Consider the following 72,089-nt stretch of genomic DNA (forward strand, 5'->3'; position numbering starts at 1 on the left):
ACCCTAACCACAAGGTGGCAAAGTATTGAAATAGTTGCAACTGGCAACACAAAGGAATACTTAGCTTACAAAATAGGCAGAGGATAATATATTAGGATGATGACGATGACAAAGCAGTAATATATTGTTCTGAACTAGATTCAATTCAAAGATATAAATAGTTTATGAATAGTATGCAATTTGTTTCCTTTCATCTTGAGTTTAACATTATTAGTTGGATGAGGGATATTTACTTTTCCTTATGTTGTTGAAAAGAATTTCAGTAATACTGACTTCACTTATGAAACAGATAGCATAGCCACAATGGACTGACTTTAAATTGGGCTAAAATGATGAACAAACATCACCACAATTAAAGTAGTTTCCAGTGTTAAGCATGCAGATGAGACATTTCACACAGATGAACAAACAAATTTATAGCCAACTCACAATGGAATAATTGAGCGAGTCATTCAAATGCAGGATATTTTGAAAACTCTTTCTGAACCTTTCAGTACAGCAGTCCGTTACCATAGAAGATTGGGTACCCAGACACTGAAAAAGTGATATAAAGAATGGAAATTATAACTACATGATAAGTAGATCTGTATTTTTGGGTTTCCTTGAATGACACTCTAACGTGATGTAAGTTTTTGTGGATGCCAGCATGTATCCCAGCAGGAGTGATGTTTGCAGACAACTCTTATAGGGGCAATACCACAACAGACTGGTAACCTACCAAGACCTCATTCATTATAGTGCCCCAAAGTGTGAACACTCACAGCTACTTAGCACTTGGCACTTCCAACAAAAAACATTAACTCTGTGATCCACATCCACAGTGATGGGAATCTGATGCCAATCTTGACCTCTGCTTGCACTCTCTAACAATAAATTGTGCCAGAGTTTGGTATGGACAGACTGTTGTTGGGACTAGTGTGGGCATGCTGTATGATCACTCAGCACTGAGAAATGGGGCTTAGGCTGTCAGTCTCCTAGAAAGACCAACACTACCTCTCTTGACCAAGGAGTAGCCCTGAGTTACACAATTCAACATTGAATTGATGCATGCTTCACTGGGCCCTCAGAATCTACCTCATCACACTAACCTTGGTGGATTTTTGCAAAGACCAATAAAAAAAAGTTAGGTTTAAGTGGAGTGGCCATTGTGTGAATGGACACTGTTAGAGTGGTCAGGCTTTTGCTCAAGACGCTTTAGTGAGAAGAGGCGGAGTCCCTGGGTAATTTTTTTCTATTTCTCTTTTTCTGCTGGAAAATAGTGATTGCACTGAGAATGGGTCTCGGTCAGTGCTATGATCTTTGTGTGCGTTCTCTGGGAGGCCTCAACTCCTTGATAGCTACATCTGCACAAAGTGTATCAGCTGCAGATCCTTACAAACCATGTGAGAGAACTGGAGTTGCAGCTGGATAACCTTTGGCTCTTGCAGAAAAATGGGAGGGAGATAGGTAGGAGTTACAAGGAATTAGTCACCTTAAGTTGCAAGACTCAGGTAGCTGGATGACTGTCAAGAGAGGGAATAGGCAAGTAGTGCAGAGTACACCTAAGGCTGTTCATCACAATTACAAGTATACCACATCAGATATTGTTGTGGGAGTAACCAACCAGGGTAAAGTCTCAGTATCCAGGTTAATGGCACTCAGTCTGGTTCTGTGGCTCAGAATGGAAAGGGGAAGAAGAGGAGTGCAGTGGTGATAGGAGATGCTGTGGATGTGAAAGGGGCACCCAGATGGTATGTTGTCTCCCAGGTGCCAGGTCAGAGACATATCGGATTGGGACCACAGCATTCTAAAAGGTGAGTTTGAGCAGCCAGAAATCAAGATAGATATTGATACCAATGATATAGTTTGGAAAAGGGATGAGGCAACTGAAGAGAGAATATATGAAATTAGGTAGAAAGCTGAAAAGCAGGAAGTCAAGGGTAGTAATCTCTGGGTGGCACACTGTGCCATGCACCAGTGAGAGCAAGAATAGGATGATTTGGCAGATAGAAACATAGAAACCCTATAGAGCACAATACAGGCTATTTGGCCCACAAAGTTGTGCTGAACATGTCCCTACCTTAGAAATTACTAGGGTTACCCATGGCCCTCTATTTATCTAAACTCCATGTACCTATCTAAAAGTCTTTTAAAAGATCCAATCGTATCCACTTCCACCACCGTTGCTGGCAGCCCATTCCATGCACTCACCAATCTCTGAGTAAAAAACTTACCCCTGACATCTCCTCTGTACCAACTCCCCAGCACCTTAAACCTGTGTCTTCTTGTGGCAACCATTTCAGCCCTGGGAAAAAGCCCCTGACTATCCACACTACCAATGCCTCTCATCACCTTATACACCTCTGTCAGGTCACCTCTCATCCTCAGTTGCTCCAAGGAGAGAAGGCCGAGTTGACTCAACCTATTCTCATAAGGCATGCTCCCCAATCCAGGCAACTTCTTTGTAAATCTCTTTTGCACCCTCTCTAAAGCTTCCACGTCCTTCCTGTAGTGAGGCGACCAGAACTGAGCACAGTACTTCAAGTGGAGTCTGACCAGGGTCCTATATAGCTGCAACATTACCTCTTGGCTCCTAAATTCAATTCCATAATTGATGAAGGCCAATACACCGTATGCCTTCTTAGCCACAGAGTCAACCTGCGCAACTGCTTTGAGTGTCCTATGGACTCAGACCCAAGATCCCTCTGATCCTCCACACAGCCAAGAGTCTTATCATTAATACTATATTCTGCCATCATATTTGACGTACCAAAATGAACCACTATACACTTATTTGGGTTGAACTCCATCTGCCACTTCTCAGTTCAGTTTTGCATCCTATCAATGTCCTGCTGTAACCTCTGACAGCCCTCCACAAGATCCACAACACCTCCAACTTTTGTGTCATCAGCAAATTTACTAACCCATCCCACCACTTCCTCATCCAAGTCATTTATAAAAATCATGAAGAGTAAGGGTCCCAGAACAGATCCCTAAGGCACACCACTGGTAACCGACCTCCATGCAGAATATGACCCATCTACAACCACTCTTTGCCTTATGTGGGCAACCCAGTTCTGGATCCTCAAAGCAATGTCCCCTTGGATCCCATGCCTCTTAATGTCTTCAATAAGCCTTGCATGGGGTACCTTATCAAATGCCTTGCTGAAATCCATATACACTACATCTACTGCTCTTCCTTCATCAATGTGTTTAGTCACATCCTCAAAAAATTCAATCAGGCTCGGAAGGCATGACTTGCCCTTGACAAAGTCATGCTGACTACCCTAATCATATTATACCTCTCCAAATGTTTATTAATCTTGCCTCTCAGGATCTTCTCTATCAACTTACCAACCACTGAAGTAAGACTCACTGGTCTATAATTTCCTAGGCTATCTCTACTCCCCTTCCTGAATAAAGGAACAACATCTGCAACCCTGCAATCCTCCGGAACCTCGCCTGTCCTCATTGATGATTCAAAGATCATCGCCAGAGGCTCAGCAATCTCCTCCCTTGCCTCCCACAGGAGCCTGGGGTACATCTCATCCGGTCCCAGCAACTTATCCAATGATGTTTTCCAAAAGCTCCAGCACATTCTCTTTCTTAATATCTACATGCTCAAGCTTTTCTATCTGCTGCAAGTCATCACTACAATCACCAAGATCCTTTTCCACAGTGAATACTGAAGAAAAGTATTCATTAAGTACCTCTGCTATTTCCTCCGGTTCCATACACACTTTCCCACTGTCATACTTGATCAGTCCTATTCTTTCACGTCTTATCCTCTTGCTCTTCACATACTTGTAGAAAGCCTTGGGATTTTCCTTAATCCTGCCCGCCAAGGCCTTCTCATGGCCCCTTCTAGCTCTCCTAATTTCCTTCTTAAGCTTCTTCCTGTTAACCTTATAATCTTCTAGATCTCTAACATTACCAAGCTCTCTGAACCTTTGGTAAGCTTTTCTTTTCTTCTTGACTAGACTTATTACAGCGTTTGTACACCATGGTTCCTGTACCCTACCATAACTTCCTTGTTTCATTGGAACGCATCTATGCAGAACTACACACAAATATCCATATTTGTCTGTCCCTATTGATGAATGAGTAACTGAGGAATCGGTGCGGGGGAAGTGTTTCAGATATCTGACCACTGGGATCTCTTCTGAGAAAGATATGACCCGTACAAAAAGAATGGCTTACACCCGAGCTCAACTTTGCATGTGTGTTTCTGGTGGTGTAGGGGAGGGGTAAATTATTTTGGTTGTAAGATGGGAATTGCAGAGATAGGGCAGAGGAATGAGGCAGCTGGTAAACAATTATATGCAGAGTGTAGATTAGAAGTGGTTAAGAAATAAACTTCCAGTAGCATAAGGGCAACATTGCAAAGGGTGGAGGTATTATACTTGAATGCACAAGGCATTTGGAATAGGGTAGATTATCTTATAGCAGCTGGAAATTGACAGGTATGTCGTTTTAGGTATCGCTGAGTGATGGCTGAAAGAGATCATGGTTGGAAATTTAAAATCCAAGGATACACAGTGTTTCAAATGAATAGGCAGATAGGCTAAGGGGGTGCTGTGGCATTGTTGGTAAAAAATGAAATCAAATCTTTAGAAAGATTGGAAGACGTAAAATCCTTGTGGGTTAGAGTTAAGAAATTATAAGTGAGAATAGACCCTGGTGGGTGTTTATACAGGCTTCTGAACTAAAGGCAGGATGAGGAGTACAAATTACAACAGCAGATAGAAAAGGCATGTAAGAAGGGCAATGTTATGATAGGGCAAAGCAGAAGGCAGAGGATAGTTACATCCCAAAGAAGAAGTATTCTAAAAGAAGAATAAGGCAATGGTAGCTGGCAAGATCAGTCTAAGACAGCAAAAAAGCAAATAAGAGGGCAATAAAATTAGTGGGAAGCTTTTGGATTGGTAAGCTTTTAAAAATTAACAGAAGGCAAAAAAAAGCAATAAGGAGATAAAAGATGAAATGTGACGGTAAGCTAACCAATAGTATAAAAGGAGATACCAAAAGTTTTTTCAGATATATAAAGAGTAAAAGAGAGGTGAGAATGGATATTGAACTGCTGGAGGGGTAGTCATGGGGGACAAAGAAATAATGGACAAAGTTATTAGATACTTTGTATCAGTCTTCACAGGAATACAACAGTAGTAAGCCAGAAATTTGAGAGCGTCAAGGGGCAGAAGTGAGGTGCTTGGAAAGCTGAAAGGTCTTAAGGTAAATAAGTCACCTGGACCAGATGGACTACACAGCAGTGTTCTGAAAGAAGTAGCTAAAGAGATTGTGGAAACATTAGTAGTGAACTTTCAAGAATCACTAGATTCTGGAACGGCAAACAAGAGAAAAAACTGCAGATGCTGGAAATCCAAGCAACATACACAAAATGCTGGAGGAACTCAGCAGGCCAGGCAGCATCTATGGAAAAGAATACAGTCAACGTTTCAGGCTGAGACCCTTCAAGGCAAATACAATGTCACAGTTCATTTTGAGAAGTCTAAAATAAAAAAAAGTCAAAGATGTAAGCAAGGCTGTTATATTGAGGATTTGTAAGGCATTAGACCGTACTTGCAGTACTGTGAGCAATTCTGGGCCATTTCTCTAAGAAAGGATGTGTTGGCATTGGAAAGAGTCCAGAAGAGTTTCATTAGAATGATCCCAGAAATGAAAGTGTTAAGTGCTGATGGCTTTGGGCCTGTAGTCACTGGGGTTTAGAGGAAAGAAAGGGTATCACATTGGAATTTATCGAATCTTGAAAGTCCTAACTGGAGAGGATGTTTCCTAGAATGAAGGAGTCTGGGATCACAGGGCATAAACTCAAAATAGGACTTCCTTTAGAACAGAGAAGAGAAGGATTTAGCTAGAGGGTGGTGGATCTGTAGAATTCATTGCCACAAATGGCTGTTGACAGCAAATCATTGGGTATACTAAGAGTGGAAGTTGATAAGTTTTGTGATTTGTAAAGGCATCAAAGCTAATGGGGAGAACATAGGAGAATGGTGTTGAATCAGCCATGACTGAATCTCAGAACAGACTTGATGAGCCAAATGGCCTAATTCTGTTCCTATGTCATCTGATCTTATGGTCTGAGTAAATAGATGGTGCAATGAGTGAGCAGTTCAGGTGACACAATGCTTCCAAAGAGTCAACGGAACCTGGATAGACTGAAGAGGATGTTGTCCTTGGAGATAAGTTGCCTGTCTGAAGAGTTCTATAGGAACCCTGCATAATTATTGCTGAAACTTCCTAGCCACAGGATACCAGGGAGATCTTTGTAAAGATTTGAAAGGCTGTTATTTTGGGAAGCTTACGATGTAGGGAAAAGTCCATAGGCACTCTGCCAGATGTTTTGAGTTGAAGAGAAAGTAGAAAGTCCCATTTTCTTGGTTCTGGGATTCAGGAGACCTTCCCTTTGCAACACCAAAAAGCAAATTTTGTTAATGGCAGAAATTAGCTACAGCAAGCTTCAATAATTCAGAACCTTAGAAATATAAGAGTTCCCATGCCTTGACTTTCAGAGAAAAATATTAGTAATGACACATAGTGGAGATATTATTTGAAATTTTTGAAGGTCACAGATTTCAATAGGGTCAAAGATAGCAGCTCAAAGTTAGGTATTTAAATAACACAATATTATAGAACATGGGACTGTTAATACCTGCTCAGAGAGTTTGAAAATCTCATCGTAGATTTGTTGCGCTGTTGAGGTTCTTTAATGGAGTTTTATGTCAGAAATTAAAAGCATTATGAAGAATGAAATCCCCACTCAGAAGTTAAGATGGATTTCATGATAGGCACTAAGATACACTCAAATCTGTGCAAAATTGCTCATCTTTAAGTTAAGTCGATTTTCAACAGTATGTCCAATATATTTAAAATCATGGGAACAGATTTCTAGCCCATTATCCTAATATAGCTAGCAAATCGAATTATCAGCAAAATGTAACCTTTTAAAAACACCCAGTGAGTTTTCACTTTGTCACACAATTAAATTAAATAGGCAGAAGCTTTTGAAAATTCTGCAACCATAATTCTGATGGCCACCAAGAAAACCGTGCCAAATTTGAAAATAATCTTCAGTTCTAGCACACCAGCTAGAATTGATTGTGCCAGATAAATTAACCATATTAAAAAAAAACATTTGCATAGGAACATACAGTAAGCAGGAAAGGTTTAAAAGGATATGTGTCAATAAGGGACTAGCTAAAGTGGATACTTTGGCTAGTTGAACGAGTAAGGACTGAGGGGTTTGTTTCCATGCTGTATTGATCCACGACTCTATCATTCTAAATGTCGTTTTCTGGTTAACTCAAGCCTGTCGTGTTTGGATGCTGAGACTACCACAAGTGCTGACAAAGATAAAATCAGTGAAGCTTTTCATTTTTGTGTTTGCTGACTACTATCCAGATGCCCTTATTGAGAGCTTGGTACATGTGACCATGTTGATGAGTTTCAGTTTAGTTCCCAGCCAGATATGAAGAAAACTGGCATAATTACAGAGTTCAGCCAGTGAAGATGTTGGGAAGCTGGTATCACTTTGAACTATAGACCTGCTGCATCTTAAATACATTTGGCCACAGAAAACAGATAGTACTCTGTACAAAATTTATTGATTTGCTGGGCGGGAGAAAGGTGGGGATTTTGAATCACAGAGAGATACAGAATGGATAAAGTCCTTCCAGCTCTCTGAGTCTGTACTGACATCATGCACCCATTTTTTTGCACTAAGATTCTCCTATCAGATCTTAATTTCCCATCATCTCCTCACCCAGATTCTACCACTCATTCAGGGGCAATTTACAGTTGCTCATTAACTTACCACCCCACACATTTTTTGTGAAGAGGTGGAAATCTGAGCTTCTGGGAAAGCTGGATAGCTGGAGGTCTACCATCTGTGTCACTGTGCTCTGTTTGCAGTGGAAGGATAAGTAAAGGACCTGCCAGGAGCTGAATTTTATTTGTGGAAACATGCTTCTCCTATTTATCTTATAAAACGCCTGATCTCTACCAAGTTCCTTTAAAGATAATTGGTTTGACATAGGCATTTTAAAAGATAAAACATACATGAATACTGCCAAACAAGACACCATTATTCCAGGGCCAAGGTGTAACAGTCACACTCAGCACAAAGCACACATAACACATGTAAGATAGCAAACACATACAAGATTTAGTAAAATACAGTCACACAAAAAATATAGTCCAAGACCAAGTCCATGAATGTTGCAGAAATCTGCAGTTGTGCCCAACACAACTTGTCTTCTGCCAAATGAACACTAGGGGCAGCACTGACTTCAGCTTGGACACTGCACCACACCAACTCTGGAGTGTACCCAATCTGATGCCTCTCTCTTGTGCGGCTGTAAACAGGCAACACTGCAGCTTAAAGCCCAGTCCTCACTACAACGGAGCCACGCAGCTCCCCCGCTGTCCACCAATAAATCAGTGAATCGGACCTGCATCATTCTACATTGACAATGTCCAACAAGGTCTTGTGATCACAACAAAAGAGACTAAGATGACACTCGCTGTTAAATCATCTGCAGATTTGTTGATTTTCATACGCTAGTTTTGACTGCTAGTCAACATATTTTTAATGAAGAAATCAATAACCAAGAATTCAAATACTGCTACCTTCTTCACTCTCATCCATCTGCACATATGAATGAACACCCATTCAGGACAGAGTCCAGTTTTAATGCCTAACATTGTTCAGACTTTCCTGGTCTCAGGGCACACATGCAAATAGGGGCATTAGAACACTTGAGAATTCCTGTTAATTAAACTCCTATTCAACATATAGTGCATCAGCTCCTTCAAGAAAGAAAAAAAATACTGTACTAAAAATCAAAAGCGTAATGGAAAATTCCTAATTCAAGATTAAAGAACAATCGTAAACAATAAATGAAACTTTAAAGTCAATATGACTCTGCTTCATAGAGCAGAAATAAAATCCTGACAAAGGATTGACTAAGCATTCAGTCAGAAAACATTTGATTCAGAAATGAATTGAAGTGACTATCAGAATAAAAGATCACAACCAACTGAAACCTCTGCTGAAAAAAAATGCACAAAGAATTACAAAAAAGTGAAAATGTTGCATTTATCTCACGTATTATAATTGTTAAATCCACATTTTATTAAAAATACCTTGTAATTCCACATATCTCTTACCCCAGAAATATTATTGATATCAAAAATGATTTTCTGTCAAGCTCAGCATTCACAACAACAATTATGAGCACAATGATATTCAACTTCTTCACCTGACAGGAAAAAAATCAATACAAATAGAATTCTGAAAGTATTCAGTATTTTATGAAAAAAAATGTTATATTATACTGTATTCCAAAACCACTATTTCACTTCATTATATTTCCAGGTAAAAAGACAGGTATTTTCTCCTATAACCCAGTTCCCTGACATTAGGAATCAGCATAATGGACCTTTAGTTGATATTTAAACAAGTTCCTCGGTGACCAGATTTTAACTTTGTGTTTACTATCTGACCAATCTTGAGTATCATAGCTTTTCCAAAATATTCGTATACTGGTGTAAATTTTTAGTTTTAATGGCTTCAGATCAAATGTGTTAGAGAATTTAGTACCGATCAAACACAAAGTAGGTAAAGACCCTGAAACTAGGTACCACCTTTATTTTGTGAATGCTGGGTGAGTCATGCCTCACAACGTCTCTGCAAATGCAAGGCCACAATTAAAATTTATACAGTCAACTTAATCACACTAGGTCAGTCGGTCTTCAGATACTGTTTCCACAATTCACACAGAATTAGCACCCATACAATCAGTTCCTCATTGATGACATTTTTTAATATACAGTATTTCTCTTTTTTGCATGTTTTAATCTATTCAATATATGTACATTTTAATTGATTTACTTATTATTTATTTTTTTCTTCTATATTATGTATTGCATTGAACTGCTGCTGCTAAGTTAACAAATTTCACGTCACATCCCAATGATAATAAACCTGATTCTGATTCTGAATCTGATATTGTTTGTTCGTAGAAGGAAGATGACCCATTCTCCTTTCCACCACACTGTCCCCATGACTCTGCCAACCCTCAGTCTTCAAGCTTAATTTTCCTCCACAACTGACAATAAAGCACAGCTCTTCATCTATATTTCCTTTCATGTCTTTCTTTCTTACCACAATGTGAAGAATTTGAATGCATAAGCTATTTTGCTTTACATATTAAATGAGAAAAATTGGAGGTTTTTTTTTCATTATGACTGTTAATTTTACGTATTTTAGATTATTCAGTTTTGATCTATGTTTTACTCAGGACCAAAATATAGAAAGCTTTATTGGAGATTGCCACCTACAAAAGTAGCATAATGTGACTGTACAGCTACTATTGACCAGGAGACAGAAAGAGACAAGCAGTGTCTGAGACATTGGATCTGGAGAGAATGTAAAATTGATCCACAAGAATGTTGCCAGGTCTAGAGGGTTGTGTTATAGACAGAGGTGGGCAAATCTAGGTTCATTAATCCTTGAAAAGTAGGAGAATGAGGAGACATAGGAGAATGAATACAGTTATGAGAGGCATAGTTAAGGTGGATGGCAACAGTCTTTTCCCTAGTGTAAGGGAGATCAAAAGCAGGGGGTATCGATTTAGAGTGACAGAGGCCTGAGGGGAATTTTTTTCACACAGTAGATGGTGAGTATATGGAATGAGGTGCTAGAGGAAGAGGTTGAGGTAGATACAATAGCATTGTTTAAAAAAACACTTGGACAGGTACATTTAGGGGAAAGACCTGGAGGGAAATGAGGCAAATGCAAGAAATAGGGACTAGCAAGGTCGACAACATGGTCAACATGGACTCAACAGACCGACACGCCCTTACCTATGCAGAATGCTCTTATGACTCAATGATTCCATAGGCTAGCAAAACCTGTATTTATGTTATAAAACTAGAAAAGTGAAAAAAATCTATACTGAAGAGCATGCTTCATCATGAATGATTAATGTCTGACATTGGAATAATCTAGCACATGAAGTATTGCACACACCACATCTCTTCTAATACTTTGAAAATGTTAGATATTGAGTTTTGAGTTGCTTCATCTGGATTAGGCATTTCAGCTGAGGGCACCTATTTGAATTGAAAACTGTTGATCTTCAAACATTTCTGGAGCGATTCTTGAAATCGTGCGCAATTATTATACAAAGTTGGGCTGAAGCTATTGTAATGAAAATCCATTGACCCGAAACGTTAACAAAAACGAAACTGCTGAAAGGACTCAGCTAGTCAAATTCCATTTGTGGAAAAGGAAACAATTAACAGTTCAGCCAAAAACTCATTATCAGAACTGAGAAAGAGAAAGAGTAGGTTAGTCTAAAAGAGAAGGGTAATGAGTGGAACAAGAGAAATGTCTGCAATAAACTGAGCTGATGGATGGTCATTGAATGGACAATTAAGCTTCCCTCTCTGTCTATTATCTTGCTGTAATCTGAAACATTAATTCTGTTTTTCTTGCCATAGATGAGCCTGACCCGCTCAGTGTTTCCAGCACTTTTGTGTCTCTATACCTTCTTGAATGGCTCCTAGATTCCACACAAGAAAACACTCCCAATGATGAAATACAAAACATGTTGCAGATTAATTGTACAGTGCTTCTTTACACGTTAGTTTCCACAAACCATATCATCAAATTTGTTGATGACAGAACAGCAGTTGGCCTCATCAGCGACAATGATGATTTGGCATACAAAGAGGCGGTAGAGAGGAGAACAACAACCTGAGACTCAATGTGGACAAGGCACGAAGGGTCTCGGCCTGAAACGTCAACAGTGCTTCTCCCTATAGATGCTGCCTGGCCTGCTGTGTTCCACCAGCATTTTGTGTATGTTGTTTGAATTTTCAGCATCTGCAGATTTCCTCATGTTTGTTCAAGGCAAAAGAGATCATGGACTTCAGGAAGGTGAAGTTTGACCAGTCTCCATTGCATATCAATGGCTCTGCCATAGAGAGAGTGAAGAGCTGAAAGTTCCTTGGTGTGTACATAATGGATGATCTAACCTGGAACCGCAAAGCCTCCACAATAGTCAAGAAGGCAAAGCAATGTCTATACTTTCTGAGAAGATTGAGGTGTACCAAACTCTCTGCCCCATTCTAACAACTTTCTACTGGAGCACCATCTTTTGCGGTACGGAAGCTGTAAGAGATTGGACCACAAGACTCTACAGGGGGGTAGGTCTCCCTCCCCCCCAACTATTTGTGACATTTACTGGGAACATTGTACATGAGAGCCTGAAATATTACTAAGGATCCCTACCACATCATCCCACTATCTCTTTGACCTACTACAGTCAGGAATGAAGTGCAGAATCATCAGGACTAGGACTGTCAGACTGGGTAACAGTTTCTTTCCACAGGCTGTGAGGCTAATGAATACCCTGCCACCACTGAGGTCTCATCACTAGGACAGCGAGCTGTTCACTATTTACACTTCACATGAATTTTGAATTATATTCGATTTACTGAATTGTGATAATACTTTGTTTAATATACTGAATGTGATAGGTATATTGTGGGTACACCATGGTCCAGAGGAACGTTGTTTCATTTGGTTGTATATACTGTATGTGCAGTCAGATAACCATAAACATGAACTTGAACTTGATTTTGAAATGCTGCAAATTTACCCCAGAATCTCTTGCATTTTATTTCTTGTTTTCTAATTGATGGCTCATTATTGAATGTCTTTTTATAAGTGAATAGAAATGCTCATCAGACTGAATCACTCCACATTTTTACAAATGGGTGATGTTGTTTTGATTACTGCACACTTTATTTCCAGATATATGAAAGAATATGAGAGAGTACTTTTATTTTCTTCTGCACATCATACTGTGCAGTGATCAAGTTTCGTTTTTGTGTGCAGTCCATGGATGTCATTTCTGAAGCTATTTTCACTAAGTGCAGAGGACACAAGAGTTTGCTTATAAGAGCAATTTGCATTACTTTGCATTCATTTGAATATCTTTTGGAACATTTCAGTTTAATCAGATATTTGCATATTATGCCATATATTTACTTGGTTAGCAAATGTTAATTATTACTTCAGTTGTATTAACTACAATCTGCAAGAAGTCGACAGAATTCAAAATTTTTTTGGGTCCATGTTATTTAATTTTTCTGGGGGCAAATCAACCCCAACATTAGAAAGTAGCAAAGAAAACAATATGTATCTTATTAGAGAAGTCAACTTTTATTTACAATTCTCACAGGACTGCTGTCACAGATTTATGCTTTGACTGGATAAGCATTAAGCATGTAATACAGACCTGTTAAAATGATGATCATAAAATGGGAATTAGTGATATTGAATCAACTGGAATTATAATGCAGTATAAAAAATTCTATACTAGGTAATAATGGTCACCATAGCAACACATTTTTCAGTGAAGCACCACATCCTATAGCTGATACTTCATGGTTAGGAGCAAATGGGGAATTAGCTAAACAACAAACAAAACAAACGAAGAGTAAATTTTAATTTGTGAACATATTCATCTACGCATTAACATTTATGTTTTGGGAAAATCCATCATGTGGGTTGAATCCTAGCTTGCAACAGAAGTCTAGTTGGGATCAAGCCTGAGGTTAAAATTTAAATACAAATCTGGAACTGCACTTAAAACTGCCTTGTGGAAGCCCACTTCTAGTTTTAATGAGGAAAACATAAGGAACAATCATCCATTGTAAGTTGTTTAGTTCCTTAATTGTAATGAAGTTGCTTGCCTTCAATTAAATTATCATTAACATAATGACCTGGTCTTGGGATTCCGGGTGTTTGTGTGTAGGATTGGAAATGGGAAAATTCCACCGAAAAAGATAATTTTTTTGTCCTCTGTTGAAGTACTGTTATCTAGAGGCAGCAACCCACAGCATAGCTTTTAACAGTTGTGCATCATGTATAGCTTTGAGTACAAGCTTTGGTGAGGACATGGACAATCATAAGTAGGGAATTTTTAACAATGGTCAACAGATAGGTGCAGATCAAATATGTTCCTGGTGAAAGATTCCTAATACTCTTAACCCTTATAAGTTATTTGTGAGGGTGAGGCAGGGCAGGGCAGCTCAGCCAAATAGAATGCACATCCTGCACAGTGTCAGGGGTCACTAATGCATCCTGTGTTTCAGAGAGGCACATATACAGGGTTTGTCTTCAGATTCAGCAGCTTGTGGTCCACGTTCTGGTGCTGAAGCCATAGCTTAAGTCATTGTGGTGCATTGATAAAGCTAAAAACTTAATGAAAAGAACCTTAGGGAGGTAATCTCACTGCAGTTTAAGAGCAAGTCAGAAGAGTCATCAACACACAGACTCTGTGCGATTAATTCCTGTGAATTAATCTCACTCTTTAATATCAAAATTCAAAGTACACCTATGACACCATATACAACCCTGAGATTCATTTACTTGAGAGCAAACTCAGTAAATGCAAGAACCATAATAGAATTAACGAAAGACAGCACCCAGCAGGACAGTCAAGTAACCGATGTGCAAAAGATAACTAACTGTTCAAATACAGAAGAAATAAAAGCAATAATAATAACAAATAAATAAGAAATGAATGTTGAGAACATTGCATGAAGTGTCCTTGAAAGTGAATCCATAGGTTCTGGGAAATTTTCAGTGATGGGGCACGTGAAGTTAAGTGATTTTTTTTGTCTCCCCTCTTGCTGCGTGATATCTCTCTGCCACTTTATTAGGAAGAGAGAGCCTGTGGTATGTTGAATTGTGGTATGTTAGTGATTAGTATTTGTTGTACTGCAGATAATGATCTTTCTTGGGGGCTTTGCTATTGCTTACTTTTGCAGGTTAGTGGCAGAGGGGAGGGTCGATGCTTTGCTGCTGTTTGTGCATGGAAGGGGGAACTTGTTGGGGCTTTGGGGTTCTAATATTTTAATTGTCATTCATTCTTTGGGCACTCTTCTGTTTTCATGAATGTCTTCAAAAGAACAAGAATTTCAGGTTGTACATTGTATTACATTCTCTGATATTAAATGGAACTAGTGGACTGTTATTTCAAGAGCCTGATGATGCTGTGTGTCCTGAGTTTCCTTTACATTTTTCCTGATGGCAGCAGTGAGAAGAGATTATAACTTGGATAGTGGGGATCCCTGATGAAGAATGCTGCTTTTCTTTGACAACTCTCTGTGTAGATGTGCTCAATAGTGGGGAGTGCTTTATCCATGATGGACTGGTCCGAATCTATTAAATTTTGTAAGATTTTCCAATCAAGGCTATTGGTGTTTCCATACCAGACTGTGATACAACCAGTCAATATACTCTCCACCACACATCCATAGAAGTTTGGCAAACTTTTAGATGTTACCTTTTGAATATTGGTGATGGAGGTGATGATTCCTCAGAGATGGAAGTCAAAGCCAGGAGGGTGAAACTGCTGGTGACTCAAATGCAATGCAATAGAGGAAGGAAAGGGAAAGAGTAATAGTGATAGAAAATAAGTGGAACAAACAGACTTTTTTGTGGCTGTAAATAAGATACCACTATAGTGCATTGCTTTTCTGTTGTTGAGATCAAGAATTTCAGTGAATAGCTGAAGAGACTCTTGATGAGGGAGGGTGAATAGCCAAATGTTGGTGTCCATTTCAGGTTATAGGCAGAGCTGTGGGATTCATATACTAACAAATAGTATATGAGGAGAAAGCAAATGAATGCATGGTTAGGGAAATGATGCAAAGGAAGGTTGTCAGGGCAGAATTAGGATTTTGAGGTTTTGCAGCCATATCTGGGCAGATAAATCCTGTACAATCAGAAAAATTGGGACAAATGTCCTTGGAAGGGAGTGAGAGAGATGGATGATGGATGGCTGTTGGTGCTGTTGTTGAGGATTCAAGTTACCTTGGCAGGAGGATGGGAGCCGAAAAGGAGTGGCAGCAGGCGGGAAACACAATAGAAGCAAAATAAATAGTGGCAAAAACAAACTCAGTCAACAAAGTGATCTAATATATAAAGGAAATATTAAAACAAAGCTAAAAGCTCTATATTTGAATGCCTGCAGCATCTGTAATGAACTAAGCTAATAGTATCTGTATAAATAAAGGAGCATAATCTCACTGTCATTACATAAATGTGGCTACCAGAAGATCAGAGCTGGGGACTAACTTTTGCAGAGTTTTCAGCATTTATGAAGGATAGACAAAAACAGGAAGTGATGAAGTGGCACTATTAATAAAGGAGGAGGTCAGTGCAGTGGGGAGAAATGTCCTTGGCTTGACAGATCATAATATAGAACTACAATCAATTTGGGTCAAACAAGGAAATAGTAAAGCCAGAAAACATTGGTGGGAGTTATTTATAGCCATCAAAATAATAGTTGTAATATTGGCCATAACATAAATCAGGAAAGAAGATGTGTGTGTGGCAAGATAATACAGTCATCATGTAGATTTTAACCTACATATAGACTTATCAAATCAAATTTGCTATAATAAGGTGGAAGATGAATTTATGAACTGTACTTGAAATGCTTTCCTAGATCAATGTGTCAAATATCAATTCTAGAGAAAGCTATTTTGGATTGCATTTTGTGTAATAAGAAAGGGTCAATTGATGATCTAATTATCCACGATCCTTTGAGAAGCATGACCATTGTGTGATAGAGTTTAATATTGGATTTGAAAATAATGTACTGTAGTTCAATTTAAAAGCAGGGGCTTAAATCTAAACAGAGGAATCTGATGGTCTAGGGTGAGGGTTGTCTGTGGCTGATTTGAGAGAATTCAAGTTTCTACATTCAAAATTCAAGATTGTTTGATGTCATTTCCAGTACACAAGTATAAAAGAGGACAATATTATGGTTGCTGTGGATCAAATGGAGCACAAAAACACAATAAGATAAAGAACATAATAAAAATAAATAAATACATAACAGAGCTTATATTGTTACGAATGTGCCACAACTCTGACGGGCCAAAGGGTACAAAGTCGCCCCCTCCTTTTTGAGAATTGCAAGATCGCTATTAATTCGGGTCTGGGACCCAGGAAATGAGAAAGAATCCATAAGGTTTTGGAATGTGTCCTGGCCTCAGCGAAAACAAAACCCCTGATAACGGCTATTGTCTCTTGGAGACAGAATTGTGTATTGAGTACTGTACTATTCATTGAAGCCCCTCAGGGGATGACCAGAGTGGGCTGGTTGAGGGATTGCATCATCCCAACCTGATTGACATCTGAGACCACGTGAGTAAGGATAAAAGAGGGGTCTGGGGAACAACCCCTTTAGACGCACCAGGAGAAACGCTGGAAAGCCAGTGACAGCGTTTTATAGCGAACGCCGGTGAGGGCTTGTGTGCATCCTCCCTTGCCAGGGTAGCGGGCTCATCACGGAAGAACGGCTCAGCTAAAGGAGAGGCCACAAGTGAACGGCCACACCAACGAGACTCTGACAGATCGAAATCATAAAAAAGGAACGCCGGCAAGTTTTTTCCAAATCTCTCTCTCTTTCCAACAATAGGCTGCAGCCTGCATGAACTGAGTGACTTTTATATTTCCATTGGACAATACATTATCCCCTAGACAACGATAGAGCTATTTCTTATTGATTATTATTATGCCCGCACTTTTAGGTTTAGTATTGATGTCGTATATTATCTGTATGTTTGCATTGATATTATTTTTGTGTATTTTTACTAATAAATACTGTTAAAAATAGTACCATCAGACTTCAACGGACCTCTCTATCTTTGCTGGTAAGTGACCCAGTTACGGGGTTCGTAACAAAGTGGGGATCTCGTCTCGGGATTTGATACCAAATTGGAGGGCCAGTAAATCAGGCTTTTAAGTCCAAACTTGGATCTGGTTGCGCGGGTAACTAGACGGGAAACCCGCAAAGATGGACGTGGATGAATTTATAGATAACCCGACTCTGGAGGTGCTAGAGGCTGCCACAAAGTCGGACTTGACAAATATTGCGAAACGACTAAACCTCGCAGAGGTGAGGTTGTCAATGAAAAAGCGGGAGGTGCGGAGGGCCATAACTCAGTACTATATTGTGAAGAATGTGTTTTCTGCTGAGGTATTGGAAAATATCCCTGAAAAGGTACCAGCTAGTGGGACAGCTCAGTTAGAGTTGGAACATGAAATTCAGTTAAAACAGCTGGAAGCAGCTGAAAAAGAGAAGGAGAGAGCCAAAAATGAGAAAGAAAGGGCCGAGAAGGAGAGGGAGTATGAGGAGAAAGAGAAACAGAGGCAACATGACTTGGACATGGAGAACTTAAGGCAAGAGCGAAGGGCTCAAGGGCCAGACCGAGAGGAGATATCTAATGTTAGTAGGGAGTTTAGGTTAGTACCTCTGTTCAAGGAGATGGATGTTGATAGTTATTTCTTGCATTTTGAAAAGGTGGCAGTGAGTCAGAAGTGGCCCAAAGTGCAGTGGGTGGCGTTGTTACAAAGTGTGTTAAAAGGGAAGGCATAACGGGCATATGCGGCATTGTCCATGGAGGAGGAAGAGTCGGAGAATTATGAGAAAGTAAAGGAGGCCTTTCTTCAGACCTATGAATTGGTACCTGAGGCTTATAGACAGAAGTTCAGAAGTTTAAAGAAAGGGTGGAATCAGACTTATACAGAGTTTGCCTATGAGAAGGGTGTGCTCTTGGATCACTGGTGTGCAGCAGAAATAGTGGAAGAAGATTTTTGGCATCTCAGGGAGTTAATTCTGATTGACGAATTTAAAGGTTGTGTTTCAGATGATATCCAGATGTATTTGAATGAGAAGCCAAATAAGTCCATCTCCGAATTTGCTAGGTTCGCAGATGAATATGCCCTAACCCACAAGACAAAGTTTTCCTCGAATAAAAGTTACCAGAGAGACTGTGGGAACGGTAGAGAAAGCCCGCCGGCTGAGGCAGAGATCCCGCCGGGAGCTAGTGGTAAAATTGAGGAGGAGAGGCAAAACAACAGGAGAGGTCCTGGCTTGACCTGTTTTAATTGTGGAAAGGTGGGTCATATTGCATCTAAGTGCCTTGCTCCGAGGAAGGAGACAGGAAAATGGAAAGCAGCAGTCCCTACAGGATGTGTTGTGGTGATCAGTAAATCGATGAGAGAGCCCCAGGTAGACAGAGTACGAGAAGGGTCTGAGAAATGTATTTCAGAAGGATCCGTGTCTGTGAAAGAGGGAGACACACTAGTTCCAGTGCGGATCTGGAGAGACATGGGAGCTGAACTGTCATTGATTAGCAGTAAGGTACTAGATTTTGGTCGCAAGACTGGAGAGGTGGCTTTGAGAGGCATAGGAAAAGGGACGGAAGCGGTGCCCTTGCATAGGATCATTATAAATTGTGAGCTGGTATCTGGACCAGTTGAAATAGGGGTGCAATCAGAATTCCTGAGAACTGACGTAGACATCCTTCTGGGTAACGATTTAGCTGGTGGTGAGGTTTGGTCAGCAATGAAGCTGATGAGCCAGCCTGTAAGGGTTGAGGACCCACCCCTAGATTCCAAGATCTATCCCACATGCGCGATCACTCCCAGCATGTCGAGAAAGGCAGCTGAGGAAGAGACCAGTTTAAATCTGGCCAGTATCAATTTGGCCGAGACGTTTTTACCGACCCTGTACCAAGAGGAGTTAGAGGGTGGTAAAACGGAGAATAGGAAAGTGAAAGAGAGTAAGGACGAGGAGGTAGTCCTGCCCTTAGCCAGGAGGAAAATTATAGAGGCACGAAGTAAAGATGAGAAACAGATAAGGCTGTTAAAAGGTTCAGGGTTGGACATGGATGATCTGTCTGGTTTGGCAGAACTGTTTGAAGAAGTTGAAAATTCTAAAGGTGTTCCCAATAATGAAATGAGGGTAGTCCTAGATGAAAAGGATGCCATTACCTTGAAGAAGTCTGCTGGGTTGGCAGATGAGGTTGTTTCAGCCCCCGGGGTTGAGTTTACTCCAGAAGGGAGTTGCCCAGAGAGTAACTGGGAGGATCAGGGGAATTTAGAATTTGAAAAGGGTACGGGTATTGAACGCCTGGAAGAGGCAGATGTCCTGTTTGAATGTGTTCAAGATGTGGATGCACATGGTACTGAACCTAGTAATGGAGCTCAGAAAAAGTCTGAGGTATTTGATTCAGGTGAAAAGGAATGCAGTCCTTGTGGGTCAGATGACTGGGTTCAGTGAAGAAAGGGTTAACCTTGGTAATAGTGGGAAGTGAGAATTCCCAGTTGTTTGTGTTCGAAGGTGTGATAAAAGTTAGTGAGGAGATAAAAGCTGGTGATGTGAATATTATTATTGAAGGAAAAGGGAAAAGTGTAGTTCCCAAATTGAATGAAGAAAATTTAAAGTCTGGATTGATGTCAGAAGCAGCAACCAGGCTACAGAGATGATGGCTTGGTAACACGTTGCCTGCGAATCAATTACAGGTTGATTTGGAATGTAAAGGTGCCCCACACGCTATTGTTATTCAACAGTGTGTTGTGAGGAGGCAGAATTTGAAATGCTGTTTGAACAAAGAGAGATCGCTTGTAGATCTTAAATTGAAAACTAGTAGCATGAAGGGTCCTGAAGATAACACTAATGACTTGCTTAAAATTAAAGAATTGTGTGGAAATTCGGAAAATGGTCTAAGTTTGGAACACATTGTTGATAAAATAACTCCTATGAAAGGAGCATGCGAAAACCTATTCCACACTAGTATACAAGTTAACCATGTGGGAGTTAACTGGAAAAGGGGCGAGGGTTGACGGGATGCCATTTTAAATAACAGGATCCGGTTTTAAGGGATTTCGACAAAGCATGTAACTAATAAAGACAACCCCCATGGAAGATTGACTTAAGTTTGAAAGTAAAAATAAAGATTAGTATTTGCATGAACTTTTGTAATATACACGTAAGCTAAGATCACAACTCTGTAGTTTTTATTTGCTGAAGAAAAGGAATAAAAATAGGTGGTTATTAAATTGGATTCTGATGCTACAAGAATTTTATTAAGGTACAAGATGTTAAGATATTAAAGCAAGTGACAATGTAATCGCTAACTGTTTAGATGCTGAATTGAATGTATAACTGTATTACTCTGTAGAAAAAAAAACTCTTTTGTATTGTGTTAGATTCTAAAATCCTGTAAGACTCTGTATTAATTCATTTTTACTGATGGTAAAAATCTTTGAAGGAAGGGGGTGTTACGAATGTGCCACAACTCTGAGGGGCCGAAGGGTACAAAGTCGCCCCCTCCTTTTTGAGAATCGCAAGATCGCTATTAATTTGGGTCTGGGACCCAGGAAATGAGAGAGAATTCACAAGGTTTTGGAATGTGTCCTGGCCTCAGCGAAAACAAAACCCCTGATAACGGCTATTGTCTCTTGGAGACAGAATTGTGTATTGAGTACTGTACTATTCATTGAAGCCCCTCAGGGGATGACCAGAGTGGGCTGGTTGAGGGATTGCATCATCCCAACACATCTGAGACCCCGTGAGTAAGGATAAAAGGGGGTCTGGGGAACAGCCCCTTTAGACGCACCAGGAGAAACGTTGGAAAGCCAGTGACAGCGTTTTATAGCGAACGCCGGTGAGGGCTTGTGTGCATCCTCCCTTGCCAGGGTGGCGGGCTCATCACGGAAGAACGGCTCAGCTAAAGGAGAGGCCACAAGTGAACGGCCACACCAACGAGACTCCGACGGATTGAAATCATAAAAAAGGAATGCGGGCAAGTTTTTTCCAAATCTCTCTCTCTCTCCAACAAAAGGCTGCAGCCTGCATGAACTGAGTGACTTTTATATTTCCATCAGACAATACATTATCCCCTAGACAACGATAGAGCTATTTCTTATTGATTATTATTATACCCACACTTTTAGATTTAGTATTGACAACGTATATTATCTGTATGTTTGCATTGATATTATTTTTGTGTATTTTTACTAATAAATACTGTTAAAAATAGTACCATCAGACTTCAACAGACCTCTCTATCTTTGCTGGTAAGTGACCCAGTTACGGTTTGTAACAATATAAATAAATTGATTGTATGTCCAAAAAGTGTTTCAAGGCACAGGAGTGTATGTACATAAGGTGACTAATAGGAAATGATAAAGTCGTGGTGGTTGAAGGTGTGGAGGGGTGGGTTAGTGGGTGGAGGTGTTAATTAGCCTTACTGTTTGGAGAAAGTAACTATTTTTGAGTCTGATGTCCTGATGTTGGATGCTATGTAGCCTTCTCCCTGATGGGAGAGGGACAAACAGCCCATGATCAGAGTGTCTGGGATCCTTCATGATGTTATTGACCCTTTTCTGGCAGCATTTTGTAGATATGTCCTTGATGGTGGGTGGTTAGTGCCAGTGATGCATTTGGGTAGTTTTGACTACCCGTTGTAGAGCCTTCCTGCCCACCACCGTGCAGTTTCCTTACCGTGTTGTGACACAGCACAGCATCATACTCTGTGAGTATGATGTGAGTATGGATGGGGATAGTCCAGCTCTCTTCATCCTCTTCCAAAAGTTAGTGAGCTTTCCTGACTGTGTAGAATGTGTTCTGGGACCAGGAAATGTCGTTTGAGATGTATACTCCCAGGAGTTTGAAACTGTTTACTGTTTGCACTGCTGTGCCACTGATGTAAAGAGGGGTGTTAAAGGAAAGGTATAATGGTTGTGGATGATAGTTGAAGAAATATATGCTTTAGTTTTAAAATTAAACAAACAGAAGAATCCTGTAAGGCACAAAGGAAACAGTAGTAAAAATGACTGATCTATGACTGACAAGAAAAGATATACTGTGAATTCCAAGAAAACTCATAACGTTGCCAGATATAACAGTAGGTTAAAGGACTGGGAGCATTTTAGAATTCAGCAAAAGTGTTTCAAGACATTTATAAAGAAAGGAAAGCCAAAATGTGAGAGTAAACTGATAAGAAACATAAAATCAGGCTATAAGAACGTTTATTGATATACTGAAAGGAAAAGAATCAAAGACAAGTTGGGCTCCTTACAGACAGAAACAGAAGAATATTACATAACCTTAGGAGCCAGTGTAAAAATATTTACATCCGGACCCAACTGTGAATCTACTGATCCTTCTTTTGTTCATTCATTTATTTATTTAACTGTCCATCTATTCATCAATTCATCCATCCTTCCATCCATTCATTTGCCTGTTAGTTTACTGAGATATCGTGCAGAATAGGTTCTTCTGGTCCCTTGAGGCACCCACCCAGTAATCCCCTGATTTAATCCTAGCCTAATCACCCGATAATTTACAATGATCAATTAACCTACCAACTGGTACATCTTTGGACTGTGGTAGGAAACCAGAGCGCCTGGAGGAAACCCAGATGGTCATTGGGAGAATGTACAGACTCACTGCAGGCAGCGGTGGGAATTGAACCTGCACTGCGAAGAGTTGTGCTAACCACTAAGCTACTGTGTGTGCAGGCGATACTTCCTTTTTTTCCTTCAGATTACTATCATTCAGGGCTTTGAGTATATCCAATTAAATAGTGTTTCACTTACTGGCAGCATTCCTGGTGCAGAATGTCAAGTGGAAAATATTGCAGAATGTGTTCTTCAACAAAGTAAGATAAATCCTGCATGAAGAACATTTTGATCGACTGTAATTGTCCTGTGATGCAAGAGGTTAATTCATTTACTGGAATTGCAGATTCCAAAATACTAATGATTTACCAGAAAATTATCCCCATTTAGCATTGTCCCCATTTTTTCTGTTTTCAAATCATGTTTCATTTTGGAGCTTCCCTTGCTTCTTTGGCATTTGCTACTTATAAACATTTGCTCATGTTCTTGTTTGGCAGTAAACTATCCTTAATCTCACAAAATTGATGGTTTGAGTGCTGTTGAATGGTTTAGCAACCAAAGCACTTTTCAAGGGATTCACTGAACAAACTCTCCAAACAGCTTTCCCCTGGGATCATACCTCATTGAAGTCTCCAGCTCAGAATGAAAATCAACACACATAGGTGGTATGATTGAAAGTCAAACATAGCTAGGTGAAGCAGATCCTTGTCGACTTTTAATACTGTGTGAGCTTATCCAAGGATGCATATGATTTGTTGACATAGTAAACTGGGTGATGGCAAATACAAAGAGCAAAGCAACATTCAATGGGAAAGTAATTGTTTTGAAGCCAACAATTTATAACCTTGTGCATCAAGTCAAAAACATAAACACCTCACTGGATCTTGCCTTTCTAATTGTTGAAGTTCCTGTAAGAGTCTGACAAAATAGTTTGATTGCTAAATACAGATGGGAAATACTTAGAGCAAACACGAGGAAATCTGCAGATGCTGGAAATTCAAACAAAACACAAAAAATGCTGGTGGAACACAGCAGGCTAGGCAGCATTGATAGGGAGAAGCGCTGTCGACGTTTCGTCCTGACGAAGGGTCTCGGCCCGAAACATCGACAGCGCTTCTCCCTATTGATGCTGCCTAGCCTGCTGTGTTCTACCAGCATTTTGTGTGTGTTGCTGGAAAATACTTAGTTGGCTTAATTAACAAGTGTTGAATCAGACTTTCTCTAGGCTTTAAGTGCAAAAAAAATGATCTGAAAAAAGAAATATACAAACTATTACCATTCTTTGAAAATGCATTATAATTAATAGCTTATCAATTTAAAAAGTTTCCATTAACACAGGAAGAAAACAGTAATAATGTACACCTACGCACACTCTCCTGACCTTCTTAAAATAAGTGAACTACAGCTGGACAGGATGATGGAAAGGGAAACCATTAATTATTGTTCGGGTAATCTTTGTATTACTATTTTACAAGAAAAGACAACACCAGTATCTCAAAGACGAGAAAATCTACAGATGCTGGAAATTCAAACAACACACACAAAATGCTGGTGGAACACAGCAGGCCAGGCAGCATCGATAGGGAGAAGCGCTGTTGACGTTTCGTCCTGACGAAGGGTCTCGGCCCGAAACGTCAACCGCGCCAGGCCAGGCAGCATCTATGGAAAATAGTAAACCATCACCATTTCGGACTAACACCCTTCATCAGGGAAGGGGCATCAGCTAGAATAAGAAGGCGATGGGAGGGGAAAGAGTGCAAATCAACCAAAGAAAGGAAATTATGAGGCAGTTAGTCTGACAGTGGTTGGAAAGATGTTGGAGTCAATTGTTAAGTATGTGGTTTAGGAGTACTTGGAGGCTATATAAAATAGGTCATAGTCAGCATGATTTCCTCAAGAGAAAATCTTGCCTGACAAATCTGTTGGAATTCTTTGAAGAAATAACAAGCAGTATAGATGAAGGTGAATCGGTTGATGTTGTGCACTTGGATTTTTAGAGGGCCTTTGACAAGTTGCCACACGTGAGACTGCTTAATAAGCTATAAGCCCATGGTATTACGTACAAGAAAGATTCTGACATGGATAAAGCAGTGGCTGATTGGCAGGAGGGAAAGAGTGGGTAAACAAGGATGTAATGTTGAGACTTTATACATTACATTCTTGTTTTTACAGTTTAGTCCTCTTGAAATAAATGCTAACATTGCATTTGCCTTCCTCACCACAGACTCAACCTACAAATTAACCTTTAGGGAATCCTGCACAAGGACTTCCAAATCCCTATGCACATCAGATTTTTGTATTTTCTCTCTATTTAGAAAATAGTCAAACCTTTCACTTATTTTAAACACAAAGTACACCACAGATGCTGTGGTCAAAGCAATATACAACATGCTGGAGGAACTCAGCAGGTCGGGCTGCATCCGTGGAAACGAGCAGTCAATGTTTCGGGCCGAGACCCTTTGTCAGGTCTCTGCTGAGTTCCTCCAGTGTGTTGTATGTGTTCCTTTCACTTATTTTACTGAAGTCCATGACCATACACTTTGGGACACTGTATTCCATCTGCTACTTCTTTGCCCATCCTTTTATTCTGTCTAAGTCCTTCTGTAGCCTTTCTACTCCCTCAAAAATATCTGCCACTCCACCTATTTTCATATCGGCTGCAAACTTTGCAACAAAGCCATGAATTTCATCATCCAAATCATTGACATACAATGTAAAATGAATTGGTCCCAACACAGATCCCTATGGAACACCACTAGTCACCGGCAGCCGACTAGAAAGGCTCCCTTCATTCCCACTCATTCCCCGCTGCCAATCAGCCACTGCTTTATCCCTGCCCAAATCTTTCCTGTAATATCATGGGCTTGTAGCTTATTAAGCAGACTCTTGTGTTGCACCTTGTCAAAGACCTTCTAAAAATCCAAGTACACAAAATCAACCGATTCTCTTTTGTCTATCCTGCTCATTATTTCTTCAAAGAAATGAGCTTGCTGACATTAGGCTGCAAGACCATGGACACACTTGATGACATTCAAAGGCTTTTCTATGTTGAAGTAACAAGGATGGAGCTCCCCTTACCAAAAAAAATCTTTTAATGAAGTGACACACAACTCACAACAGTGGTAGGTGCAATAATACATCAAAAATCACAATGTTGATAGGTTCAATTCTTACAGGTACACTCTCACTCATTAGTTCTATACTGCTTCTCCTTAAAAAAGTGATAATACTTGCACACTATCAAATACCCTACATGTATTTAGTTACACCAATATAAAAAAAACAGTTGAGGACTTAGGAAGTAAAGAGATGCTTGATGTTTTGGGTTATGACTCCGCATTAGGATTACCTGCACAGATATTGTTTGGCCAATGAATTTCTCTTGCAGTTTATCTTTGCTCCATGTTCCAGTATCTGTCTTCTCTTGTGCCTGTATTAAATTAAACCATTTGTTTGCCTCACCTCCATATAGGAATATATTCAAGGAATTCCACATCATCTGGGCTTGATTCAAAGCATTTCTTAACTCTATAACCAGCAGAACTCCACTGACACCAAACTCTTTGCCAAGTCCTATACCTTCTCATTCACTGCAATGTCAACATCTGAGTTAATTAAAGTGATCTGAATCTGACATCCTTACCAGCTTTCCCTCCTCTCATCCTATAAGTGGGTTCTTGCAAAGGCACAATCATTATTTGACATTTTGATGTATTAGAGATCTTGTACTGCCTGAACAGTATATGAATTCTTTCCCTGGACTCCCTGCTGTGGAAGAAAGTAGGTATACTCATTTCTCTGATTAAGCTAACAATCTTCCCAAATAATACTCTGAAACTGGACTGGTTGATACTTGAGATGCCTTCATTGAGGGAAAATTAAACCTGGTGTACTTTAGGGCTCACAATGTTTGCTCCATGCATTGCTTTTTCATTTCCCAAGCCCGCTAGTAAAATACTTTTGCAACTAACCCAAAAATCTTGTAGCAACTTTCATGTGATTGCTTCACCAAGGATAGAGCTGCCAATAAACTGTTGTCTTAGGAAGACAGACAAACTTAACTATCACACACAGGTGGTACTGTGCTGTGTCAAAAATCATACCACATGGTACGTATACATAGTCAAATACTATAGGCTCTGATGTGAGAGATGGCTTCCAGAACAGTGTTGGAGAAAGGTACCTGTGGCATGCTTTATACAAATGAGCTGCTGAGTTTTGTCTTTCCAAGTCATAAGCTGTGCCCAGCTCCCTTCCAAAATGGCAATTTGGTTTGATGCACACTATTTGTAAATGTTCTTACTGCCTCATATAGAAAGAATCATTTGCCTAATAGGACATGGGTGATAATTGTTGTAGCATCAGAATAGTGGGCACAGGGTGATCAGCTCTTCCCCGTTGTATTTGAGATAAGGACAACCTACCCAGTAGTCTGTGGTTTTACAAAAACTAGGAAGTGCTTGTCAACAGCTAAGTTAATCAACTAATGTGAGCAGTAATATGTAGAAATTCATGTCTATAATGTGGATCATTTTGCACAGTTGTAAAAATTTGACTGACCAATCCTTGGTGTTATTCATTATTTAGACCAGGGGTTCCCAAATAGGGGTCCATGAACCCCTTGTTTAATTGTGTTGGTCACAGCATAAAATAGGTAGCGAACCCCTGCTTCAGAGCCTAACACAATTATAGCCTCACTTGCCTGGATGATTACTGCCCAATAACCCTTAAAACATTTGAGACCATTCAGGATAAAACAGGCTATTTCAATGGCCCTCCATCAACCTCCTTCAACATCAGTTCCCTCTAATACCAGTGTCTGCATTTGGTACCATCACTTTGCTCAGGCTTCTTAGACGGACTAAGATAGAGGCCATGTGGAGACAGCAACTGATGCACCAGTGTTGTTGGCAAACTTCCCATAAAACCATTTCAACCCAGTTTGCCTAGTATTGTGAAGAGTTATAAGTTTGGTACCTGAGATCAAGGTCAGGACAGAAAATTCATGGTTGCAATCATTCTAATGAAATCATTACTTTCATGAACAGTGCTGCATGTCCCATGATAGTAGACAAATTAATGATGAGAGATGAAATTTAACTGTCATCACCAAGAGTAGAAAGTAGAAACAGTGCCTTTACTTTCTTAGAAGTGTGTCTAGTTTTGGCATAAAAACTAAGAATAATTTCTATGGATGTACGGTAAAGAGTATCCTAAGTGGTTTAATCACAGCCTGGTATGGAAACACCAGTGCCAGGGAATGGAAAAGGCTACAAGAAGTGGCCAGCACTTCACACCATTGAGTGCTGCCACAAGAAAGTAGTATCCATCATTACTGACCCCAACTGTGCAGGCCATACCCTTTTCTCACTACGGTAATCATGCCAGAAGTATAGAAGCCCAAGGACCCACACCACCAGTTTCAAGAACAGTCATTACCATAGAACAACCAGGCTGCTGAACCAGCATCAATAATCTCAATCAGCACCACTCTGAACCTATAAACTCACTTCCAATGACTCATTACAATTCATACTATCAGTATTACTTTAATTTGCAGAGTTTGTCTTCTTGGTTGTGTGTCAGTATTTGTCTGTTTATGTATAGTTTTTATATAAATTACATTATATTTCTTTTCTCCCTGTAAATGCCTGCAAGAAAATGAATCACAAGGTAGTATATGGTAACATATACATACTGTAGATTGATAATAAATTTACTTTGAACTTTAAACTTTAATGTACAGGTCGCAGATCAGGTTATCTACTCCAAATTAATAAACTTATGAAATAGGTTTGAATTTGAATAACCCATACAAAATAGCTACACAAATGGAAATGTCTTTAATGTTTTAAAAGAAGTGCAGAACACTAACATTATAATCCCACGACAGTGCAGTGGCATAGCAGTTAGTGCAATACTTCACAGCACCAGCTGTAAAACTGAGGCTTCATTCCCACTGCCGTCTGTGAGGAGTTTGCACAATCTCCCAATGACCACATGGATTTCTTCTAGGTGCTTCGATTTTCTCCCAAATTCCAAAGATTTATGGTTAGGATTAGCGAGTTATGCACAAGCTATGTTGATGCTGGAAGCGTATTGGAACTTGCTAACGCACATCCAGCATTCAGCATCCAGCATTTTGTGCTCAGCACAATAGTCACAGAGTATGATTTGACACAAACAACACTCTATGTTTCATGTGGATATGATAATTCAAGCTCCTCTTTAATCATTAAATCTTTAAATCTATTTGTGCTAATGGTGTGAGCAATAGTAGGAACTCTGCCATTGGGTCCAAACCTTATGAGCATGGTTGATCCAAGAGCCAGGTCTGGTGGGAAATTATGGCTCTGTTGCTGTTGGAATCTGTTGCAGATGCTTGTCAGCTAAAAGCAGTCAGATTATCTAATTGACGAAAACCGAGTGTGATAGTCTCAGTATCAAGGCAAAACTGAATCATACACCACAATAATAGCTGTCAAACAGTTTCTCAATGCATAGGAGAACTACTGAAGGAAGTCTACTTAACATTTAAACAGCAGCTACATGACTCATGGCATGAGTGAAATAGGTGCAATTCCAAAATTAAAGGTTAATAAACAGGGGACATTGACATAAATATTGATACTACAGCTGACTGCTCAGTAAGTTGCCATTGGCAGGATGCTCATTGAAAATATTCCAGCATTATCTCAAAACATGAGGTAAAATGGATTGTCACTTCTTTATAATGGGCAAAAGGCAAGGCTACCTATGATATAAGTAAGTAATCAGCTAGAGAGAGTTGGTTACAAGAGTTGTGGGTAGATTGAGAAGTAAAGTGAATACACCACAAAATGTTTAGCAAAGCTTCTGGAACATGTCCTGTACATGTCTTGCTTGGGGCACAACTACAAGTAAACAAATCTCAGGATTGTATATAAAATGCTGGAGGAATAAGTAGTGTAAAAAGAGAGAAAAGATAGTGAGGTAATATACATGGGTTAATTGTCCATTCAGCTATCTGATGACAAAGGGAAGAACCTGTTCCAAAAATGTTGGGTGTGTGGCTTCAGACTTCTGTACCTCTTCCTCAATGGTAGCATGTTTAATTATGGATGCCACTTTTATAAGGCAGTGCCTTTTGATGATGTTCACAGTGCTGGGGTGGCATGATGAAGCTGGCAGAGTTTGATACTTTCTGCTGCTTTTTCCTGATCCTGTGGAGGGATTATGTCCCTCCATATCAGACTTTGATATAACCAATTAGAATGCTCTCCATCGTATATCTGTAGAAATTTGCAGGAGTCATCGTTGACACACCAAATCCCGTTAAATTCCTAATGATATATAGCTGTTGTCATGACTTTTTGAAATTGCATCTATATGTTGGGCTCAGGAGAGATCTTCAGAGATGTTCACACTTAGGAACTTGAAACTGCTCACCCTCCCCTTTGATGATCCCACAATGAGACTGGTGTGTGTCCCTTTGACTTCTTCCAAAAGTGAAAAACCAATTCCTTGGTCTTACAGACGTTGTATGCGAGGGTGTTTTGTGACAACACTTAATCAGCTGATCAGAAGGATTACTGTATGCTTCTTCATCACAATCTGAAATACTGCCAACAATAGTTGTGTCATTGGTAAATTTATAGATGACATTTGAGGTGTGCCTAGCCAAACAGTCAGGGGTGTAGAGAGAATAGAGCAGTGGACTAAGCGCACATTCTAGAAGTGTGCCAGTGTTGCTTGTTAGCGATCAGGAAATGATATTTCTGATCTGCACTGAATGCTGTCTCCTGATGAGGAAGTCAAGGATCTAGTTGCAGATGGAGGTACAGAGGCTCACGTTTTGGAGCTTGTTCATTAATACTGAGTATGATGGCGTGGAATTCTGAGCTGTAATAAATAAATAGCTGCCTAACATAGATATTGCTGTTGTCCAGGTGATCCAAGGCTGAGTGGAGAGCCAGTGAGACTGCATCCACTGTAGACCTATTGTGGTGATAGGCAAATTCCAAAAGGTCCAGGTCATTGCTTAGGCAGAGATTGATTCAAGCCATGACCAATCTTTCGAAGAACATCATCAGAGTAGATATAAGCGTAACTGGATGATAGTCATTGAGGTAGCTCATTTGTACACCCTACACTTCTTGGACACTGGTATGCTAATTGCCCTTTTGAAGCAGGTGGCAACAACAGTGAGGGATTGAAGATGTCCTGGTGCAGGATTCCCTAAAGATTAACTTACATTTTGTGTTGGTGGTAAGGAAGGCAAATGCAATGTTAGATTTCATTTCAAGAGGACTGGAATATAACAGCAAGGATATGATACTGAGATATATAAAACATTGATCAGACTGCACTTGAAGTATTGTGAGCAGTTTTGGGCCCTTAGCTGAGAAAGGATGTGCTGGCATTCAACAGAGTCCAGAGAAGGTTCACAAAAATTATTCCAGGAATGAAAGAGTTAATGTATAAGTAGAGTTTGATGGCTCTGAGCCTGTACTCACTGGAGTTTTGAAGAATGATGGAGATCTGTCTCTGAGGCTGATATTAGACTGTCTTTAAAGAGAGTAAACCCTTGTAAGGCAGAAGGTCCCAATGGAGTACCTGGTAAGGCTCTGAAAACCTGGGCCAACCAACTAGCAGGAGTATTCAAGGACATTTTCAACTTCTCACTACTACGGGCAGATGTTCCCACTTGCTTCAAAAAGGCAACAATTATACTAGTGCCAAAAAAGAATAATGTAGGCTGCCTTAATGACTATTGCCCGGTAGCACCCACATCAACAGTGATGAAATGCTTTGAAAGGTTGGTTATGACTGGACTGAACTCCTGCCTCAGCAAGGACCTGGACCAATTGCAATTTGCCTATCGTCACAATAGGTCAATGGCAGATGCAATCTCAATGGCTCTTCACACAGCTTTAGACCACCAACACAAATTCCTATGTCAGAATTCTGTTCATCGACTATAGCTCAGCATTTAATACCATTATTCCCACAATCCTGATTGAGAAGTTGCAGAACCTGATCCTCTATACCTCCCTCTGTAACTGGAACACCATGGTCTTGTCGGATTGGTGATAACATATCCTCTTCGCTGACAGTCAACACTGGTGCACCTCAGGGGTGTGTGCTTAGCCCACTACTCTACTTTCTGTATAGACAATTCTGTGTGGCTAGGCATTGCTCAAATACCATCTACAAATTTGCTGCCAATATAACCATTGTTGGTAGAATTTCAGGTGATGACGAGAGGGCATACAGGAGTGAGATATGCCAACTAATGGAATGGTGCCCCAGCAACAATCTGGCACTCAACGTCAGTAAGACAAAAGAGCTGATTTGGACTTCAGGAAGGATAAGACGAAGGAACACATACCAATCCTCATAGAAGGATCAGAAGTGGAGAAAGTGAGTAGTTCTAAGTTTCTGGGCATCAAGATCTCTGAGGATCTAATCTGGTCCCAACATATTGATGTAGTCATAAAGAAGGCAAGACAGCGGCTATACTTTATTAGGAGTTTGAAGAGATTTGGCAAGTCAACAAATACACTCAAAAACTTCTACAGTTGTACTGTGGAGAACATTCTGACATGCTGCATCACTGTCTGGTTTGGAGGGGCTACTGCACAGGACCGAAATAAGCTGCAGAAGGTTGTAAATCTAGTCAGCTCCATCTTGTGCACTAGCCTACAAAGTACCCAGGACATCTTTAGGGAGCGGCGTCTCAGAAAGGCAGCGTCCATTATTAAGGACCTCCAGTTTTCAAGGCATGCCCTTTTCTCACTGTTATCATCAGGTAGGAGGTACAGAAACCTGAAGGCACACACTCAGCGACTCAGGAACAGCTTCTTCCCCTCTGCCATCCGATTCCTAAATGGACTTAGAAGCTTTGAAGCTTAGAAGTATTTTTTTATAATATACAGTATTTCAGTTTTTGCACATTTAAAAAAAATATTCAATATGCGTAATTGATTTACTTGATTATTATTATTATTATTATTATTTTCTCTCTCTGCTAGATTATGCATTGCATTGAACTGCTGCTGCTAAGTTAACAAATTTCACATCACATGCCGGTGATAATAAACCTGATTCTGATCTCATTTAACACCTATCAAATATTGAAAGGTCTAGATAGAGTGGATGTAGAGATGTTTCCTAATATGGGTGAGTCCAAAACTAAAGGGTACAGTCTCAGAATAGAAGAATGTCTATTTTATTAACAATTACAAGCTAAGTTCATATAATCAACATTTTATCAAACCTTTTATTTTACAGATGCATACAGTATGTGCCATGTTATCTTAGTATCATTATATAGTTATTGGATATATGTGATGTCTTTGCGATAATGTTGATATATTGTTTTATTTGGTGAAGAAGTTTATCATAAACCTGCTTCACAAATTAAACTCATATTGAATGGAAAACCATCATTCTGAATTGTTAATTTTGTTTCTCTCTCCTCAAATGCTTTTTTGACCTAAGTTCCAGTATATGCTGTTTTAATTATAGAATTCTATGTTTTGTGCTTACTTGCTTTTGCACTCTGACACTCAGTTTCTTTGTCAAAGGCAATGCTGACAGAATACCAGCCTCAGAAGTATGTGGGCTTCCACATCAGCCTATATTATTGTCGGTATTCCAGCTGCAATGAAAAATCCCTTAAGTGAGACTGTCAGCTAAAGCACCATTTTGTGCAAAATTATGGGGCATTTTGTGCTGTAGACTCATCCCCATTAGGACCTGTATTCAGAGTGTTCAAATTGTGGGTTTCTTACTGTTAGTAGAAATACTTACGTCTCATAAATCTGATCTTAATGCAAAAGCACTACCGAGTGTTCAGAGTAAATATACAGGCCTACAGCAGCTGCAATTTCCACACAAATATCTATTGGCTTATTCCCCCCAAAAATAAGTGCCGAAGAAAATCTTAAGAACAGATACAGGGACAGGAATCATTGATAATTTGGAATTAATCCTGAAGGACAAGCATTAAATTTACAAAACATTCCCTCCCTCCCTCCCTCCCAACCTAGCACAGATAACAGTTTCCACTTATCATCCAGTTAGCACCAGAAAATGCTTCACAGGAACATTATCAAACAAAGTTGACATAGAAGTAACAACACACACAAATTGCTGGTAGAACACAGCAGGCCAGGCAGCATCGAATTATAGAATTTGATGCTGCCTGGCCTGCTGTGTTCTACCAGCATTTTGTGTGTGTTGTTGTTTGAATTTCCAGCATCTGCAGATTTCCTCGTGTTTGACATAGAAGTATATAGAGCAATATGTGGCAGTTGACCTAAAGCTTTGTTAAAATACTGTGCCCTGAAATTCTTTCACATAGTGCTACTTTTTTTTCTCTCTCTTCCAGGCACAGGAATATTGATTTGCTTAGAACCGAAAGTCCTTGGTGTAGCTTTTCAATAAGAATCACATGATTAAGAAACCGTACTTGGTAATTCTAGTCATAGAGCATGCATGCATATGTTATGTATTTGTCTTTCCATGCAGAAATACAGAAAGATCAATTTTTGTACAAGTGTTTTGTGTTATCATGTGAAATAGGGCCAGATTAGAGCTGATGCAGGGCATCGACCCAAAATATAAATAATTCCTCTCCTCCAACCATCCCACATCCCAGATGCTACCTGACCTGTTGAGTTCCTCTAGTAATTTGTTGTTATCTCAAGCTCGCAATATCTGCAATATTTTCAGATTGTTCAATTCCATTTCTGTCATTGATGGTCACTCTGACGTGAGTTTCATTGTGCTGTACTCTGTGAAGCAGCATGAATCAAGGGCTGTTCACATGATAACACAAGCTCCTTCAGTTTGCTCTAGAAAATCTTAAAAGTTTGTTTGATTCCCTCCTCCTAAGAGTTAAACCATATCTTAAGAGTTTGCCACAGACAGCAACAGAGGAGAAAAAATTGATGCAGTTGACTAAAAGAAAGGATATTTTGTAGCCAATATAATTGAAGGTTGAGTGGTTTGGGGTAAGTGGGATAAAAGTTTAGAAAGATTTGAAAACAAGTTTGACTATTTTAAAATCAATGCTTCCTTAACCAGGAGTCAGCAAAGTTTAGCAGGGAAATGGAAGCTGGGAAAATAGAAATTTTCATTAAGATCATGGACAGCATATTTTTGGATTACCTCGGATAAGTACGGATTAGAATGAGGAGAATGGCTAGAAAAGCATTTCAGTACTTTATTCTAGATGAAAAAGAAGTGAATGGAGCAGCCATGGCTTCTGGCAACGTTATGTGGATGAATGTTAGAAGGTGTTCTGGGATTAGAAAAGATACAAGGCCCATGTAAATCTCAGGGTCAAATGGCCAAAGGCAAAATATTTAGATGCTAGAAATCTGAAATGTAAACAGAAAATGCTGGAAACACCCAAAGCATTGGAATAAGTCAGTGGTATTGATGGAGAGAAACAGATTTGAGGTGACATGGTAACTTAGGGGCTACAGTACCACGACTCAGGTTCAACTCCCACCGATGTGGGTAAGAAGTTTGTACATTCTCCCTGTGACTGCGTGGGTTTCCTTCAGGTGCTCTGGTTTCCTTCCTCAGTCTAAAGATATAACAGTTGGTAGGTTAATTGGTCATTGTAAATGTTATTGTGATTAGACCATAAGACATTAAGATCATAAGATATAGGAGCAGAGTTAACCCATTCAGCCCACTGATTCTACTCCACCATTTCATCATGACTGATCCTGGATACAAATGCCCTTTCAACATATCCCTTGATATCCCGACCAATTAGGAATCTATCAACTTCCACTATGAATACACCTAAGGACTTGGTTTCCATTGCAGTCTATGGCAGAGTATTCCACAGATTTACCACTTTTTGGCTAAATCAATTCCCCTTTACTTCTGTTCTAAAAAGTCGCCCCCTCCCCCCGCTAATTTTGAAGCTGTGTCCTCTAGTTCGGAATACCCCAACCAGAAGAAACATCCTCTCCACATCCAGCTTATCTAGTCCTTTCAACATTCAGTAGGTTTCAATGAGATCACCATACATTCTTCTAAATTCCAGTGAGTACAAGCCCAAAGCTGCCAAATGCTCTTCATATGATAACACCTTCATTCCCAGAGTCATCTTTGTGAACCTCCTCTGGACTCTTTCCAATTACAATACATCCTTTCTAAGATAAGGGGTGCAAAGCTGTTGACAATGCTCCAGTGTGGCCTGACTAGTGTCTTATAAAGCTTCAGCATTATCTTCTTGTTTTTATATTTTATTCCCTTGAAATAAACACCAAAGTTGTATTGTCTTCTTTACCACAGACTCAATCTGTAAATTAACCTTCTAGCAATCTGGCAAGATGACTCCCAAGTCCCTTTGTACCTCTGATGTTTTCCTTTTCTCCCCATTTAGATAATAGTCTGCACTATAGTTTATTTTATCAAAATGCATTATCATACATTTCCCAACATTATATTCCATCTGCCACATTTTTGCCCATTCTTCCAATTTGTCTAAGTCTTGCTGCAATCACATTGCTTCCTCAGTGCTACCTACGCCTCTACCTTCATAACATTCACAAACTTTGCCACAAAGCTATCAATTCTACTATCAAAATCATTGAGAATATGAGAAGTAGCAGTCCCAACACTGACCCCTGCCAAAAACCATAAGTCCCTAGCAACCACCCAGAAAAGGCCACTTTTATTCCCACTCACTGCTTCCTGCCTGTCAGCCATTCCTCTGTCCATGCCAGTATATTTCCTGTAACACCACAGGATTTTCTCTGGTTAAGTTGCTTCATGTGAGGCACCTTAGCAAATGCCTTCTGAAAATCTAAGTGAATTATATCCACTGCCTCTCCTTTGTCTACTCTGTTTGTTACTTCCTCGAAAATTTCTAACAGAATTGTCAGGCAAGATTTCCCTTTGCAGAAACCATGCTACCTTAGACTAATTTTATCATTAGGCCCCAAATACCCTGAAACCTTGTCCTTAATAATGGACTCCAACACTTTCCCAGCCACTGAGGTTAGGCTAACTGGCCTATAATTTCTTTTATTTTGCCTTCCTCACTTCTTAAAGAGTGGAGTGATATTTGCAATTTTCCAGTCTTCTGGGACCATGCTAGAATCAAGTGATTCTTGAAGGATCATGACCAGTGCATCCATTATCTCTTCAACAACTTCTCTCAGGACTAAGGGATGTAGTCTATCTGGTCTAGGTGACTTATCAATCTTGAGACTTTTTAGTTTGCCTAGCACTTTTTCCTTTGTAATAGCAATGGCACTCACTCCAGCTCCCTGACACTCACAGACCTCCAACACACTGCTAGTGTCTTCCACAGTGAAGACTGATGTAAAGTACCCATTAAGTTCATATGCCATTTCTTTGTCCCCCAATACTACCTCACCAGCATCATTTAGCAGTGGCCCAATATCAATTCTCACTTCCCTTTTACTCTTTATGTAACTGAAAAAACCTTTGGTACCTTGCTTTATATTACTCTCTTCCCTTTTTCCTTCTTATAGCTTTTCTAGTTGCCTTTGATTGGATTTTAAAAGTTTCCAAATTATTCAACTTCCCACGCACTTTTGTGACATTATATGCCCTTTCCTTGGCTTTTATGCAGTCCTTAATTTCCTTTGTGAGCCACAGGTGGATATTCAAATAAGATACTTTGTACAAAGTCCAAATTAAATTTATTATCAAAGTCATCATATACTACCTTGAGATTCTTTTTCTTGTGGGCATTCACAGTAGATGCAAAAAAGCACAATAGAATCAATGAAAAACTAGACACAAAGACAGACAAACAAATCATGTGCAAAAGATAAAGAATGTGCAAATACAAAAAGAAAAACAAAATAATAAAAAAAACAAATAAATAATATTTAGAACATATTCTGTACAGTCCTTAAAAGTGAGACAATAGGTTGTAGAATCAGTTCAGTGCTAGGGTTAGTGAAGTTATCCTCCCTGGACCAAGAGCTGATGGTTGAGTAGGGTGGAGGTAAAAGCTGCTCCTTGGTAGTGTGCGACCTAAAACTTCGGTACCCCCTTTCTGATGGCATCAGTGAGAAGAGAGCAGGGCTGAATGATGGGGGTTCTTGATGATGGATGCTGCTTTCCTACAACAGCATTCCTTGCAGATGTGCTCAATGGTGGGGAGGGTTTTTCATGGATTGGGCTATATTCATTATCTATAATGCCGAGGAATTAAAATTTGCTGACAATGTACACCTCTGATCTCCAGATGAGGACTCTCTCATGGACCCCTGCTTTCCTCCTCCTGTATTCAATAATAAGCTCTTAGGGTTTGCTGAAGTTGTGAGAGGTAGGTGCTGTAGCACCATTCAGCCAGATTTTCAGTTTCCCTCCTATTGACAAGAAAATAAGGGGGGAAGAAAACAATAAATTCTCTGCCAAAGAGAACTGTCAAACTAAAGCTAACGTTGATACAGTGGCTCAGATGTAGTAGCCTCATACTAAATAAATGCCACCCTTTAACAATGTCAGTCTAATCAGTAGCCTTTTACCTGGAACCAGGACAATGGTAAGCAGGGAACGTTGACTTTGCTCTGCTTTTGGTCAAGTCTGGACAAGGTTGGAATGAGAAGAGGGAGTTAAATGCCACCACAATTAAACGTTAGTTGACTGGAATGTACATACTCACAAGCATGATTACCAAACCCATTCTGCAACCAGCCTGCATGGCGTAGCTTCCATGATGCCAAATACCTGATCGTACCAGAAATCCCAGATGAGAAACTTGTCCAGGATGTTATTAACTGGAACTCAAGAACATTCTTCAGGGCCATAACCCTCCCAATCCACAAGATAGTGGACTTGCCAGACACCCAGCAAGACACCAGGAGGCACCACACAGAATAGACCAGGTACCTGTCCATCAAGCGAGGATACAGAGGTAAGGGGTGTTGTTGTGACTTGAACAAGGAGGAGGTAGTCTCCAGCTTGAGCTGGGAAACATGGATCACTGGGTGGATCTTCAGTGATGATGATAGGTGCAATCTATATGAGACCTTGTTGATAGCCTTGTCCACTACAAATGATCCCATGTAGCCTGGGGCCAATGTGCAGATGTCAACTTTCAAGAGAAGATCCCTACATGCCAACCAGACTTTCTCCCATGTGAGCTGATCAGTCTGCCAGGCATGTTGTTTCTGAACACGTAGCAGAGAAGGCCTGGCCCATCTCCACATGAGCCTGTAGTGTTGGACCAACTGTTCAGCAGTAGGAACTCACACATCAATTTCCTTGTCAAGGGAGAGCAGTGGATAGAATCTCTTCTGGCATTCAAAGAGGAACATGCCAGAGGATGATGACTGGAGATTATTGTAGGCAAGCTCTGCCCAAACCACTTGGTTGCTCCAGGATATGGGGATGGAAGAAGCAAGTCAGAGCAGAGTCGTTTCCAGCTCCTGAATCACTCTCTCAGTCTGGCCATTGGATTGGAGGTGGAAATCAGATGAGAGGCTGGCTATGGCTTCCACAAGAGAACAGAAGACCTTCCAAAAACAGGTCATGAACTGTTCAAACACTATGTGCTGAGGGAAGCCATGCAGCCTTAACACATGCTGAACCATGAGGGTGGCAGACTCATGAGCCATCAGGAGCTTAGGGAGAGCAGCCTTGAAGAATCAATCTACACCTACCAGAATGGGGGTAGACCCATGATGGAATCGACAAAGAGGTGGTATCAGGAGAGGTGAGGCACAAGCAGCAGCCTTAGCAGACCCATAGGGTGCTGGTGTGATGTCTTGTTCTGGGCACAAGTGTGACATCCAAAAATAAAGTTTTGGACGTCTTGAGACATGGATGGTCACCAAAATCAACTCTTGTTAAATTCCAGGATCTATTCCTTTCTTGGATGGCTAAACAGATGTGAGGAGTGACCCCATTCCAACACTCTGGGTTGCACCATGGCAGGGATATGTTGGGAAATGGGAGGTCCCATACCTGGGCCTGGATCCCACTGTTAGACGGCTCTCAGTTCCACCTCTATTCCCCAGATCACTGGAGCAGCAATGCACAAGTGATGAAGGATGGGCTCTGGACTGATGTTGTCCTTGGACACATCTAACTGCCCGGAATAACCATCAGCCTTGATATTCATGCAGCTGGGATAGTAGGCGAGAGTGAAATTAAACCGGGTGAAGGAAACAGCCCAATGGTCTTGATGGGATTTGAGTCTCTTAGTATCCCAAATGTAGGAGAGATTCCTGTGATCTGAAAAAAAAAGACAAAAAGGGGTGTTCTGCCCCTCCAGCCAGTGTCACAACTTTCCATGACAGCCAGAAGTTCTTGGTTCCTGATTCGGCCAGAGTCAATTGATGAGCAAAAAAGGCACAGGGGTGCAGCTAGCTATCTGAAGAAAAGCAATGGGGGAGTACATTTCCAATGCCAACATCTGATGGATCCACCATGATGATGATTGGCCAGAATGGGTGGGGGCTTTGCAGCACCGGGGCAGTTAGGAGTGTCATTTCAGTTCCAAAAATGCTTGGTCTGCTTCGCTTTTCCAATAAAATCCTATAGAAATCTTGGTGAATGTGCTTAATCGGATTCTGATGATGTGGCGATAAAGGTTTGCAAACCCCATGAAGCGCTGCTCGTGTTTGACCATAGATGGTTTTGGCTTCTCAGCGACTGCCTGAACTTTACATGGATCCATTTAAACACTGGAAGGGTGAGTACGTAGTCCAAAAAATGACACCTGCTCTTTATGGAACTCACACTTCTCTGGCTTAGCATAAAGGTTATTCTTGAGGAGCCACCTGAGAACCTTACGGACATGTTGGACATGTTCCTGGTGTGAACAGGAATAGATCAGAATGCCATGAAAACAAACTGTCTCAACATGTCCCTGAGCATATTGTTGACCAGGGACCGAAAAGCAACAGGGGCGTTGGCCATAACAACATACATCATGAGGTACTCATAGTCACCAGTGGAGGTGATGAATGCTCTCTTCCACTCCGTTCCCTTATGAACAAGATTATAGACATTGCACAGTTCTATCTTGGAAAATATGGTTACTCCCTGGAAATGATGAATACAGAGGCAAGCAGGGGAAGAGGGTAACAGTTTCTTGTTGTGTTGTTGTTTAGGGGCTGATAATCAATGGAGGGACAGAACTTGTCATCCTTCCTGCTCACATAAAAGAAGTCTGCCATGGCCAGTTTTCAGCACGAGAGAGGGAAAAGAGCTAGCCCTGGAGATGACTAATACTGGGTAAGAAGTCAATGGCAGTCATATGGCCAATGTGAAGGCAGGGACGTGACCTGCTTTTTACTGTAAACCTCAAGAAGTTCAGCATATTCAATTGGAATGTGGAGCAGGTGAATGCTGGTAGTTAGCAAAGGAGGAGATTCACAGACAGGGGCTTGAGCTGTACCCAGACAGGTAGGCATGCCAATCCTCAGTCTTGGAGTGCCTTTAGGGACCAATCATTTTGTGGGTAGCATCAAGATAACTAGGGAAAGCCAAGCACCAGTGGCATTTTGGGCAATTCAACTAGGCAGAAGAACTTCAATATTTCTCTTAATTGCTGAGTCAGAGCTTTCCATTTTTGAGCCAGAGTGATATCCATGAGATCCCGGCTGCTCTGGAGTTAACAAATGCCTGAAGCTCATGGTTCCAAGATACCCATGATAAGGAAACTGGGAGCATCACACAATTAGGGCAAGACACTTGTTGAGAGAACTGACCCATCAGAAATCTTTTTCTGGCCGACAGGTATTCTCTTTTACTGGGCGCTTGGGATGTGAAGCCTGTATGTATCCTGAATTGCCACAATAGAGGCACCAGTTCTCCTGTGTCGATCTCAGTCCTCCTGAGACTGATGCATGTGCACCACCTGCATGAGCTCCTTCATGGATAGGATACTGGGTGATGAGGGGGAGGGTAAAGATAGAAAGTGATCCAAAGAGTAGGAAGTTAAAGACCTTCTTTCCCTGTGCTACTCAGTTTCATGGTTATCAACTCAAATAGCTTAATCAAGTCATCCATTCTGTCATGCTCTTCACGCACTGCGATATCATACTAGACCCCTGTGTTTAGTCCCCGTTGCATGGCAGTAATGAGTGATCTCTCATTTCACCCTGTCTCCACCACAAGCATGCGGAACTTTACTACGTAGTCCATCACGTAGGTGCAGGTGCAGGTCCAGGAGTTAGTGGGCAGCTCCCTGACCCTGTAATGGAAGGTCAAAAACTCTCTTGAACTTGACAATAAATTGTTGAGATGGCTGGGCTGAGGGGGAACCTTGTTGCAAAGAGCATTGAGCAGGCTGAATGGGGTCTGTTTAAGAGATTCACCATGTACAACAGTTATCACCAAACCAACCGGGCTGGGCTTGGAAAGCCAGCTCACATTTGGTAATAAAATTCCTGTGGCCTTCAAGGTCAGAGTATCTACCTGATGGTGCAATACTCAGTTCTGGTTGGGATGTGGTTATGGGAGTCAGAACATTTGTAGCTAAGGTTAATGTGGGTGTAGAAGAGGCGGATCTGGGAGATGCTGGGTCCCGAGCAAGTCACTGGGCAGCAAAATCTGCAGCTGGATCCTAGTGCAAGGTCCGATTCACTGTTTAGACAATTTAAACCCTGGCCCAGATCAGAGGTGAGAGACAATTTTGTTTGCTCTCCACGATCTTCACTTCTTTCTCCAGGGCACCAGAGCCTCTTGGCGTTCCATCATTGGGTCAATTCAAACACCAGCACAGATAAACTGAAAAGACAGTGTGTTGTGATCTGAAGTGGGAGCCAATTTTGCTCACGCTCTGCAATGATCACTTTTCTCTCCATGGCACTGAGGGTTTGAAGACTGGCCCTGGCTGCTATGCTCCATGCCCACTAATATGATGGACTGATAAGTGAGGCTTTGGGCCTACCCCTGGCTGCTCCAGGGTTCAGATCCGAGGACTCAGTTTTGGTTTGGAATGCTGTTGTTCACTTCAATTGTTGGCATGATTTCTATTTTTTTTCTCTTTCCCATCGAATGGTCTTTTATTTTTTAATTTCTATTCTTCTAATTTCTTTAATTGGGTTCTTTTGAGTTTCTTGCTTTGTGGCCACCTGTGAGCAAGTAAATCTCAAGGATGTATAATTTATACATACTTTGATAATAAATGAATCTTGAATCTTGCTTGGAAAAGTGCAGCTCCATCATCTCTTGAGAAGCTCAACATGATCCATGACAATATAGTAGCACGAAAAACTCTTAGGCACACATCTGTATAGCTAGGGTGCCTAAGACTTTTCTCCAAGTACCCAGATTTCACCACCCAGCGACAGACTCCAGGCTCATATTTCACCATGTAGCGACTCGCTCGAGGTCCAGGTTCCATTACCTAGCTCAAAGCCGCACTCAAGCTCCTCAGATTGTCTCAGCACCCAGAGCAATCCAGCCTCGCACCCGGGTCAGTTGAACGAGCATCAAAACTACTCTGCCCAGGCCTTGACTTCTTTCAGCAGCCAGAGCAATCAAATCTCGCACCTGGGCCAGATGTAATGGGGGTCAGAATTCCATCTGCAATGATTTTACAATACCCCATGAACTCAGTTCACCATCACTCACCTCTTCACTCTTTGCAGCAATGATTTAACCCAATTTAACACAGAACAGGCATTTTTATTGAAGTTTTTAGTCATATTTGTTATCTTTTTGACTACCAGAACCTGTCACACACATTTGGTAGCACAATTTTAACCAGAAGGTAAGATGAAAACTACATTTACGACTTATAATTTGTAGGTAGTGAAAAGATTTTGAGGAACCAGTGACTGAATCAGTTGCAGCAAGATGATTTACCATTGACCAGCTCTTATAGCTGCATTTTATTGGCTGATCCATTTGATTCTCCAATCAAGGGTCTTTGCTGGGATGTTGATCGTACTGACTTGGTGATGATAATCCATTGAATGCCAAGGAAAGATGGTTAAAATTTCTTTTGTTGGAGATAACCGTTGCCTTGTACCTTGGTGGCATAAATGTCACTTTCCACTGAACACCCCATTTGCTGAATGCTCCCTACAGGTGTGGAATACTTAATTGGCTGAGGAATTCTGAAAGGAATTGCGTACTGTGCAAACACTAGCAAACATTCCTATTTCTGAACTCATTACAAAGAGTCATTGATGAAATTGCTGAACACCATCCTGTGGAGCTCTTGCTGTGGAGTCCTGGAGCGGGGGTAATGTTCAATATCTACAACCATCTTCTTTTATGTGAGGTGCAACTCAAAATATTAAGTATTTTCCAAATGATGCCATGATTTCAGTTTTCCCAAAGTTCCTTAATGCCATTTAGTCAAATGTGCTCAATGTCAAAGACAGTCTCTGTCATCTCATCTCTGGAATTCTATTAGGTAATTTGATAGTAAAGGTCATTGAACAAAATATTGACTGCAATTCTTTCACCATAATTGTTGCTGATTTGCTCTAAGTATTCCATCATTTCCCTTCTCTATTTCTCAGTTGTATATATGGCCAAGCTTGTGAATTGGCCTGATTAGTTTAAACAGGTGGTAGGAGGTGAACTCATGCATTAAAAGTTGTTTTCAGTTCACTGAAAAAATAGGACAAGGTTGACATGAAAGGGGTTATGCAGAGATTGTAATTCCCCAAGTACTTAAATCCTTCATCTAGTGAACAGCATGGGTGATCTAAGAGAAAGTAAGTCAAAGAGGCACCATGAAAAATTGTTTTCTTGTATTATTAGTCCAAAAAAAGTGACTTAAAATCTTCTGTGAGGAACTTATATTAATTTGAGTGCTTTTATATTCTCCTTTCCTTTAACAGCACATGGAAAAATCTCTGTGGAAATATAGGAATTGAGCAAAGCACTAAAAACACAAAAGCTATTCTCTAGTACTTTAAGTTAAGAAGCCTTTATAGCCCATTCTTGAATGTAGTAGAATAAATAGAATGTCACAGTTACATTGAAAGAAAATTCAAATCCTATTATTCCAAACTAAAATTCTCAGCTTTTCTCTAACTTCTTAATAGCCTCCAAAAGCCCAATTTTTCACTTTTGTTTGGCTTGAAATGTTTCCTGTGTTAATTGTGTTATATAAATGCAAGTTGTGCAATTAGATACAGTTTGTCTTGCGTCTGCAACAAACCAAGTTGATATATGGATTTCAGAACATTTTGAAACAGTTTGATGAGTCTCTCATGCCCTTTGTTGGAGTTGACAACATAAATCCTGTGCAAAATAGAAATTTAGAATGGAATTTGAATAGATAATTTTAAAAAGAGCAATCCTGCTTGACGTTGGTTGTTGTAGGCCAAGGCACAGTAGTATATGGCAAAGCATTTGGATCACTCTGTACAGTGTCATTTAGGTTGGCTGAAAGTCAGAAGATTGATCTTTTGTCAGGATTCAAGCTATCTATAGTGAGAGCTGCTGTCAGAGACAGACAAATCTGAGATAGTGGCACAAAATTCCCAAATGTCAATGGGTCAGATCTACAAACAGCCACCCACCACACAAGCCACTCAGACTGTAGGTGAAACAGAGCAAGTGCTAGACAATGCAATGATACACTGAAATAAATTCAAGACCCAATCCAGAAATGGGAAGGTAAAACATTTCTCTCTCTTCTTAATTAAGCACCTTTAACTGTGCAAATAAACCCTTATTATTTGCTTGGTAATTGAGAAATAAACTAGAGATCTTAATGTCTCTAGATGTTATTACAGAATTTAACACACAACACCAAAAGTCCACAGAATTATTTTTTATCTTTTTTAAAGTGGGAAACAGAAACAGACAAATATTATTTAACAGTTAGTGTCATGTTTCAGAAGAAGTTTGCTTACTATGTTCACACGAGGTAAAGGATTGAATTAAGATACATCATCCCTGACATGGATCTGATCAGATGACTCAAAGAAAGCATCTTTTACATATTTTGTGAATAATGACTAAATAGAGATCTTAACCCCGTTGCTAGATTAATGAATGGACACTTACAATCAGAACAATTCTAATTTGCATAATGTAGCAGATACCTCAAATGGTTGTAGGAATGGAAGAAATTCTCAACAGAATCGGAAGAATTCAAGAAGGATGATAATTTTAGTACCAAAGAAATGCTTAGTTGACAGTTCATGCAAATACAGAGACAAAGGTCCATCTTACACCATTTTTTGCTAAGTCACTTTATCATGTGCCTGAAACATTGACTCGCCACAAAGGTATCATTAACACATCCAAACTATTTTACGTCTTGTAATTGAAAGAAACACTCTATTAGAAGTCTTTGTTTGATGCAGTATATATTATTTTTGTCTTCCTGGAACATTGATAACGTTAAATATTTTCAGTGAAGGAAGCCATCAAAAATAGGAAATTGAGGTTGGCTAAAAAAGCACCAGCAGCAGTAGTTTTATAAAAATTTTTAGCAGGAAGTGTAGGTAAATAAGTCAGCAACAACACTCATAAACAGGATTGAATGAGGTGCAGGCTATTTTAACTGCCAGACCATTTTAACCAGAGTCTCTTTATATATTCTACTGGACAGTAACTTCTGTCTGACGATTGTAATGAGATTTTAATTAGTTGAAGGCCAACAGTGTAAATCGACCATGATAATAAAATAATTTATTTGAGACAGAGGTTCGGAAAACTCTTATTTTCATTTCAGAGGCAAAAACGGAATACCCACTGTTTACCTGAAGTGAGTAAAGAGTCTCTCTGTTGCTCCTGATTCAAAGGTGTTCTGAAAAGTGTACAATACACTAAAGTTTCTGGGCAAGTATATCTTATTTGTACATATATGATACTAGTTTGATATAATATTAACCACTGAAAATGAGTCAATACAATATATTTTGAGATGATAAATCATTTAGAATTTTAAATGTTTTTGTCACTGTCTCTTTCTCTCTGTCTTTGGAATCTTTACTGTCCTTTAAGTCTAGTCTTTTGTGTATCAGTCATTTCAATCACTGTCATTCTAGGCCAAAGTTTTAGTTGACAAGACTAGAAAGTCTGGAATCTCCTTTCTTAATTTTTCTGACAATATCTCCTTCAAGAAGCAGTCAAAATTGATTTCTTCAGCTAAGCCCATTGCCAATTCTCCTGATACATTGCATGTGACTTGGCATCCAAATTTGCTCATAAAGAGCCTGATACATTTTAGGATATTAAAGGTTTCATGTCAATGCAAGGTGGCATTGTACAAATCAGCTTGAACCCATCAAGTATTCAAACATCACATTGCAAAGTGTAGCCTGAAAGACAATGGGTTAAACAAATTTACTGATCATTTATCATCTACCTGCTGATGAGGTGTGAATGAATCAGAAGTAAAGCAAGCAATAAAATCCCAATAATCCTGCTTTTACATTTGCCAACCATGAAACAATAAAATTATTCCAATATCTTCTTCACAAAATATGTGGTTAACATTTTTCTTGTTAACTCCGCTCTCACTTAGATTTGTAGTGGCTTGTAAAATTGTGAAGAAATTCTTAAGTTTATACAAAGGACTGATCATTAAACATTAGAAATACCAGAAACAATCTTTCTTTCCATGTGGTTTTACATTTAAATTTGGGCCAAAGAGTTCTGGATTGGGAATTTCACAGCAGGTTTGAGTGATCCATAATTGCAACTGGTTGCGGTGAATTTTGTATGACAATAATATTTCAGAGGAGTTATAGTTAATTTTCTTCATTTCTGATTTTGGTCACCGTGCTATAGAAATGAAGCCAGTAAGCTGAAAGAAGTGCTGAGGAGCTTTGCGAGGATGGGACTCTAGTGATTGAGTTATAGACAGAGGTTGAGCAAGTTGGGACTCTATTGAATGGACCATAGGAGAATGAGGGATGATCCAATAGAAGGATATAAAATCATCAGGGACATAAGTAGGGTGAATGTTCACAGTCTATCTTCCAAGACTAGAGAATCAAAAATTGGAAGGGATAAGGTTAAGGTGAGAGGGGAGAGATTTAATAGGAAATTGAGGGGTGACTTTTTCACAAGGGTGGTCCCTATATGGAATAACTACTAGAAGAAGTTGTTGAGACAGGTAAATTAACAACATTTTAAAGGACAGGTATATGAATGGAGAAGTTTTCAAAGGATAAGGGCCCAATGTCAGCAAATGGGACAAGCTTAGATGGATGTCAAGGTTGGCATGGACCAGTTGAGTCAGAGAGCCTGCTTCAGTGCTGTACAACACTATGGTTCTATGGTGAGCAACAATACTTGGACTGTACTGTGACAATCAAGGGCCAAAAATAAGTTACAAATATTTTTCTACACAAAACAATTCTTGCAAAGGTAGATTCTGATAAAAATCATAGCACCATAAGATATTCAAGTAGAATTCAGCCCATTGAGTCTTTTGATGGCTGATCCAATTTCCTTTCAGTGACATTCTCCTGCCTTTCATTCTTTGACATAGCAACAATGTACTAACCTCCACCTTAAATCCACTCAGTTACCTGGTCATAGCTTCATGTGGCACCAAATTCCACAGATAACCTCTGGCTAAAAAAAATTGCTCCTCAACTCTGTTCCAAATGAATGTCCCTATATTCTAACATTGTTCCCTCTGGTCCTAGACTACCTCCCCCCCATAAGAAGCATCCACTCTATCAAGGGCTTTCAACATTGAATAGGTTACAAAGATTCACCCTCTTTCTTCTCAATTACAGTGAGTACAGGTCCAGAGCCATCAAATGTTCTTCATATGATAAGCTTTCCATTCTCAGAATTATTTTTGTGAACCATGTTTGAATCCTCTCCAATGTCACCACATCCTTTCATAGATAAAGGGCCACAAAACTGTTCACAATATTCGAAGTCAGAGCCTCACCAGTGCCTTATAAAGCCTCAGCATTACATTATTGCTTTTATATTCTAGTGCTCTTAAAATAAATAATAACATTGCATTTGCCTTCCTCACCACCAACTCATCCTGCAAGTTAACCTTTTTGGAATCCTGCCTGATTACTCCAAAGGCTCTTTGCACTTCCGATTTTTGAATTTTCTCCCCAGGTAGTAAAGTGTCTGGGCTTTTATTCCTTCTACCAAAGTGCATGACCATAAATTTCTTGACATTGTATTGCATCTGCCACTTCTTTTCCCATTCTCCTAATCTGTTTAAATCTTTCTGCAGTCTCTCTGCTTCCTCAACACTACCTGCCCCTGCACTTATCTTTGTATCATCTGCAAACTTGGCCACAAAGCCATTAATTGCATCATCCGTCATTGACATACAGTGTAAAAAGATGCAGTCCCTACACTGACCCCTATGGACCACCTATGTGTCACTGGCAGCCAATCAGAAGAGGCTCTGTTTATTCCCATTCTTTGCCTCCTGCTTTGCCTCCTCTTATCTTGCTAAGCAGTTTCATGTGTGGCTACTTGTGAAAGGCCTTTTGAAAGTGCAAGTACACAACATCCAGTAATTCTTCTATGTCTATCCTGCTTGTTATTTCCTCAAAGAGTTCCTACAAATTTGTCATACAAGATTTTTTCTTAAGGAAACCATGCTGACTTTGGTCCATTATATTATGTGCCTCCAAGTACCCCAAAACCATATCCTTAACAATCAACTCCTTCTCAAATACTGAGGTCAGGCTAACTGGCATATAATTTCCTTTCTTCTACCTCCCTCCCTTCTTGAAGAGTGGAGTGACATTTGCAATTTTCCAGTCATCCGGAACCATGTCAGAATCTAGAAAAGGTCATTACTAGTGCCTCCAAAATCTCTTCAGCTACCTCTTTATGGGGTGTAGTCCATCTGGTCCCATTGACTTATCTACCTTCAGACCTTTCAGTTTTCCAAGCACCTTCTCCCTAGAAATAGCAACTCCACTCACTTCTGCCCCTAACATTCTTAAAGTTTTGGCATACTACTAGTGTCTTCCACTGTGAAGGCTGATGCAAAATACTTATTCATTTCATCCCCCATTTCCTTGTTCCTCATTATTATTGTTACGAATGAGGAGCAACTCTGATGGGCAGAAGGGTGCAAAGTCGCCCCCCCCCCTTTTTTGGAGAATCGCAAATCACTACTATCCCGATGCTGTTATCAAGAGAGATGAGAGAGACACAGGATAACAGAAAAGGCAGTTGTTATTGACAACGCAGGGATACAAAAAAGTGGAATGTCTCGTCCTAACAAAAGCGGAATGGAACCACTGATTACCGCTATTGTCTCTTGAAGAAGGAATTGTGTATTGAGTACTGTTCTATTCATTGAAACCCCTCAGGGGGCAACCAGAGTGGTCTGGTTGAGGGATTGCATCATCCCAACCTGATTGACACCTGAGACCCCGTGAGTGGGGATAAAAGTAGGGTCTGGGGAACACCCCTCAGACGCACCAGGAGAGATGCTACGAGACAAGTGGGGCCTTGTGTGTATGTCCACCCTTGCCTGGGTGACGAGTCCTCCATGGAACGGTCTAGCTAAAAGACGAAGGGGTCATACGTGAATGGCCACAAAAAAAACGCATCGACGGATCAAGATCGTAAAAGGAAAGTTGGCAAGTTACTCTCTCTCTCTCCAACGATTGCAACACAGTGATCAACAACTACCGCAGCCTCCATGAACTGAACTGAACTTTATATTTCCATCAGACAATTCATTATCCCCTAGACAACGACAAAGCTTATTTCTTATTGATTATTATTATACCCGCACTTTTAGGTTTAGTATTGATGTCGTATATTATCCGTATATTTGCATTGATATTATTTTTGTGTATTTTTACTAATAAATACTGTTAAAAATAGTATCATCAGACTTCAATGGATACTCCTATCTTTGCTGGTAAGACACCCAGTTACGGGGTTCATAACACTATTGAACTATTGTTATTTTCCAGTAGTCCAATACCTGCTCTTGCTTCTCTTTTGCTCTTTATATATCTGGAAAAAATTTTGATATCCTCTTTGATATTATTTGCTAGCTTACCTTCATATTTCTTCTTTTCATTCCTTACGTCTCTTTAGTTGCTTTCAGTTGTTTTTTAAAAGTTTCCCAATCCTCGAATTTCCCACTAATTTTTGATCTATTATATACCTTCTCTTTTCCTTTTATATTGGCCTTGACTTTCCTTGTCAGTGACTGTTTTGTCTTCCTGCCTTTAGAATACTTCTTCTTCTTTGGGATGTATCTGTCATGCACCTTCCGAATTGATCTCAGATATTTCGGCCATACTCCCAGATACTCCAGCCATACCTCAGATCCACCATTTACTCCACTGTAATAACTGACTTTCCTGCTCCCTCTCTAATTGCAGGGTTAATTCTATCTCATTATGACCACTGTCTCGTAATGGTTCCAATGTCTCCCATCCACTCCATAATGTACTGGTTAGGCACAGGAATACGTTCAGCCAGAGACTCATTCCACCGAGATGCAACACTGAGCATCATAGGAGGTCATTCCTGCCTGTGGCCATCAAACTTTACAACTCCTCCCTCAGAGTGTCAGACACCCTGAGCCAATAGGCTGGTCCTGGACTAACTTCCGCTTGGCATTATTTACTTATTATTATTTAATTATTTATGGTTTTGAATTGCTATATTTCTACACTGTTCTTGGTTGGTGTGGCTGTAACGAAACCCAATTTCCCTCGGGATCAATAAAGTATATCTGTCTGTCTGTCTGTCTTTACCTTATGCTTTCTAATGAACTTTAATTCACTATACAACACCTAATCCAGAATAGTTGATCCACTAGTGGGCTTCACCTCAAGCTGCTCTAAAAAGCCATCTTGTAGGCATTCCTAAAACATTCCTGTAAACATAGAAAATCTACATTGCTTCTAACTTAATAGGTATAACAAATACTAGCCCAGAAGTTTGATGTGCCCGGCCTCTATAATTGTTGTTATAATTGCTATAACTGTTGAAGCCTTTCCCAAATATCTGAACATGGACTCTTACTCCAGTAGAACATTCAATGCATTGAGAGCATGAAGATGATGAGGAACATAAGTTTAAACCATGACCAGCTAAAGTGCATCTGATGAATAGTGCTGAATCATGGATGGTATGGCCGTGGTCGGGGAGGATCACAGCTGTAACGGTTAGCAGTGCTGCCAGTTATGACGGTGACACACAGTGCACTTAATGTGCTATCATATAAGCATGATCGCCGCTCTCAGCCACACGTTAATTCGTCCACTGATGATATAATAGCCTCTGCACACCACTGTATCCTGTCCCACCTGAAAAATGGTGTCTCATATGCCAGGATGCTGTATATCGACTTCAGCTTGGCATTTAGTATGACCATCGCTCAGAAGCTAGTGCGGAAGCTGTTCTCTTCGAATCTCGACACCTCTCTCTGTAACTGGATTCTGGACTTCTCAACAGAAAGGCCAGAGTCAATCCATCTAACTCCATTCCCCTGAGGACTGTCACTCTCCAGGGCTGCATGCTCAGCCCACTGCTGTTCATGCTTCTGACACATGACTGCATTGCTGGATCTAGTTCAAACTGGACCATCAGGTTCGCCAATGACACAAGAGCGGTTGACGAGACAGTGTACAGAGAGAAGGAAGAGCCGCTGGTAGTACGGTGCAAGTACAATAGCTTGAGTCTCAATGTAAACAAGATCAAAGAGGTTATTTTGGAACTTAAGAAGATGCTGACTGACCACTTCTCATTTCAAATACACGGCTCCTCCATGGGGATGGTTAGGTGCACCATGTTTGTTTATTTATTTATTTCACAATACAGCAAGCAATAGATAGATAGATAGATAGATAGATACTTTATTCATCCCCATGGGGAAATTCAACTTTTTTCCAATGTCCCATACACTTGTTGTAGCAAAACTAATTACATACAATACTTAACTCAGTAAAAAATATGATATGCAACTAAATCACTATCTCAAAAAGCATTAATAATAGCTTTTAAAAAGTTCTTAAGTCCTGGCGGTTGAATTGTAAAGCCTAATGGCATTGGGGAGTATTGACCTCTTCATCCTGTCTGAGGAGCATTGCATCGACAGTAACCTGTCGCTGAAACTGCTTCTCTGTCTCTGGATGGTGCTATGTAGAGGATGTTCAGAGTTTTCCATAATTGACCGTAGCCTACTCAGCGCCCTTCGCTCAGCTACCGATGTTAAACTCTCCAGTACTTTGCCCACGACAGAGCCCGCCTTCCTTACCAGCTTATTAAGACGTGAGGCATCCCTCTTCTTAATGCTTCCTCCCCAACACGCCACCACAAAGAAGAGGGCACTCTCCACAACTGACCTATAGAACATCTTCAGCATCTCACTACAGACATTGAATGACGCCAACCTTCTAAGGAAGGACAGTCGACTCTGTGCCTTCCTGCACAAGGCATCTGTGTTGGCAGTCCAGTCTAGCTTCTCGTCTAACTGTACTCCCAGATACTTGTAGGTCTTAACCTGCTCCACACATTCTTCATTAATGATCACTGGCTCTGTATGAGGCCTAGATCTCCTAAAGTCCACCACCATCTCCTTGGTCTTGGTGATATTGAGACACAGGTAGTTTGAGTTGCACCATATCACAAAGTCCTGTATCAGTTTCCTATACTCCTCCTCCTGTCCATTCCTGACACACCCCACTATGGCCGTGTTATCAGCGAACTTCTGCACATGGCAGGACTCCGAGTTATATTGGAAGTCTGATGTGTACAGGGTGAACAGGACCGGAGAGAGTACGGTTCCCTGCAGCGCTCCTGTGCTGCTGACCACCGTGTCAGACCTACAGTCTCCCAACCGCACATATTGAGGTCTATCTGTCAAGTAGTCCACTATCCAATCCACCATGTGAGAGGCTCTTTGGTCCTTTCGAGCCATGCTGCCCCAACAATTCCGGGCAAACTGGACTAACCTGTTCATGTGACAATTTATAATGACTGATTAACCTACCCGGTACACCTTTGGACTGGGTGGAAAGCAAAGGATTTGGAGAAAACTCACGTATCCCTGGGGAGGACATACAGAGACTCTTTACGGAACACCTCCAGAATTGAACTCCAGACTCCGGATGCCCTGAACTGTAATAGCATTGCATTAACTGCTGAATTACAATAGCACCCAAAGAGTGAACATAATGGATGATCTCACCTGGTTCCTCAACACCATCTCTTTGGTCAAGAAAGCACAACATCATCTCCATTTCCTGCTGAGATTGAGGTAAAAGAGGCACTCCCCCATCCCCCATTCTAACCAATTTTTTATAGAAGCACCAAGGAGAGTGTCCTGACCAGTTGCATTGCTGTCTGGTAAGGGAATTGTAAGCCATCTGATTGGAATTCCTGACAAAGGATTGTAAGGACTGCTGAGAGAACCATCGGGTACTCTCTTCCACTCAACAGAGTTATTCATCAGGAGTGATGCAAACACAGGGCCCTTAGCATTTTCAATGATCCCTCCCATCCATCCAACAATCACTTTGACCCTCTACCAGCAGGCAGGAGGTACCATAACATTAGGACAAGAACTGTTAGGATGAGAAAAGGCTCCTTCCCCCAGGCCATAAGACTATTGAACTCCCAGGTCTCATCACACATGAAGTGCCAATAGTGCTATATTGTTACTTTTTAACTTGTGTCACAAACGCACTTTATTATTCGTTAATTTACTTGCGCTAATATTCCTTTATGTGTTATGTGAGTGAATCACACATCCTTTTTTTTTCACCTTGGTCCAGAGGAACATTGTTTCATTTGGAACATGTGTGAACATGTGGAACATGTATTTGGAACATACATGTGTGTGGTTGAATGACAATGACCTTGAACTTGATTAAGGTCAGTTGCTTCCTGGCTTTGTTCAGCAAGAAAATTACTTGCTTCCATAAACATAAAATGTAGAACCTAGAACATAGAATGCAGAACATAGAACAGTACAGCACTGTACAAGCCAATCGACCTATGATGCCTGTGTATTATCCATATCCTTCCATTTCCTTCATATTGATTGTCAATATAAAAGCCTTTTAAACTTCACCAATTTGCCAGATACTACTACTACTACTCCTAGTCACCCATTCCAGGCTTTTATTCTCTGAGTGAAAAAAAATACCTACCACATCATCTTTATACCACTTAAACTTAAAAGCATGTTCCTCTGGTGTCTGATATTCCTGCAGTGGATAAAAAGATTCTGTCTGTCTGTCCTATCTAGTCCTCAGATAACTTAAATGAACTTTATCATTCTGCTTTATCTTTTGACACTCTAGGGAGAACAACCTAAGTTTCCCTATAGCTCAGACCCTCTAAAGAAGGTAGCATCCAGGTTACTCACTCCTGTATCCTTGCAACAATCTCCACGTCCTTCTTATTATGGAGCAATCAGAATTGCACACAATACTCCAAATGCAGCCTGACTAAGTGCAGTGCTTTATATATCTGTAGCCTTACTCATATAGTCAACACCCTACCAAAGAAGGCCAGCATGGCATACTCCCTCTTTACCACCTTATCCACTTGTGTAGTTACTTTCAGTGAACTATGGATATTCACCTCCAGATTAGGATCAGAATCAGGTTTATTATCACGTAACGTGGCGTGAAATTTGTTAACTCAGCGGCAGCAGTTCAATGCAATACCTGATAATATAGAAAGAAAATAAATAAATAAATAAACCAATTACTGTGAGTATATATATGTGTGTGTATGTGTACTGAATAGATTAAAATAGAGCAAAAACAGAAATAATATATATTTAAAAAGTGAAGTAGTGTTCATGGGTTCAATGTCCTTTTAGGAGTTGAATTGCAAAGGGGAGGATGCTGTTCCTGAATCTCTGGATGTATGCCTTCAGTCTTCTGTACCTCCTTCATGACAGTAACAATGAGAAGAGGGCATGCCTTGGGTGTTGGGAATTCTTAATAATAGACTTTGCTTTCCTGAAACACTGCTCCTTGAAGTCTCTTGGGTATTACAGAGGCTAGTCCCCAAGATAGAGCAAATTTTACAACTTTCTGTAGCTTTTTTCAGTCTTGTGCAGTAGCCCCCATTCCCTCATACCGAATAGTGATTGTCCAGGTAATCTAAGGCTGTGTGAAGAGCCATTGAGATTGCGGCTGCCATTGACCTATTGTGGCAATAGGTAAAATGCAGTGGGTCCAGGTCCTTACTGAGGCAGGAATTCATTATAGCTTCTCAAAGCATTTCATCACTATAGATATGAGTGCTACCGGGTGATTGTCATTAAGGCAGCTCACACTACTCTTTCTAGGTAATGAGATACAGAAGATCCTTCTGTATCTCAACGCTTGTAAGAGGCTTGCCATTAATTCCATACTTTCTCCTTCCATTTGATCTCACATAAAGTGACATTTGCCTGGATTAAACTCCATCTGATGCTCTTTTGTCCATAACTGTAATTGATCTATATACCACTGTATTTGCTATTCCTTACACGTCCACAACTCCACCAGTCTTAGTATTGTCCATAATCTACATTTTCATCCAAGTCATTGATGTGTACAGTACATTTCTGTCTGGAGATCTGTTCTGGGACCACTGCTCTTTGTTATTTTTATATCACTGATTTGGACGAGGAACTGGAAGAGTGGGTTAGTAAGTTTGCAGATGACAAAAAAACATAGGTGGTGCAATGGATAATGTAGAAGGTTGTCATAGCTTACAATGAGGTATAGATAGAATGCAAAGCTAGGTGAAAAAAAGTGGCAGGTGGTGGTCAATCCAGAAAAGTGTGAAGTGATGCAGTTTGGAAGATTGAAATTTAAAACAGAGTTTGAGTTTAATGACAGGATTCTTAGCAGTGTGGAGGAGCAGAGGGATCTTGCAGTCTAAGACTAAGGATCCCTTGAAGTTGCCATGCAGGTTGATAGTTTAAGAAGGCATATGGTATGCTGGTCTTCATGAGTTGAAGAGCTGTGAAGTAATCCTGCAGCTCTATAAAATGCAAATTATAGATGAGATGACCAGAAGCTTCAGAGATGATGCAGAGGAGATTTACCAGGATGCATGTCTGGATTAGAAATAATGTCTTAAGAGGAAAGGCTGAGTAAGTTATGGTTTTTCACTTTGGAACAAAGGTGGATGAAAGGCAAATTGATCAATGCACACTAGATTACAAGAGGCATAGATAGAGTGAACAGCCAGCACCTTTTCTCAGGGTGACAGTGGCCAATACCAGAGGATAGTGATTTCAATAGGTTCAATATTTAATTTCAGGGAAATGTAAACAATATACATCCTGAAATTCTTCTTCACAAACATCCACAAAAACAGAGGAGTGCCCCAAAGGATAAATGACAGTTAAATGTTAGAACCCCAAAACCACCCTAGCTCCTCCTTCCATGCATTAGCAGCAGCAAAGCAATGACCCCCACCAGCAAAAAAGTATAAGTATCCCCCTCTGAACACTCAAGCGTACAACAAAGCATCAATAAAGATAAGGACTTGCAATACCCCAAAGGCTAGTTGTTCACCCAGTATTCGATATACCACAGGTTCTCTCTCTCACTAATAAGGGAAAAGGAGGTGTCCCTATTTCACAGCGAGAGGCGAGACATAACAAAGCAACTCGCTGATTTACGGCATTAAAAGTCTGTTGCATCGCTTCTTCCGAGCCCTGTGCCCAAATACCTTGGGTCTCTGGGCACACAGCCAGCAGCCAGATCGCTGCTTTCAATCTTCCATCTCCCCCGACACATCAGTCAACAGCGGCACCTGCCTTGAATCTGCCCACCTTCAGAGCCACGAAAGTCTGACACCCTGAAGGTACACTAGTCTTCCAGGCTGCATCCTTGGCGTATCGGAAAAGTGGCTGGTTGCGAGGCTCTGACAGCTGGTCCCATTTCCGCAAAGAACCAAAGTCAGCGTGTAACTCCAGGTCAGAGTCTTCAAAAAAATCCTTGAAAAGAGAAAAAAGAGATATCAAAGATAGAAATAGAGCTGTTGCTTCTAAAGATGCAAGTAAAGGCTTGCCATTAGGCACCATTGTCCACCTAAGCTCCACCCAGTTTAAGGTGGTAGAAACGGAAACAACAGGAACATTTGAGATTCTTCGATAGGCATGTAGATGTAAGGAAGAAGGAGTTACGGAGTTTGTAAGAGGAAAGGGTTGGATTGATCATGACGTAAATTTATTAGGGTAGTACAAAATCATGGGCTAAAGGACCACGTACGTTGCTGTACTGTTCTATATCACAAATTATAGAGGTCCCAGCACCGATCTTTGGTGAACATTTTGAACCTCCAGTGTAACAGCGGTCCACCACCTCTCTGTTTTTCATGGGCTAGGCAGTTGTGAATCGAAATTTGCAGTTCATTCTGGATCCCATGCATTTTGTATCTTTTGATAGATAGATAGATAGATAGATACTTTATTCATCCCCATGGGGAAATTCAACTTTTTTTCCAATGTCCCATACACTTGTTGTAGCAAAACTAATTACATACAATACTTATCTCAGTAAAAAATATGATATGCATCTAAATCACTATCTCAAAAAGCATTAATAATAGCTTTTAAAAAGTTCTTAAGTCCTGGCAGTTGAATTGTAAAGCCTAATGGCATTGGGGAGTATGAGAGACATGGTACCATCAGGTGCCCTTCTAAAGTGCATGTAGAAAATATCATCTGCCTTACCCTCACCAAGTCCTTTGTTACTTCCTCAATTCATACCGCTATTTGTAAAGAATTTGTTTATTCTTCCTGTGAACTTGTAGGTTTCCTTCAGGTGCTCTGGTTTCATCCCACTATCCAAAGATGTACCAGTTAGAGGGTTAATCAGTGATTGTAAATTTTCTCATGATTAAGCCAGTGTCAAACCAAGGGTTGCTGGACAGCATGGCTCAAAGTGTCAGGAGGGCTATTTCCATGGTGTATCTCATTAAATAAATGAATGAATAAATAAACTCAATCAAGCTTCTAATGAATGACCTGCCCTGCACAAAGGAATGCTTATTGTTCCCAAGCAGGCCATGCCTTTCCAAATGTGCATAAATATTATGCCTCAGTGTCTTCCCCATGAATTCTGTTACTTTTGGTGCCAGTTGTCTCAAAGGAAACCAATATAGTATAAAGGTCCCAGAGGCAGTTTGGGCCCAAAATGGGCAACTAGTTGAAATTTAACATGTATTTTAACCTTTGAGAGGAATACATAATTTGACAGGAATCGATCCAGGATTGTGTGTGTAAAGCAGTGGATTTATACATGCCTTATTAAGGCAAGTTCTGTCCAAAAACGGGTGCCTCACTGACTGAACTTTTGTCTATATCGGTGATTCCTAAAGTGAGTGATATTACCCTTCTAAGGCAGTGGGAGTTTCTAAGGAGGCTGATAAAGATAAAGGGGTGGTGGAGAAGGTGCTCAGTAGCAAGGGGGGCATCTGAGGGATTACAGACTTAATTTAAGAAATTAATTATTTTGAACCAATTAAAGGTGCACACAATGTTTCCAATCAACAATGGAGCGCTGTGGGAATTTTTCTTTGGAGAGATTGGGATAAACCAAGCCATGGCATCAATATGATGATGTAAGCTGTGTCACATCGTGAGCGACAACCCCATTGATCAAAGTTGTGTGCAGCAGCAGAAGCAGGATTGGTCAGTGTTTATTTTTAATTTTCTTGACATACACTGTGAAGTAGACCTTCCAGCTCTAAAAGCTGCACCATCCAGCAATCCCCTAATTTAAACCCAGTCTAATCACAGGACAATTTACAATGACCAATTAACCTACCAACAGGTAGGTTTGGAACGTTGGAGGAAACCAGAGTGCATGGAGGAAACTCACACAGTTATGGGAGAATATACAAACTCCTCACTGTAACTAGGGAAATTGGTGAGGTCATGGACTGGTGCAGGGACAGACGGGAGAGTCATATTAAGAGAGTGAACATAGGAAAAGGCAGTAATCACTTTTAAAGTGATTTTTTTGTCACTAAAGTATTCATTGGAGAGGGACAGTGGATCGCGGAGAGGATTAAACAGGTATGTGCTCTGGAGCAAGGGGCAATGACAGTTTGCGAACTTCCTACAACATTTTAATGCTCACTGCTAAATCTGGAGAGCCCCATATTGATTCTTCCAGCAGTAATGGAGGTTCTGAGTACAGTTTTGTATAAGTCACCATATCAAATAATTAAAACAATTTTGCTCAATGACAACTCTGTTCAAAGCCGAATAGATTAAATGTCTGAGAATGTGGAAGACACATTGTGTAACCTACTTAAGACAACATAATTTGCTCTGCAGTTGGATGAGTCAACTTTGCCAAGTAATGAATCTTTGCTTCTTGGTTATGTTTCCTTCATAATAGATGAAAGCTTGGTTCAAGACCTGTTATTTGCAAGCAGACTAGAAACACATCTGAATGTAGAGTCAATATTTCAACCTGCTGAGCAATTTTTCAAAAGAAAGACATTCCGTTCTTGCTTGTGCAGCAGATGGAGCACCATCAATGATAGGATGCCACCATGGGATTATTGTTTCTTGAAAAAAGCTAACATACTTAACATTCACTGTATAATTCACAGACAATATCCTGCAGCAAAAACCCAATGATGGGCTGCACAAACACAAATCATTTAAATACTGTTATCACAGTGGTAAATTAAATTGAATTAAATAATTCTCTCAATTCTCAACTATTTCGAGAGCTTTGTACTGAAAATGATGAACATCTTGAATGCTTGCTGGTACACATAGAAGTCGGATAGCTCTGAAAAGGAAACTGCCTGAGATGCTTTCATGCACTTTTCGAAACTGATAAACTTCTTTGAAGATTTGAATGCTTCATTCAATAATCAACACAAGAATATTAGGCATGTCATTGCTTATTTGTCAGAATTAATCACAAAGTTTAATGAAATCAATCTTCAGTTGTAAGGAAGTAATGTGAATCTTATCAAAGTCGAATCAGTTGTCTCCACATTTTTGTCAAGTTAACCTTATTTAAGTGCAACTTTAATCATCATGACCAGTTCCAATTTTTGAGTCTCTCTGAGTTGGAAGAGAATGTAAGAATACCAGGTAATGATCTTCATGTACACTGTGCTCACCTGGGAGAGCTGCATAAGGGCATGTCAGAGAGATTTGATGATCGACTCTTGATTCAAATTCCAGATTGGGTATTAAATCCTTTCCTGAGGACTTGAAATGCAGAACTAAGAAGAAGGATGGAGGAAGAATTGATCTCGTTATGAAATGACTAAGCTGAAGTCGAGGTTCAGAAAAATCATATCAAGACTTTTAGTTGCAGAAATAAATCTTTGAATGCTATACAGCACTTTGGAAAAAGGTCACAATATTCTTTATTGCCTTTGCAACATCAGACTTATTAGAGTATGGTTTCAGTGCAGTTGCCCAACTTCTTCCAAAGGAAAGAAACAGACAGAAAATTACTGAATGACAGGATCTGAGACTGCTTCTTAGTGACATTTAGCCTGATGTTGAGAAGCTGATATCACTGTACCAAGTCCATCATCTCACTGAAAGGTGAAATAGCAATGAAGAAGTCAATATTTAGACTACTAATGTATGCTCTAAGATTGTGACAAAAATTGTTTTTACTGTAATTAACAAAATAAATAATTTTATTTGTAGCTTTAAATAGATTTGAATAATGTTTGCATTTGTTAATCAATACTTTTAATTTGTGATTCTTATTTTCTTTCACTAGGCATTGTAAATCAAAATTCTTTTTAATTTTTAAGTAATGGCTGGAAAAAGAGGAGGGGGCACTAGGGATGTGGTCTGTGCGCCAAGGAGGTGAGACCCAAAAACGTTTGGAAACCACTGGTCTAGCTGCTTCATAAGATGCCTATGTGAAACACTTGGAATAATTAGGTATACACTTAGTCGCCATACCAGCATGTTTGCCCTAATTCTGTTAGAACAGTAAGATCCCATTTCAAAATTTTACTCACTTCCAGGCTGTCTGTCATGTAGCACCAGTCCTGATGTAGCTCTCTTGACGTGTTATTTATGTAGACCTGTTTGAATGCTTCCAGAGAGTCAAATTCTCTCTCGGCTTCTATGTCAATATTATGCCTTCAGTAACAAGAGAAAATCTGTAGACGCTGGAAATCAAAACAATACACACAAAATGCTGGAGGGAGTCAGCAGGCCATGCAGCATGAATGGTAAGACTAAACAACTGATGTTTCAAGCTGAGACCCTTCATCAGGACTGGAAAAAGAGATGAGAGATCAGAGGAAGAAGTACAAAGTAGTAGGTGACAGATGAAACTGTGAGAGGGGAAAGGGATAAGTAAAGAGCTAAGATGTTGTTTGGTGAATGAAATAAAGGGCTAGAGAAGGAGGAATCTGATAGGAGAGGACAGAAGCCCATGGAAGAAAGGGAAGGGAGAGGTGTACCAGAGGGAGGTAATGGGCTGGTAAGTACATAAGTTGAGAGAGGGAAATGGGGAATGGTGAAGGGGTGGGGGCAATTACTGGAAGTTCGAGATATTGATGTTAATGCCATCGGGTTGGAGGCTATCCAGATGGAATATAAGGTGTTGCTTCTCCAACCTGAGAGTTACCTCATCATGGAGGTAGAGGAGCCCATGGATTGACATGTCAGAATGAGAGTGGGAAGACAGACAGACAGACAGACAAACAGATATACTTTATTGATCCCGAGGGAAAATAGGTTTTGTTACAGCCACACCAACCAAGAACAGTGTCGAAATATAGCAATTCAAAACCATAAATAATTAAATAATAATAAGTTAATCATGCCAAGTGGAAATAAGTCCAGGACCAGCCTATTGGCTCAGGGTGTCTGACACTCCGAGGGAGGAGTTGTAAAGTTTGATGGCCACAGGCAGGAATGACTTCCTATGACGCTCAGTGTTACATCTCGATGGAATGAGTCTCTGGCTGAATGTACTCCTGTGCCTAACCAGTACATTATGGAGTGGATGGGAGTCATTGTCCAAGATGGCATGCAACTTGGACAACCTCCTCTTTTCATACACCACCGTCAGAGAGTCCAGTTCCACCCCCACAACATCACTGGCCTTATGAATGAGTTTGTTGATTCTGTTGGTGGCTGCTACCCTCAGCCTGCGGCCCCAGCACACAACAGCAAATATGATAGCACTGGCCACCACAGACTTGTAGAACATCCTCAGCATAGTCCAGCAAATGTTAAAGGACCTCAGTCTCCTCAGGAAATAGAGACAGCTCTGACCCTTCTTGTAGACAGCCTCAGTGTTCTTTTACCAGTCCAGTTTATTGTCAATTTGTATCCCAGGTATCTGTAATCCTCCACCATGTCCACACTGACATGGGTCACTGGTGACTTAGCCATCCTCAGGTCCACCACCAGCTCCTTAGTCTTTTTCACATTAAGCTGCAGATGATTCTGCTCGCACCATGTGACAAAGTTTCCCACAGTAGCCCTGTACTCAACCTCATCTCCCTTGCTGATGCATCCAACTATGGCTGAGTCATCAGAAAACTTCTGAAGATGGCAAGATTCTGTGTTGTAGTTGAAGTCCGAGGTGTAGATGTTGAAGTAGAATTGAAATGGGTGGACACTAGCAGATCCCGCTTTTTCTGGATGATAGAGCAAGGGTTCATAATGAGGGAGGAGGTGTATGTCCATCTCCAATGAGATCCCACCATCAAGCACATCATCCCCCACTAAAGATTTTCCACTTTCTACAGAATTGTTCCCTAGGTGACTCCCTTGCTTCTTCATCTCTCTCACTGATTTCTCTGCTGGTTATTATCTTTGCAAGCAGAATAAGTGCCATAACTGCACTTACACCTACCTCCTCAATACCCTTTAGAACCCCAAACAATCCTTCCAATGAGGCGACAGTTGATCTGTGAGTCTGTTGGGGTCATCTACTGTATCCTCTGCTCCTGGTGTGGCCTATATAGGTGAGACCCGATATAGCTTTGGGGAATGCTTCACTGAGCAACAACGCTCTGTCCACAAGAACAAGTGGCATTTCCTAGTGATGACCCATTTCAATTCTACTTCCCATTTCCATTCCGACATGTCTATGGCCTTCTGTACTGTTGCAATGAGGCAACACTCGGGTTGGAGGAGAAACATTTATATTTGTCTGGATTGTCTCCACCCTGATGGCATGAACATCAATTTCTTGAACTTACGGTAATTGCCCCCCCCGGGTCCTTCACCATTCCCCCTTTTCCTCTCTTGCCTTATCTCCTTACCTGCCCATCACCTTCTGGTGCTCTTTCCTTTTCTCTTTCTTCCATGGCTCTTGTCCTTTCCTATCAGATTCCCCCTTCTCCAGTCCTTTATCTCTTTCAGCAATCAACTTCCCAGCTCTTCACTTCACCCCTACCCCTCTCCCAGTTTCACCTATCACCTACTACCTTGTACTTCTTCCTCCCCTCCCCCCTTCATCTTACTCTGACCTCATCTCTTTTTTACCAGTCCTGATGAATGGTCTTGGCCTGAAATGTCAACTGCTTACCCTTTTCTGTAGATGTTTTCAGCCTGTTGAATTCCTCCAGCATCTTTTGTGTTAGCCTTCCATAAGTTAGCTTCATTCAACATTAATGGATAAGTCATTGTTGTATTAATGCCTCGGTTTATATCAGAAACTTGATCATAAACACAGTGTGAATTGTAGTACTTTATCTAAAATTGACTGTTTTGGATGTCCTACATTCTTTATTAGTGCTAATAGATCTCCCATAATGCAGTTCAAAAGTATGCTTCTTGAAAGAAATATTAAAGCAAATGAATAACCTTGCAGGTATGTGAAGCATAATTACAAATATTGAAATATTATGATTTTTGCAACATGTACCTTTTGCTTACATTAGACATATTTTACAGCAGGTACACAGCATGACTACTGCCTCTCAACTTTTGCCTAATACTGTTTCTTTTATCCCTTTCGAGACAACACAATACATCAAAGCAAATAAGTGCTGACTTTATGTATATCAACAGTGGGTGGTATAGAATTGTTACTGCTGTGCTCGCAACAGGCGAATGTAAAATTTCCTTCATTTTTATTGAACTTATCCTGTACCAGATCTGTCACATAATATTGTACTCTACATCCATTACCACAAACTGAACATAATTATTTCCTTTTGCAAAATGAGTAACCACCAAGTTCTTTAATGAAAAACATTGTTTTGTGTTACAATTTACTGACACTTGTATGTAGTCTTCCCTCATTTTATGATAAATATTATCTTAGCCCTTGTGACTATTTTTATGACTGGTAGTTGAACAACAACCAGGCTATAAATCTAAAATATCACAGCTGGAATCCAGTTTTGTTGAAAGTCAAGTAGAGTTTGCAGACACTTTTTGCCAGTCAGTCTTCTGCAATTATGCAAACTAAATGTAATAACTTTTCAAGATGTAATACTAGAGTACAATCACTGCATTTTAATTTCTGTTATTAAACTATTTAGTGTTTTCTTTTAGATGTCAGTTTATTAAGTCAATCAATTCATCAATTATTCTTGCATTTTTCAGTGGATTTCATATTGTGGTAAATGTGCATTACAAACTCAGATGCAAACTCAGGTCTCCCTTCCAAAGGATTCGAAATAAGAGTAATTCAGAGAAATTATAAAATAACAAATACCCATAAAAGAAATGCAGAAAGATCACAAGGAACATGAATTAAGCAATAACAGGACAGTCTCAAAAATATTTTTCAAACTGTGGAGTATGTGACTAAAAGTAACAAGGAAGGCAAATATAATTCATAATGGATAAAGAAATTATAAATCTCACTCTTAAAAACTTCTCACTGAAGTGCTGATAAAATGGACTTCATTGGTATTAGGAAAGAACTCACAATCTTATCTGTCAGAAAGAGTGATTCAGACAACTTAATATAGAAGTAGAGCCTTCACAGTAGAGAAAAAAGAATGCTCAAAGACAGCCGAAAGAAAACTTAAAATTGATAGCCTCAAGACACGTTGTAGACACCATAACTTAATATATCTTAGTACACCTTCAAATGACAGTACTCCAAGATCAAAGAATCCCTACAAATAATCACAGAGATGTCAAAATATATGTAATTCAACTATCTCCTTTTTTTAGATGAAACATTCTTTCAATGCCCCTTTCAACAGTTAGGTAATTTTAAGGCTTTGCTTCCCCTGAAAGAAAAAAATTAAAATGATTTAGATTTAGAAATGAGGTATTTTAATTTTAGAAATGATAAAGTAAAGAAAGAAGTCATTTGGTTTCTCATGCCTTGGCAGAGATATTTCAAATCATAATTCCAAAGGAATAGGCTCAAAGAATCCAATCATCAACATTCAGCCAGGTACACTGACTACTTTCAGCGTTTCAACCATATTAAACTGATACCATAATATGGTTGAAATGCTGCAAGTAGTCAGTGTACCTTTCAGTGAACTTTCATCAGAACAGAAGCAGAAGAATCTTGGCCTCAATTGCTTGAAATAAATTCTTGATGTTGCAGTGCTGCAAATCCACAATGCACATCTGAAAATTAATTCCATTGACTTCATTCATATCTTGTACTTGACTGCAATTCCTTCATAAAATTTCCACACATTGGTATTGTAGAGGTAGCGGAATCTTACATACCTGTAAGTTTCATAGAAAGTTTGAATTCTTGAATAAAGTATTTGATTACACTCACTTCAATGATATAACTTTCTAAAATGTGATCTTATCAAGTCAGCAAAGGCGTAGAGAGTTTACATTCAATCAAGAAACAATTGTCTTCTTTTGCATAACAATATGGAAATCACAATTTACATAGACTTAATAAATGCTTAAGTGAATGAGATATTTGTGGTTGGGGGCTCTGACAATACATTATAGGAGTATTATCCAAACGTCTGGTGCAGAGATGAGTTCAGATCCCAGCATAACAGCCTGGAATATTAAACTTGAGTGAAATTATTTCCTGGATTTATTCACCTTTGCTTGGTGTAACATTTCAAGAAATTCTAATCTCATTTCTTCAAGGAGGGTCTCACACAAGATTGTGAACATGGTTGGTTGGTGAAATAAAACATCTGCTGAGTGTTGCCCATTTTTAAAAAGCCTTTATTACCTACATGGGATTAAAAACTATATGAACAGGTAAGATAGCATACTTCAGAAATGAATCCTTGAATATGATGTCATGGCAACAGAGTGATCATCTCCTGTAAAAGTGTCAATGATTTTTCCATAGATCTGTCATCATTACTTGCCATTGTGTATTTTAATTGGTCAATTATTTCAAGAGCTTCATCTGACACTCATGACTCCTATTGAGTTCAAAAGGTGCTTTCTCTTTACTGATGGAGAGTCAATTATATTGGTTTGATATATTAATCTTTCAAAGTATTCCCCTCTGCATGCTGATCTACTGAATTGTAATTAAGTGCTTGAGGAGTCTATGGCTGTGAACGAGTCCAAGCATGGGAGTATGTCTTAAAATCTTCTTTCTAAATGTCACATACCTATGCTGCCTCTACATGAGCATTTGTAAGCAATGTTTCTCAGAGAGGTGCAGGGAGATCTTGTTATGTTTTAAGAGTTATGTTTTAAGGAGATCTTTGCATATGTTCATTTTCATGTCATCCTCTTAGAGGTTTTAGTGTTGCCTTTGATGTCTAGCCGAAAACATCAAAGTAATAAAAGTCCAGCTGTGAAGTGACAGCACCTTGAAAGAATTGGCAGGAAGTTAAATGCTACAACAATCACTCCCTTCTGGCCTCAAAATACAGTATTTGAGCAGTCTTGACACAGTTCTGGAGCTGCCTTGCTAAATGTTTTGATATCACTAAACACACCCATTTAAATAACATCAAAATAAGGATAGCAGAATATTGAGTTCTTTGTTTTCATGAGACTATATGACTGTCATTTTCTTCATCTGTAAACAATAATTAAAGACAGTAAGGATTAGACTTTGTGTAGACTATAATTGATGCCACTTTGTTTTCATTAGATACAGGTGAAAGTTGGACATGCTGAAATGGATAGTAGCTGAAGCAGCTGCTTCAATCTTGTAATCAGCAAAGTGATACCTATAAATGATCTTGAGCTCAATTCATTCTAGTTTGTCTATTCTGGATTGCATAGCACTAAAAGAGCAAGATGTATACAATTAAAGCTTTAGGCATGTTTCTGTAAAATCGATGTTCTAAGCTAAAGCTCATGAATGAAAAATTGACCTCTGCACAATACAGTGAACACTAGCACAATACAATTAGACACTTGGTTAATAATTCAGAAATCAAACACTTTGATGTGGGAATAGATTTTCTGTTAAGCGATCTTTTGTTCTGATGGTTAATTAAGTTATATCAGCAAGAATTTTGTGTGACCACTTAAGTTCCAACAGAACATTTCCTCTTATTTGTCAAACACGCTGTCATATTCAGAAAATATCCTTTCTACTAACCATTGATGCTATTGGAACAGACCAGTCGACTCTGGTTTGACCCACGCAAAGCAATGGAGAGAGTGCCCAAATCAAGTATGCTGGTTCCCACTGCTCTCTCCTTAAAGGGTGCAACTTCAGATTCGCATATTGGTTTCAGAACAATACTCAACTGAATTATAACTATTTTCTTCATTTGTAGGTTGAAACTTGGGGTCCTCCTTCCAGCAGGTCATGTGGGTGCCTCTTACACTGGAGGAAGAGGAGGTGAGGTTGAACACATATAGGCAGAGTAAGTGATTGAAAGTGTAAGGACAGTCAAGACTAAACAGTTTCACAGAATGGTTAGAGATGGAATCCAATAGCTTACTAGTAAATGTTGGAGGCCTGAAGTAAATGAGCAAAGCAAAAAAGGGGTATCAATATAGTAACTGTAGAATTTAGGGTCACTTTATAATCTGTAGATTATTTTTTATAAAATTGTTTTGAGTACTGACATCCACAAAAAAAAGTAACTTTTATTATCATAGTACATACAGCATTTGTTACCCAATACAACCCTAAAATTTATTTTCATTTTCCTGCAGACATATGCAGCAAATCTATAGAAGAGTAACTATAACAAGCAGAGTGTAGATGACAAAAAAGTGTGCAAATACACATATAAATAAATAGCAATTAATACAAGAACATGAAATAATAATATAAAGAGTCCTTAAAGTGAGATGATTGGTTGTAGGAGTATTTCTGGAGCCTTGCTTTTTAGGCTCTACCTGTATGCAGGTGGAGGAGGACAGTCAAGTGATCTGATTTACCAAAATGTGGTCTAGGCAAGGAATGATAAGGCATTCCTTATCTTGGTGTAGCACAGTAGCAGTGGTCTAATTTGTTGGGACCTCTGGTGCTACAGGATCTATACTGGTGATAAAAGCCTGCTTCTTGTTGGCACTATTTTCTATATTCGCATGAGTCTAGTATACTCCCTAACAGTGGAATGATCTGCAGGAATGGCATGCAAATCAAAGATTTTCACTGTACTTCAATACATTCTATTCAATTTTAAATTTAACCATACATGAATGTTCATAAATACAATCAAACAAGACAGTGTTACTACGGGGTTAAGGTGCAAAGGCACTTTACCAACAATCACATACAAAAAGCACACACAAATCACAATTACATAATAAGAATCCTGACACCTCCCTTCAGTTTGATGCCCAGTTCTTGCACATATAAGTCAACAAACCCATATTGAATATCGGTAAGAATACAATGACACAGAATTTGAATATATATAGTCCAACCTACTGATACCATCTGTCTACTGGCTCCCACTGGCCACTAGGCAACACCATAGCTTTGAGGCTCAGTCCTCGAACTGACTCCTGCTGGGCAAATCTGCGGCTTTGAGGACCAGTCCTCACATATACAAGCACGTATAGAATATTAGTAATAACACAACCACACAAATATATATGTACTGTGTATAATCCAGTTGCCTCCGTTCATTTGAAGTCAACAGTTGCCACAACTGTGAGGACTGAGCCTCAAAGCCGCAGATTCACTGAGCAAAAGCCTGGGAGGGCAGCACCGACTCTGTTCTGGACACCGCACCACACCACTCCGAGGTAGTGCAACAGCATCGTCCCCCTAGTCCAGGCAGCTGTAAACGGGCAGCACCAAGGCTCCAGGCCTAGTCCTCACTACATCTGAGGACCAGGCCCCCTCCATCCACCCCTGCTCTCATCCAATAAATCAGTGCAATAACATCTGAATGTGGAGCAGTAACAGCAGCTCCCTCATGCCCTTCCTGACTGTGTCCCATCATTGTTTCATGAAAGCTGTTCCCTCATAGTTATAAAATCTGAGCTCCCGCTCTGGGGGCAGAGGGTAGCCGGGGCCATAGGCCATACTTTCATTCCAGCAGCTGTATCCTTTTGCTCCTCAGATGACTCTGATGCAGCAGGCTTCCTTCTTTTGCTACGAAGATACACAAAAAGAAACAAAAAAACTTACTGTCAAATAGTCTTGCAGTAATGTTAGATAACAAATATCTCCTTGGTTATACCTTGTTCATAACTGCAGTGAAAGCTTTGTTATGCTCTTCAGCCTGATCTTGACACAAATATTGACTTCAGGATACATTTGAAATCACTTGCTAATTGTGCAAGAGTGTTGAGCTGTTGCTGGTGATAATGAGCCACCCTCTTGTTTCTGCTGGGATTACTTGACACAACAGGGCAGGTCTGCAAGAGGCAAAAGTTTTAAATGAAGGTTTTCCGGAATCAAGCTTTTAAGAATTCTCCTGATTACAAGCAGCCATGGGAAAAATTCACATGATGTAAGAACCTTATGGTCCTGTGTCTTGCACAGTGATCTCCAAATATCCTTAGTAAAGTACATTTAAAATATTTGCAAGGGAAAGGTACTTGATTACATAGGCAGAGCTGCTGAGCATGTTAAAGATGTTTGTTTTTAATTGTATGCAAGTATAAATATGTATTGATATAAAATCCAGAAAAGGTTGTTGTGAGGTTGAAATGGTATGCTGGTTTGTAAAGAAACTACTGATGAAAGGAATCATTGAATTGAATTAACCTTTGGCTCTGCAGGATATCTACTTGTCCAATGACAAATCGGCACCATACCAATGTGTTTGAAGGCTCTATTGATTAAGAACTGTTGGAGATCTTGGACATAGGTTCAGTCACTGCAGGTACAACCTATAGTGATGAATGAGGTGCAACAAAATTATATTCAGCAGATCTTGAAAAGGATTTGCTTCTTTTGGAAAAACATGCCTTGTATCAGGTTATGAAACTTAAACTTAGCCTGTTCCACCCATCCTGCTTCCCTACTTTCTCTGCTATTTAAACTGATTTGTTCCTCTTTCCCTTGTTCTGATGAAGGATCCCAGACAGGAAATATTTACTGTCCCTCAGTCCATAGATGCTGCCTGACTTGTGGAGCGTTTCTAGAATTTCATGTCTTTTGTTTCAAATTTTCAGCATCTTCATTATTTTGTGTGCATCAGCTCTCTTTTCTCCAGACTGTTCAGTTCCTGTTTAGATAGATAAAAACAACACAATTAGGTTGCCACAGCAGCATAGCAGTTAACACAATGTTACAGCTCAAGGCCTTGGAGTTTGCAGTTCAATTCTAGTGCCATCTGTAAGGAATTTGTACATTCTCCCCATGACAGTGCAGGTTTCCTCCAGGTGCTCTGGTTTCCTCCCACAGTCCAACGACAGGTTAATTGGTCATTGTAAATTATCCAGTGATAGGCTAGTGCTATATGGGTGGGTTGTTGGGCAGTGTGGCTCATTGGGCTGGAGGGACCTCTTCTGTGTTCTGTCTCTAAATAAGTAAAATGAAAATAAATCAATGATTACCCAATTCGTGCATGCAGGTTTGACTTCAATATTTAAGAGAAGTTTTTATAAGTACATGAATGAGAGGTCTATGTCTATGTGGTTTTCAGAGTA

The sequence above is a fragment of the Hemitrygon akajei genome, chromosome 11 (assembly GCF_048418815.1).
Source record: "Hemitrygon akajei chromosome 11, sHemAka1.3, whole genome shotgun sequence".
Taxonomy (NCBI): Eukaryota; Metazoa; Chordata; class Chondrichthyes; order Myliobatiformes; family Dasyatidae; genus Hemitrygon; species Hemitrygon akajei.